At 27.8% G+C, this 72,089-nt stretch overlaps 3 protein-coding genes and 2 pseudogenes across 4 annotated transcripts; 3 read left to right on the top strand and 2 right to left on the bottom strand.

The window, feature by feature from the left end:
* The first annotated feature begins 8,108 nt into the window (after positions 1–8,108).
* LOC112592734 lies at positions 8,109–9,780 on the top strand (annotated as a pseudogene).
* A 2,628-nt stretch (positions 9,781–12,408) lies between these two features.
* On the top strand, positions 12,409–13,448 carry LOC112592735 (the record flags this gene model as incomplete). Its single annotated transcript, XM_025336889.1, has 4 exons — positions 12,409–12,627; positions 12,694–12,788; positions 12,877–13,144; positions 13,206–13,448. Coding segments are annotated over exons 1-4 (825 nt in total), but the record flags the coding sequence as incomplete, so codon positions are not given.
* A 7-nt stretch (positions 13,449–13,455) lies between these two features.
* Positions 13,456–14,140, top strand: LOC112592737 (annotated as a pseudogene).
* Positions 14,141–23,663: 9,523 nt separating this feature from the next.
* On the bottom strand, positions 23,664–27,410 carry LOC112592732. 2 transcript variants are annotated; one of them, XM_025336886.1, is made up of 3 exons: positions 27,218–27,410; positions 26,886–27,013; positions 23,664–24,496 (listed from the first exon to the last, which is right to left on the bottom strand). In XM_025336886.1, the coding sequence occupies exon 3, from the start codon at positions 24,369–24,371 to the stop codon at positions 23,718–23,720; it is 654 nt and encodes a 217-aa protein (XP_025192671.1). In that variant the 5' UTR covers positions 24,372–24,496; positions 26,886–27,013; positions 27,218–27,410; the 3' UTR covers positions 23,664–23,717. The 2 variants fall into 2 exon arrangements, with proteins under 2 accessions (XP_025192671.1, XP_025192672.1); XM_025336887.1 differs by having other exon boundaries at positions 27,213–27,410.
* Positions 27,411–41,426: 14,016 nt separating this feature from the next.
* Positions 41,427–49,130, bottom strand: LOC112592738 (tubulin polyglutamylase TTLL6). The gene is made up of 10 exons (XM_025336890.1): positions 49,126–49,130; positions 47,544–47,587; positions 46,856–47,010; positions 43,844–43,974; positions 43,627–43,786; positions 43,434–43,534; positions 42,621–42,749; positions 42,333–42,558; positions 42,079–42,254; positions 41,427–41,610 (listed from the first exon to the last, which is right to left on the bottom strand). The coding sequence occupies exons 1-10, from the start codon at positions 49,128–49,130 to the stop codon at positions 41,427–41,429; spliced, it is 1,311 nt and encodes a 436-aa protein (XP_025192675.1).
* Positions 49,131–72,089: the final 22,959 nt, after the last annotated feature.

Consider the following 72,089-nt stretch of genomic DNA (forward strand, 5'->3'; position numbering starts at 1 on the left):
GGACCTACAAGGTCTTGCTCATGTAAATTCAAAATACGCATTAATATCAGAGAAGTCAATGTTTGTAAAAAAGCATTTTGCTCGCTGCTTGGTATTGGGAAATCTAGAGTGGACAGGTTAATCAAAAAAGTAAAAATAAATGAATTTAGTCCCGTAGATTTACGCGGTAAACACATGAACCGTCCAAATAAGATACCCGAAGATTTAATTTTTAAAATACATTCACACATTGCCAGTTTTCCGAAAAGATCATCACATTACAGTAGGAGTGATAATTCTAACACACAATACTTGTCTTCAGATCTTAATATTTCTAAAATGTACAAATTGTTTTTGCAATTGCATGATAAAGATACATATGATAAATTAGAAAATGGTGATTTAACATGCAAACCTATCGTAAAATATAAATATTATGAAAAATATACTAAAGAAAACTTTAATTTATCCTTCGGCTATCCTAGGACAGATACCTGCCAAACGTGTGATAGGTTGAAAGTCCTAGTTGAGCATGAAATCGACTCAGAAATAAAACAACAGTTGGAAGGTGAAAAAGAAGTTCACTTACGTAAAGCAGAGGTTTTTTACACTAATCTAAAGTTATATTGTGAAAAGGCTAAAGCAGATGAATTTGTAGAAACATTAACTTTTGATTTTGAGCAAAATTTTCCACTCCCACATATCCCGAGTGGCGATGTGTATTATAAACGCCAACTGTGGTCATATAATTTCTGTATATTCTCGGGTAAAACAGGAAAATCGTATCACTTTATGTACGACGAAACAATTGCAAAAAAAGGGAAAAATGATGTCATTAGTTTTATAAACTATTTTTTGAAAAATCTCATATCGCCTAATGTTAAAGAAATATACCTTTTTTCCGACAACTGCAGTGGTCAGAATAAGAACAATGCATTGTTTCAATATTTATATACTGTTGTGAAATCAAATTTATATGGGATAAAGCAGATAATACATAGGTACCCGGAGCCAGGGCACAGTTTTTTACCTAATGATCGATGCTTCGGACGAATAGAAAAAAATAGAAAACGTTTAGAACGAGTTTATTTGTCTGAAACATATCATGAACTAGTTCGCAATACGTCGAAAAACTTTAAAGTGATTAAAGTTACACAAGATATAATTTTTAACTTTTCTGACAATTTAAAAACTATATTTAAAAAAACTGTATCTGGTGTTGACAAAAATAGCAAATTTTCCATTATGGCTTACAGATATATGGAGTATAACTCAGAAGGTCTATATTGCAGTATATCAGGTCATTCTACTGCGAAAGAAAAATTTGTACTTGAAAAAAAAGGACAAAAAGTAAAATTACCAGAAAATTTACCAAAATTATACAATTCAGTGTTAGGAATAAAGTCAGCAAAGTATACTGATGTTCAACTCTTAGCATCAAAATATGTCCCACCAGATTGTATTTGGTTTTATAGAAATCTAGTTGAAGAAAATACCAACAGTGATGATTTATTATGTATGTCAGGTGATGATGATTAAAATATAATTTTTTTGTTTTTGTTATGTACTTAATATTATTTAAAAAAATTGTTATTAATTACTAACTCTATATTATTTATGTTTGTAATACAATATTTTAGAGTATAAAATAATAATATGTTTGCTCAAAGTTATCAAGTTGATGAATTTATTAATATTATTACATTTTGTTTTGTTTGGTTTTTTGTTATTTACATTATATTTTTAAAAAATGTTAATAATTATTACTTTTTATATTTTATTATGTTTATTATACAATATTTTAGAGTACAAAATAATAATATGTTTGCTCAAAGTTATCAAGTTGAATTTATTAAAATTATTACATTTTGTTTTGTTTGGTTTTTTGTTATGCACTTAATATTTAAAAAAATTGTTATTAATTACTAATTATATAATATTTTACAGTAAAAATAATAATATGTTTGCTCAAAGTTATCAAGTTGAATTTATTAAAATTATTACATTTTGTTTTGTTTGGTTTTTTGTTATTTACATAAAATTTAAAAAAAATGTTAATAATAGTTATTATAGGTGGGTAAACATTTAAATGGTACAAGTTATGAAGAGTAAAAACATAAATATTTTTACATTCAAGGTAGGAATTTAGTTTTATTATGTTATATTATTTTTGAATAGATGAAAAAGAATGTAATATTGAACATAATATTTTGAAATAAATCATTTATTGAATATTGTACTTGCAAATTTCTATTCTTTCTCCCTTAATTTACTACATTTCACTATGTTTAAGAAAATGAAACTAAGTTTGATATAATTAGAGTTAATAATATTAAAATATAATTATATATATAAATTTGAACAAAAATTTCTGGGGAAAAACCAAGGTAACTCCAAAAATGTTAGGTTAGTATTAGATCTAATTTCAAATCAAAAACGAAAATCGTATCACCTACTGTGGCATATTTTTCATCGTGGTCTTACATATCTAAATTGATATCAACATTAGTTTTATCTTAAACTCAATATTTTTAAAATGGTTTTTTATGGCTCCTGAACAATTACTAAAAATGGAGCTGTCTGGTTTTTGCACGGACGCCTTCATTTGTATTACCTACTGTTTACTAATAATTGTTATTTTTGTTAACAATATAAGTAATTATAATAAGGTAGTACCTGTAATTTATATCCTAGTATTTTTGACAATGTTTCCTTATTTCATATTTCATAATTCATAAAACATTACAATTTAGTTATATCCCAAATTTACGTAGATTAGTATAAATACATACTGCATAGGTTAATTAACAGTTTTGTCTAATACTATAAAACAGAGAACTGAAAAAGTGAGAAATAATAAAATATAGGTAAGTACTAAGTAATACAATGATATAAATAAATGTCTATAATATAATAATATGTATTATACTGTTATGGGCTACGAGATATACTAATAATATAAATATATCATAATATAATATTTAATATTGCTATAGGTGTTAGCAATAGTAATATAAATATATATGTGATCTAATAATTATAATGTATATGAAATATTAGATTCATATTTTGTAAAAACATCATAATAAATCAAAATAGTAGTTGTTAGGCGAGTAGACATTACACGAGCATGCACAAATCATATGATAAATATACTGGAGATACTCGGCTTGCATTATTAAAAGACCTTTCTTCGAAATTAACAAAACAAAAAAATGTATTTTTAAAAAAAAACAAGTTAACGAACGTGACAATTTAATAGCTTCTTATGAAGTGTGTTTGGAATTGGTCAAACAAAAAAAAAAGGGTTTAAAGACGGCGAATTAATTAAACGTTGTGCAATAAAAATGGCAAATGCTTTTGGAAACAAAGAAATGGCAAGTAAATTTGAAACAGTATCACTTTCACATCAAACTGTTAGCAGAAGAGTTAATGAAATGAGTGATCATGTATCTGGAATGCTTCGTAATATAATACAGAATTGTAAGTACTATTCTTAAGCATTAGATGAAAGTAATGATATTTCCAATAACAGTCAATTAATCTTTTTTATTCGAACAATTGATAAAGATTTTAATATACATGAAGAACTACTTAAAATAAAACCGTTAATTACTGGAACTAGGGGTGTAGATATATTTGAAGCATTGAAAAAAATTATTTCAGATTTTGGTTCATTTGACAATTGCACTGGTATTATCATTGATGGTGCTCAAGCTATGGTTGGGATACATCGTCGAACGGAACGTCTTGACCGCCGATACCGTGAACCGGTCCGACGACCGGAGCTTTAGTTTTTACCACCGCACTAGTTACGACGGACCGTCTCTGCAACATCTTTTCATGAGTGTGCCATTTTTGTTCTTAGAAATTCTAACGAATTCTCACCTTAGTTTTATTGTGATTAACCTCATTTTTTACATCAATAAAAACTACTTACTTTCGTATTTACAATATACTTGTGTCTTCTTTTCTTTAATAATATTTCCCCGTCATCACACTCCACTCCACCTGTTCAGGATACCACCAGGTACCGCATCAAATTTGGCTCCCCGAACTGAAATCACCGGTAAGTGAAACACTATTAAACTTACCCCATACTAACACCATCGTTTCCACATTGTGCAACTTGCGAATCTTTCCCCGAAGACCATACGACAAAAACGTGGTTTGCAGGCTATTACGGAAAAACCAGCGTTATGTAACATAGTCAGATAGTACGTAATGATAGCCGCGCCACCTGATTTACGGACGCACCGAAATCTATATTTCATGTTGTAAGTAATATAATATGATCTAAAACATTATCACCCGATCAACTAAGACCAGCGGATCCCCTGGCTCCCGATAACCCAAGCTCGCTTGAGCTTTCAGCTCTGACCAGAGGTCAACGATTAGTGATATTATCTAATTTTATGTATGTAAACGCCTTTACACCTAAAAAAATTCAACCATTTAACACCGATTTGTTATCCTACACAAATACAAAATTCGTATATTTAGAATACACTATAAAAAGAACAGTCACAAATCTCTATGAAGACCTAACCAAAAAACAGTGCAATCTAGAGAGACAACTTCTTTTACCAAATTTAACACTTGTCTCTTATAGTTTATCTGAATTTGCATACACCATTGGCGACGGACCAGGATTCATAGCCATCAAAAATGGTGAGATTATTTACTTACAAAAATGTAAACCCGTAAATGTAGAAATTTCAGTACAAACTTCATGCTTCAATGAACTTCCAGTATCATATAATAACAAGACTCTTTTCATGACACCAAAAACTCATATATTACAAACTTATGGCACTAAAATGGATTTTAAAGATTATTTACCTCTCGCATTTCAAAAAAAAAGGAAAATTATTCTTCCTCACACCACAACCGCATAAGGCGAATAACCCGCAAACATTAAAACCAGACACCACTGACACGGTACGCAACGGTCGTCAGTACAAAATACAGACACCGCAGCGACCGGTCTTCACTATCGCCACCACCAACACGGGTAAAATCACGATATTGTCAACTCTCCCAGCAACGTCGTAAAGGCCTAGGCGGGACGGGAAGACAAGTCGTGCGAGACGAGTACCGGTCCACGCAACGACTTCACTTTATTTTTATCTTCCACGCCCGAAGGTGCTATTATAAGCCGGTAAAGCTAGCGAAGCAGGTCGGAAAAGGTGTTTTACTCACCGACCAACAACCTCCGCGAAAATTACACGTGTCCTGCCTAAAACGCGCGCTGAACAAATGAATAAAATACGAAAAAAATTACTATAGAAAGTTTTTTTTTTTTTGTCTCTTTGTTTACCTAGTTCAGTGACCATGAGCGAGCAAAACCAGACTTAAGGGTGGCAACAGGTGGCAGACCTTATCAGGCGTCTTGGGTTGGTGGCCAGAGACGATAATGCGCCGCGGACGGCAGCACAAGTGGCTTGCATGTCCACGTCACAACTGCTCTGGGATCCGGTACGGGCGGCAATCTACCGCCGTGGTTGGGAAGAGAGGACTGCGGACATCCAAAGGACGCTTCAACGGCCTTTACAGTCAAACGCGCGACGTCCGATCCACGCCCACCACCACCACCACCATCAGCACCAAGACCTGGACACTCGCCGGCGGTGCGACCACAGCAACAGCCAACCACCGTCACGGCGAGCGGACCGAGCCGGGCGGAACCAAGGGTACCACCACCAACACCCAAGGTTCTCAGGGCGGCCCCTCCACCACAGCGAGGACCCGTAAAAAGTTCCTACAGCTGAAAGAAAAGAAGAAAGCTAGGGAGCAATTGGCAAGTCAGCAACACCGACTAGCCAAGGCCCCTATGCCGACTTCGATTCCGGCAGCCGCTTGCTGCAATCCGTCGAACCTAACGCAGGTGGAAACGATGGAGGTGGACGAACCTGCACCCAAGAGCGAGAAATTCGAGAAGCAGCCAACCAGGAGCAACCCTGCCAGAATGCGGACTTGGAAGACCTTTTCGAGGACGCCTGGCTGGCTGCTCTAGGTCTATCGTTGGAGGAGTTGTCAGAGACGGTGTGTGAAAACCCGTACTACACCCCGGCGACGTCAACAAGCAAAATCATCTAATGTTTCCTCAGGAATCTGAGACAGTACAAAGAAATTTAATTAGACAAACATTAGGTCATAATGTAATAGATCAGAGCATTAATGTGAAAAATGTAATCGATGAACAAACCTTAAGCAAATTAGTCCATCAGGAAATATATAACATATGGGACTGGTTCACAAGTTTTGAAAATTCTTGCAATTTATAAACGGATCAAATATTGTTCGACCGGTAATTGTTTTTTTGGAGGTCACAAGTCACACCTCAGTTTACACTTCCCGGGTTCGGGAAGCCCTGGTAACTTTCAAAACGCCAAAAAATGAAGAATCTGAGGAAAATCTTAGCTGCATGTTTAGTGTTGTCGCACGAAGCACGCTCGTAAAAAGCAAAAATCCAAAAATGAACGGAAGACAACCGAAGATAAAGGGCCAACTGAATTAATCGAAGTCAGTAGATACGTAGATAAACTCACGTCCGTCGACATCTGCATCACCGACCAACTTTGTCAAACGGAAGAGGAAGACGGCAGTTGCGGCGAGTTCTGTACAGCGACGGGCGCGACGTGATTGCCGTCGGTCACGAAGTGGTCGGACGCTATTACACCAATTTATACAATAACCCTAAGGACGTTTGGGAACTGTACTCGGAGAACGTCCAATACTCATAAACGAACGAGGACGGCTCGAGAACCGTGGCCACAGGCCGACCGGAATTACGCGAGCTATGCAAAGCGGCTGGTGCTAGTGGCAACATCGGGGACGGCCAGTCCGTGTTCGTTCCGTCAATCCACACCGTTCGGTTGGCGACAGGCCAGTATTTGGTGACGGCGACCACCGAACGACACGAACAATCTTTCGTAGTTCGCGTAGATGCGCGCGGCGCGCCCACGGTAGTCGCGTCCATCGTGCAGCACGCGTGTATCGCGCCACAACCGTCGTCCCGTCTGCAGCCGCAGACCCAGCGATCAAAGCCGTCGAACGAACATAAACTTTTTGTCGGACACTTACTACCACAACGTCCGAGGATTTATCCGGGACGTTTGGCCGATTAGGTACGGTATTAAGTGTCTGCATTAAGATGTTATGATATTCACATTATTACGCCACTCGGCTTCATAATCTAATATCATCATAATATTGTCAACTAATAAAATACCAATGTCTAACAAACAACTGTGTTTATTAACAACAGTTTCACAAGTCAAAATCCATGACATCCTACATACCTAGCCAATTTTTAATTAGATCTCAAAGCCAACATATTAAAAACCAATAACTATTTGTACCTTTAAACTTCAAAAATTATATAACACTCAATACCACTTAATAATTATACATATACATATTAATTACTTAAATCTGTATCAAATAAGATGTTTTTATTACTTCATAAAAACATATGATAAAAACTTATTATGGAACAAAACAAGGTCAAAAGGTCAATACTATAAGTAAAACCCCCTTTTTTCATTTTATCCCAGTCTGTCTCCATCATACAACCAGTTCAGTGCAACTAATACACCGTCTTATTCTATTAGCCAAAAAAGCTTAAATAATTTAACTTCATCATCGACCTTTTTATCTTGCTGTGAAATAGTAAATTACTGTTCAAAATCAAACTACAACTGTTTTGATTTTATTTAAACATCTCCCATAATACCAAGGTATCCTTTCAGATTCTATCATATCATCTACAACGAAGTATCAGGGAAGAGAATATATTAATATACAACAATATATCCAGGGTAACAGGATCATCATTGAGTAAGACAATAAGACTCTGATACAATATCTAAAAGTGTGTTATGGGCTAAGACATATGTTAATAATATAAGTATATCCCAGTTCCCTATCGTACCCACATCATCACGAAGTACGTCTCTATAGGAGCGATGACTTGCTTCTCAGCTCCCATACTGAACGTCCTTACTACACTTTTGATCCTAACCACGATATTTACTACTTACTACACTTCTGGTCTTGCCTTTTTCGTTCTGTCGCACTTCGTACTTCCAACTTTGTTTTTAATTGTTTTATAGTCTACAAACATGATGAACATCGAGGAAGAAATCGGTTTTCCCATTCATTTATTGGATCATGATTATTTTAGGCCAAGTTTATATGAGAACAACCACATTGAAGAACTGGACGAAGAACAAGGAGTAATCGAAGAAGAAGTACTTAAAGATTAAGTTTTAGCTGAAGAAAACCCTTTTAATTAGGTACCACTAACCTACAGAATGATTCCAGGTATTCATCATGAATCAAGGATTTATGTGGATAATTTAGGTTTCTAGTTTTATAAACGTGAAACCACAATCAACCGTGTGTATTTGGTATGTGAGCGTCAAAAAAATAGGTATCATGAATAATTGCTCTTGTATAGCATCAATGAGTACAGAACTGATTGACAATAGGATAAAAGTTCGACATCAACATAACCATGGACCTCTACTGATATAGATTTACATATACCTTTCCTAAGAGAAGCAATTGGTGCAAGAGGCATTGATCCTGAAAACATGTCTGTATCAGTTAGGACTGCATACAACAATGCCATTGTTCAGTAGGTTGTTGATTTAATGATTTAATATATAATTTTATTATTTGTTTTTTAAGTAGTAGGTATTTGCCTACTTCCATATGTTTATATTTGCAATTGAGCTACTAAGAACTGTGTATTATAGTTATGCTATGATAAAAATGTTAAGCCTTACTATGGTTAAATTAATACAATAATACACTTGGTTCTCTAATTTTAGTTATATTTTTATTATATTGTATGCTTTATATAAAAATAAATCAAGCCGGTATAAGTTATGTAATTATGTACCTTTTATTGTACAATAATAATTATTTATTGTCAATTACTATTATAAATCATAATACACCTAAAATATATACTTTCAGTTTTGAATTTATAAGTATTTAATTCCTTATATTCTCATTGCAAATGCCTTTTACTAAAATAGTTTAAGATTTTTTAACTTAGTATGAATATTGTTATATTTATACTTAGGTATCATCTTTTTTCAGATATCCAGAAGCTGCTAACAATTATACATTTTTGCAGGAATAACAAGATGGAAGAGGTCACGTCAACCAAATGGCGGACACATACTTGAGAACATCCATGAGCTTGCTGAAACATTGATCCTACCAGAGAATGCTGCAACAGTCATACCCTTCAAATACCACCATCTGCATTTTTCCAACAAGAATTAGTGGTAAATGGAACAAGCGGAGGAATTAATTTTGCAAACCTGGATGCAATTAGAAGATATCGAGAAGATTGGCCACAGATACAACACAGCAGTTGGAATTGATGGAACATTCAAAATTGTTCCCGCTGCCCCGGTAGACTTGAAAAGTTTTCTGACTTTTCAAGTGGTATTTAAAGATGTATCTTTCCCAATGGTGTATGTTCTTCTAAGAGGTCGGACAGAAGAAACATACATAACATTATTTAATATTATTCAGAAAATTTTGCCTCTTAGCTATAACTTAGTTCGGTTTGTTACAGATTTTGAAAAAGGACTTATGAATGCAGTTCAACGATCATTTCCAGAAAGCAGATTGGGGTGTTGCTGGTTTCATTATACCAAATCAATTGTACGGTATTGTCATTGTAAATTAAAAGGTGTTTTGAATTTAGTCAAGAGGAATCCTGTTGCATCTCGTTTTTTCAGAATATATCTTGGAAGTCTAGACGTTGGTAGATGAAAATTTTTTATTACATTTTAGATGCATCTATAGTAAATAGTTATATTTTGTATAACGTAACTAGTGATCAAAATTAGTCAAAAATGAATCTGGGGTTTGAATTGAAAAAATTCCTAAGTGTCTAGAACGGCCGTCCGGCAGCTAAGTATGGGATTTACCGACGGGTTGCTTAGCAAGGTGATGGTAAGACGAATATTTTTTGAACTTTATGTCCTGGACACCGTAATTCGTAGTTGTTAACTTTGAAACTTTTACACCGAATAGCCGATATGTATACCAATCGATAGTTTCGATAAATTATAATTATCCTTATTTTTGTTCTCAAAAATTCCACAATTGCGTATTTACGGTGGGGGGGATACAGGGGTCTGGATGATAAGGGCAATAGGTATATACTAATCATAGTTTATATAAATTATTTAGTTATGTATACACTGACAAACTGTGGAAGTGTTGACCCCCATAAAAATTTTGAAAAATAATTGTTTTAAATTATTTGTTTTAACCTTGTAAGTGACACTGCTCGTCAATATGACATACAACAGTCATATGAATATCGACTGATGATACGTTGCCCATTTTGTAATCAAGAATTTATATTTAAATCTACATTACAATTTCACATTTTTCATCATCATTGTACCGCTCTTCTATGCCCATCAATTAGAGTACGCCGTCGGGAAGTAAACAATGCATTATATTCTAATTTTCATTTATTTATATAATATCAATTTTATTTTAAAAGGATGTAATGATGATTGCATCCGCAGTTCAAAGATTCACTGTGAGAGGGGCAACAACAAATGTATGCTTAATGAATTATATATGCAGCTATGGGGCACGTATTAATTTAAAAGAATTAAATGAATTTTTGATTGTTGATATTTTGTAATCGGGCTCGTTACACTTATTTGATGCACCACTGAAAATTTCATCCCATTCCAAGAAGCTTGGAAAAATGAGCTTTGCCCCCCCCCCCCTATGGGCTTGCGGAGTAGTTTTTTAGCAATTTTACAGAAAATAAGTGTAATGATGTGCTCTAAGCAATCATAATTAAATATTTATATAATAAAATTATCACCTTTAACTATAAGTATTTTATCAATATGACAAATATCAAATATTTAATTACTGTATAACCTTTAACTATAAGTCATCTATTAAGATAATCATGTAAAACAATAAAATGACCTTTAGTCGGATCAAACACACACACAAGACACCCGATATAAGAGGGCCGGTCACCAACGGTCCAGGCGCAGTGCTTTCCCATCTTTTTGTGTAAATGATCATAAGCGAGTGTAAAAGACTACGCAGATCATATACACGAAAAGACATAAGTGTTAAAATAAATTTATGTTAAAGTCAAATGTATTCAATGGTTCATGTGTAAAAGAAAAGTTTTAATAAAAATAATAAGTGTATTCAAGAGAAAAAAGTCTTATAATTAATCAACGTGCACTGGTCACCTTATTCACAACAGCATTAACAAAGAAGTCATTGCCAAGAGAAGAAAGGTAATGTAATGATTTATAATTGATCTCTAAAGGTGTATAATCAGAAACTCTGATAAATATTACCCCTTCATTTCCAATATCCTTTTTAAATCATAACATCAGTTAGAGAGGATACACGTTGAGTATGAAAAGTTTATTTTCATTTTTGACCCCCTTATTCTGCAATATATCTAATATTATTTTTTTATCTACCATAGACAACGATGTCCGATCAACCTAGGTGGTTCTTCTGTTTCCGCCGCCGAACCCTCTTCCACCGGTTCTAGCGTTTTTTTCGACGTCACCGTTAGTATACGATTATTATTATAAAAAGTTTGGCGTAAAAATTATTGATTATTGGGGGGGTTTGGGGGGGGAAGGGTAGTTATATTAGGTTTTCAAGTTTTTGTAATGTTTAGTGCTGTAATTGTAATTTTTAATTAATTTTTCAAGTTAACCGTGCTGGGGGTGGAGGATTTTGGCAAATTCAAGGTTGTTGAGGTGTCGACAGCGTCGTGTACGGGTTTTCGGTCGCTTTCGGCGTACAAACCCAGCACGCCTGTCAAGTTAGCTTCACAGGAAATTGTTTTCCATGTCGAAACGCGAAGCTGTTGAAAGGGTTGTTTGGTGTGTCTCGCAAGAGTAAGTATGGATGCTAAATGTAGTTTGATTTCAACAGGGTTATGCATTTGTTTTAATTTTATAGCATACACTCACGTCGAGTTCACCCTTGGTGGAGAGCCAGCCATCAGGGTGCTCGTGAGCACACCCACAAGCCGAGACGTTGCGACGGCGCTTCTGAGGAGCCCTCATCCGATGAGGAATCGGATGTGGACGGGCTGGTCCAGTACGATTATAGGATGTACTGGGAACAGCTTTGATGAGATTGTCCATCTCCTCAAAGAGCCGTCGGAAGGGGTCGGGCAATCCCGCCACAAATAGGTGGCGCCTCCACCCCGCCGACTTGGCTAAGTTGGCGTCCGAGGTGGACAGGATGACCACCGAAGCAGGCACCTTCGGGAGTTATCTGTAAGTGTTGGCATGTGTTTTTCTCACTGTAATTAGATATTAATTTATTGAATGTTAGGTTTTATGTGGAGCTTCACGTCTACAGTTACCTCTAGATGATGCCATGGCAATCATAAGCCGTGTCGTACACCCATATCACCGTTCCATGATGATATGCCAATGCCATTTGGGCACCGAATTTACCCTGAAATCAAATGTTAGGACTGTGCTCGCTAACCGCGAGGCAGCCCTGCGAACGATGGAGGGGGTTAAATTCTTTCATGGATTCGGGGTGTACGACCACGGTTACTTTACTGCTAGGGGAGTAAAACAACCGCATCAAGTAATTTTTTGTTTTTCTATTAATCCTATAATATTGGTTTTTAATTGACTTTATTTTATGATTTAGAAACTGCTTCCAAATTGCCGTTATGAGCAGGCGTACAATCCCGCCGTGCATATGCTACGCCGAGGTCTCAATGAGAATTCTATCTTGACGTGGCTGTTGTTGGGCGGCAAAAATTGTAGGCAGAGCGCAATGACTTATTCGCTCTGTCGATAATTCTGCCGCCCAATTTATATCCGCGTTCAGATCTTTTTCGAGAGACTCGGTGTTGGGGTCGGATGTGAGAGTAGAATGCGTGGTCAGTGCCGACAATTGCGGCCAAGTACTCGCTCTCATGCCCACCTACGGCACGAGGATGGCGGAACTTTTTCTTTCCGAGGGGCTCCTTGTCCGCAGCAACAAAACTTGGCCGTTTTATATTAATGACACAATTATTAATTATTTAAACAGAATCGTGAATAACATTGAAATTCTTTCGACATGTCATTTTCACAATCGTGGAAGTTTATTGTCTGTTTATCATATTGTGTAGGTTAAGGTAAGGTGAGGTTATAATAACCGTTTTGTTGTTGTAGTTGTTAACTACCATATACGACCAGGAGATCGTACTACGGTTTTTTGCGTTTGGCGAAGCACGTTTCCTGGACTCAAAGCGTGTAGCAGCGATTTTTCCGACGCGGCAAGTTATTCCTGGGCACAGACGTAAAACTCGACGGGATGAAAACGGTTTCGTCCGGTTTGCGCCCAGCGAATGTGGCATTTTCAACCAGATATTGCCAAAAAAAATCTTTGGAAGAAATGTTCCAGTTGGGCCATTCGTTAGGAATGGGTGCTCTCGCATCATCCGCTACCGCGTTTACCATTAAACGGTTAGTGAGGGAGTATGGCCGTCAGAGTGATCTCCCTCTGCCATCACTTTCAATATCGGGGAACGGTCTGTTTGTCGGACGTGTTCAGGGCTTTCGCGTCTCCTACCGTGTACAGGATGGCCATCCTGTACACGGTATTGTCGTTGCCAAGCGTTATCGACGATGTTAAAGTAATACTCCATACAATGAGTTGTACGTGGAAACAATACCAGTGGTTTTGTTAAGGCCGTATACACATGGATCGTTGTATGTATACATTTATTCATTCTTTTTTTTCCGAATATTACACATTAATTATAATTTTGTGTTTTATAGATGTCACTGGATGTTTGTGAGGGAGAATGACCCTCGGGCCAAGATGGTCATTCAAACCCGGGCAGAAATACACGAGGCGGGAGTGTCGCACTCAGTAATGCGTTTAGACTGCATTTTTTTTCATATCTTGTGTACGGTAGAGTGGATTAGGCCTCCCGGGGATACCACTAAAAAAAACGTATCCCAAAGCTATACCCAATTGGGTGATGTGGAAAGTAGTGTTAAAAAATTCTAGTTTTTGAATTATCCTTAAATTTTTGTTTTACCAGATTGATTTCTTACTTTGGGAGGAAGAATTTTACAGCAAAATTAAGTTCCGGGAATGACGTAGGAACTGGTGTGCCAAAGTATCCTGTTGTCAGGGAATTCTTTGTCGATGCTGCCACCGGCTCACCCATATGTAAAATTTAATTTTTTTTGTTTTGAATTGTCTTTTATTTATATTTTATTTTTATGCTTTATAGTCAACGAAGGAACTCCGCCCCCACCGTGACCCAACACCTAGAATTGTGTTACAATTTAATCGCAAATGTAGGGGGAGGATGTGAAATGGCGACCAGTGGGTAATCTCGGTCAGTGACATCTCATGATAGCTAAAATTTAGATTTTTATGTTATTTGATGAGTATTGTTATCAAAACCTAATACCAGATGTCTGATAATGATAAAAATAATTTACCCACTAAAAGTTTGTTATCACTTTTTTTATCACTTTCGATGTAATATTTTTCAAATTTAATGTTTTTCAAGCACTATGTATTAGAAAAATATTTTCATATTGTATCTGTAAAAGAATAATAGGTTCCCATTTAAATTTCTAAAATTAACCCCCCAAAACCCCTCTAAAATATTTAAAAATGTTATAATATTTACAAATCATTATAGACGTTTCTAAATCAAAAAACTTTTGTATTACAATTGTTTCTTTATTTTGAATATCAATGTGTTAAAATAGCTGTAATATAAATTTTGAATCACCCTGTATATAAAAACGACTCCAATTATAATATAATTAAAAATTTAATATTCATCGATGAAACTATTACAAAATGCAATTTAAAGAATTTATGTGAGAAATGTAAAAAAAACGTAAAGGGTTAATATAGGATTTATCATACTCGTATACCCTAGGTCTCAACAATTTTTATATACTGATTTGCAGTGTTACGAGGTATGACAATAAAATAACGAGACTTTCTAAATATAACTTAAACTATTAACGTTATCTATAGAACGATTATTTAACACTTATCTAAAAAAAGTACAATAAACACTGATGAAATCGGTTAATGTTCTTTTACGTTAGTAGCCTTGTTATTAGTGCGAGTTCGACTATACTGCCGAAAAATGTTAGATTTAAAAATCGAACGTGTTAACATTAAATTTCTTGTTAAATTAAAAAAAAATGCCGCGGAATCAATTCGTATGTTATGGTGAAGAATGTTTATCAAAAGTTCGCGTTATTGAATAGCACAAACGGTATTGCATTGGAAGAGAGGACGTCGAAGACGATATGATCGTTCTGGACGTCCTACCACATATTCAACAAACGAAAACATTGAAAAAGTCGAAAAAATTATTCGGCAAGATCGTCGATAAGTGTTAGAGCTGTAGCAGAGATGGTAAATATTAATAGAGGAAGTGTTCGTAAAATTTTAGTTGATAATTTAAATAGGAAAAAGTGTGTGCTAAAATGGTCCCTAAAATTATTATAAAAATTATTTTTTTCTGCAGTTTAGTACTGATCTCAAGCAAATAATCATAAATCTGTACAAAGATAAAGTTAATTAACAACTCGAAAATCCCGCAAGACCTCGATTGAACTACAGACAAATAATTTTGAAAATTTCAAAAGCATCCGGTATTTATCAACGTACAATCCAAATAAATTTGTCCGAATATAAAAATAAAGATACTGTGTCATCGCTGAACAAAAAGAAAATAAGATCTAAAATTATTGAAATATTGGATGATTTTGACTAAAATGCAATAAGGCAAAAAATTCATAGTTTTTGGATCAATCGTGAAGTGCTCACGATTTCGAAGATATTGACTGCTATAAATGAAGATCAGACATAACCGAGTATGAAATGTTCATCAATTCAAAAAATATTGAAATAATAGCATTTTGTGTACATAAACGATGGATACGACAGTGATATTGATATTCTTGATGAAAACGACGATCAAAAAGATGAAGTAGAAATACTTTTAAAAACAATTTGAAAATGATATTTAAACATCAGGTACATTTAGTATTAATTTTGTTCAAAAAAAAGATGTTGAGTGGATTATCAAACCTTTTACTGCGCCAAAATTAAAACTTGATAACTTAGTTACTGTTGACCCTCCAATATGCCAACGCCAATTAATTATTTCGCTAAGTATTTTAATAATGATATTTTTGAAAAAGTTGCTTTTTATACTAATTTATAGGCAGTACAAAATAACAGTACTAATTTTAAATCGACAAATGCTACTGATATAAAATCTCTGATTGCTATCCAAATGTTGATGGGTTGTTTATAATATATATTGGACACATAGATATCGTGTTGACATTAAAGCGGATAAAATGACCAAAAACAGATTTTTTTCACTGAGACAACACATTCATTTGATTAACAATTTAGAGATATCTCGTAACAATAAAGATAAATTTATCAAGGTACGACTTATTTATGATATATTAAATAGTCGCCGTCAACAATTACAAGTTGAACGAAACTTGAGTGTAGACGAACAAATTGTACCATTTAAAGGGAAACTTTCAGTGAAACAGTATTTGAAAGAAAAGCCAAATCTTTGGGGAATAAAAATATTTTTACTCTGTGGTGAAAGTGGAATTGTGTATAAAATGATTTTATATCAAGGCATCTCAACTAAATAGATGACGAGCATCAGAAAAATTTTGGTTTTGGTGAAGCTATAGTAGTTTGTCGAACTCAAAATATTTGTGAAAATCGAACTACTTATACTTTGATAATTTTATTTCGTCACATAACCTTTTTTATGCATTACTACAAAAAAAAATTTATGCTGCTAGTACTGTTCGAGTGAACCGATTTTTCAAACCACCTTTGATGTTCGATAAACAAATTTCAGTTTTAGGAAGAGGCACCTTATTCGAAATAACGTCAAAATTAGGAATAAGTTTGTTAAAATGGTTCGACAATAAGCCAATAAATATGTGATTGAACTTCATAACTTAGGTATACCGGAATATGTGAAACGATGGGATAAAAAAAATAAACAACACGTGAAAATTGAAAGACCCGAAATATATAAAGTAGTTTTAGATGGGCTTTCAAATATAGCTGTGGTTGATTCCCATATATTATTTAACACAGTTACATGTTCAAATATGTCAATAACAAATTTCCGAACTTCTTTAGTTGAACAATTAATCAAAAAAAATACCGTTGACATAAATCCAACAACATCAAACATCAACTAGAAAAAGCTGGCAAAAGCATATTTTCTTGGTTTCATCATAGTTTGAAAGTACAAACAAAATGCCTGGCATGTAATATTATTGTACACAATGTTTTAACAAGGATCACAAATCACAATATAATAAGATGGATCAGCAATTATTTATAAAAAGTTTATAACCTTGCTAATTATTTTGTAAATTATAAAATAAAAGTCTACTATCAGAGATTGTTTACATATTATTATAATATTATTCCCTTTTTTGTTCAGATAATATTCTGTATATATCATATTATGTAAACGAAAGTTTTTCCGTGTGCCAAAACTGGAAGATTTTGTTTAATTAATTAACTTTTTATATATTAACTGCAAATAACATTTTTTTTTTTTTTTTTTTTGCTACCCAAGTAGTGCAGATTTATTTGTTTTATTTTTTAATTCATGTAATGAACATTAAAAAAAAAATTTTTTCCAAAAAAATAGTTTTTTTAACTCGTTATTATAGCTTGTTTTACCATAAAACCTGGTTAAATTACTTTTCAGGTACTTGCTAATTAACATTACATAGGCCAACTTTGGCCCAAAGTAGAATGAACGACAAATCTATGGCGATATTTAGAGGAGGGACAAAGTTACCCCATTCCCGGATAACATTGGCCAAACTTTTGGGAATAATTTTTTATTGTTAAAAAATAAAAAATTTGGAAATTTTATTCCAGAAAGGGTATGTATGAGAACCTGCACATTTATGTCAATTTTTTTTTATTTTAATATTTTTACGTGCAACCTAGTTAATTTAGTCATAAATTTTAAAAATGCTGAAAAATGGTACAAAGTTACCCCGTCGTTTTACGGTAGTTATTTTATTTTTATATTTTTCATGAAGAGTTATACTTTAATATTTTAATTAAAAGAATTTGAATTGAAAAAAATTAATAATAAATGATTCAAAAGATTAAACAATCTCAATATGTTTAACTATGAGAATTGTACGCTACGTTTTTATATGCAGGCAGTTGATCAGACATGAAAAAACATAAGATGGCGTACGTTTTCCATGCACTTTATTATTTTATTATAAGTCTAATTTGGCAGGTCTTATAAAAAACATTCATGGAATTTATCTAAATATTATTTATTTTTCACTATTAATTATTTAAATAACTTAATTGATTTATTGATTATTTTTTTAATTATAAAGAGTTATTCACGAAGAATCTAACCACTATTAACATAATACACAATCGAACGTATTTAGGTGCAAATAAAAATTAAAATGGCATCAAAAAACTATGTTTAAAATAGCTGATTTCAATAAATAAATAAATTAGACCGTTCAAAATGTGACTATCGAAAACTAAATTTACTGTGGGGAAGCATGCATAAAAATTTAAATACAATATATGAAAAAAGCAATGTAAGAGAAATGCAAATGAAATCTACTTTACTAACCACCCTGATGATAAAGATTACGACTTTGGGCTTTAGAAATATAGTAACGACAGTTGAGAAAAATTTAAAAATATTTTATTTTCGCATTAAAAACCATCATCATATTTTGTTGACAAAGCGTATTTAATTTTTTTTTAATTTTTGTAGTCGTCATAACCGATATGAATTGTCTTAACAGAAATTAGGGTTTTTTTTTTTTTTTATTTAACTTATGCCCGGCAACTAGGGCCATTAGCTGTTTGTGGGGGTTATGAACTATGATAAGGGGTAAGGTTGATACGGTAGGTTGTATTTTACGATGGTATGGTTGATAGCAAACACGTGTATGTGTGGCAAGGTTTTTAACCTAACCACTATGATCACCTATCCGGGAGCTAGAAGCTGTAGCCGTTACTTACTCTCAGTCGCATTCTGTGACTGGTAGCAACCAACGCGCCACGCCAAACCACAAAAATTAGGTTTTAATTTAGGTTTATTGCTAATAAAAGTAAAACTTGATTTAATTATTAAATGATATAGCTTTGTTCGAAGTTTGGGGGTCATATACCCTCTTAGCCCTTCCACTAGACATGATACTGTTATGTAAGACCATCCAATGAGACTGGACACGTCCATAGATCTCGTAATAAATATTTTGTGGTACAGATATTTTGTTTAATTAAAGTGTATATAAAGTTCATATTTTTTTAACAACGATTATGTTAAATTGCAAACGTTATTTTAACATAATAAATTTAATTATTTAATCTAATACGTATTAAGATTATAATACACGAATACTCTAAATTATAATAAGTGAACAGAAGGAATACATAAATTATGAAATCAAGAAATTTGATAATTATGAACAATTTAACTATAGTTGTTTATTAAATGTTAATAACACTCAACACATTTGTAATATTCAACATGCAATTATTTTACTTGTTTCAATCATAAATTACTTGTATATTAGATGCCATATCACTTTAAATAGTCATCTATCCAAGAACAAGCAATAAAAGGTGCAGCCTTGATAAGTACCAGAAGACTTCTGAAACGTCTTCTCGGCACATCATACAAATTACATTTTTAATGTTAGTACACATCCATAACATTAACGAATAGTCCACTCTGAACTAAAAACTATGAAAATTGAATAACTTAGAACTTACAGAACGCTATGCCATGCCAGAGGTTCAAATCGATTTATTCAATTTTCTTAGTAATAAATAATCGTAACATTAATGCTTCATCACATAACATGTGAATAAGTATGCTTTAATTTTTCACTCTGTCAAAATAAATTATATTTAATTGAGTGATATTGAGTGTAACAACAAATTATAAACAATAAGAGTTAAAATAAAGATAATTTTTTTGTACAAGAAACAATTTAATTAAAAGTTGATTACAATAATTTAAATATACTTCATAATTAACCATTTGCTCATAATTTAAAAATATCTCCATAAGATCTACTATCGAATGAAAATCAAACAAAAAATTTAACTAAAAATATAAATAATTACAAATATTAACATGTTAATACTAAATGTCATTATCATTATGACATTGTAATTTTTAATTAATATTTATGAATAAATATGCAATATATGCTACTACATTTAATTTCAAATAAATAAAAAAAAAGAGAAAAAAGCAATTTGATACTTAAATTAATAAAAAATAAAATTAAAATGTCTTAAAATGAAACCGACAACTAACCTAACATAACCAATTGTGTTAAAAAATAATTAAAATACACATAGATAGGTTACCTAATACTGGTCGGTTAATAAATAATTGAAGAACTTAAAATTTACATTTAAAAAGTGTAATAATGGCCACAAAATATTTATAGAGCTAAACGATAGTCACTTTATGAAAGAAATGAACACCAAATCTGTATTCTAATTTTTAAGACACTACTCATAAAGGGACCAAGGTTAAGAACAAGACTTATGAAACCTAGTACAGTTCTTCCCATGGATAGATAATATGCTGCTTTATAAACTCATTAATAATGTCTAGTAAATAATTACTCTAAAAACAAACATTTTCTCACAAAATCAGATCTTAATAATTATCGATAAAATGAATTTTCGAGCAGCAGAAGAAATAAGTTCTGAGTTAATAAAATCTTTTCTAGATATAAATGTACAGTTATGCAATTTATTATTTTAGCGTTCAATGACCATAATATTAGTATTAAATACCATGTATATAAACTGTGGTATGATGCATTCTTTTAAAAAAAATTAAAACTTTGGATTACAAACAAATCCTACTCTTGTACAGTTAATTATATCTATTAATTCATATCATTGTATTGAAATAAATGCTCATGCAATAATTTAACTTGTAAATAAATTTAAAAAATCTGTATTAAATATTGAAAAAGAATCAAACAATACATCAGATTTAAATCCTAGTATGTATGTACCATGGCTCAACAGTTTACTTTAACACAGTAGTAAACTTTAGTATTAAAAATTAATGAAACAAGTCAAACGCATTAAAATGTTGAATTCAATAAACAACAATCTTAGAAATTCAAAAAACAACGATGAAAATGATATATATAGGTTTCCTTGAAATATCATACAAACATCAATGTCTACTTCTGTTTCCAGATCTTTTTTAAGCATGATTTCAGACAAATTTCTTTAAATATAAATAGGACCATAAATGATGCAGGAAAAAACTTTAACCATAGATGATTTAGTACTCAATAAGCCAATTGAAAAACTCAGTAAGACAATAGATAAGACCATTAACAATGATTGTGTAAACTTCATAACTTCTAATGAAAATCTGGATAAGAATATTGAGCTAAGTGAAAACTTGAATGACTCTGTAAATTACCATTATAATAAAACTGATTTAAACTCAGATGAAATTGATAATGAATTGGACTTATGTAGCTTATCATCAATAAAAAATATTAGAGAACTTCTAAAAAAATAAAATTTGAATTTATGTTTGATGAAAAAGCATATAGGGAATTTAAAAATAGCCAATCCATTAAAATAAAAATTAATAATAATAAATCTATGATCACAAAAAAAGCACTTTATATTAGTTATTAGATAATAAAAAAGATATAGTAAGTACAGATTGTTTAAGAAGATACATTCCTATCATTTCAAATAATAATACTCCATTAATTGTTCATAAAAAAATAACCATCAGTGATCATAAACGTATTGGCGATTGGCCTTATTTAGATTAAATAAAACTAAGAATGAAGAAATACTTTTCAAAAAAATGTTAAGTTTGAAAGTTTTATTATTTATAGGATTCTTGCTTTTGGAAACAAAGCTTTTAATAGACAATTTATAATTATTAAAAAGAAAATTTGGATGAAATAGAATTTTATTGTAGTTGCTACGCATTAAATAAATTATATCAGTTATTTTCATTTGAAAAAAAAAAGTGAATATCAGTGAATCCATGGCGGAATTAAGAGGGGACAGAGGGGCTTGCTCCCCTTGGCCCATAAGATGTGTAAGAATATAACTGTGACATAAAACTTATAATCACGATTCACGATTCTGATGATGATTCTTATAGTATATATATGAACAGTACAGACATTGAATCATTTAGCTCAGATGAAAACAATCAACCCATCAATAACCTCATCTTCAAACTGACCAAAATAAAAAAAAAATTCCAGAAAAATTAGTCTCAATAAATAAAATTATTATATTATTATGTACGACACAAATTGGTAATTGGGAGAATTAATAAATTTTTTTAATCAAGAAAAAACATTTTATACAATAAAATTTTTAAAATCACATCTGAATTATTTTTATTGGCCAAAACATCCTGATTAACAAGAAGTAAAAAGGTAGATATAAAATATATTTTTTATGGATCTATAAACCTTCAAGGATTTGAACCATTTACTATAAAAAGAAATTAGTCATCAAATTATAAAGATATACAAAAGTTTGAAAAAAAATGTAATCTAATAAATTTTCTGATTATTTTTATTTAAATTTATTTTAAGTTATAAAAAAAAATATGTTTAAATATTTAAAAAATTCCCAAGTTAATAATCAGATTAAAAATGATGTTCTATTTAAAATATCTTCTTTTTCTTTTTTCATTTATTTTGTATAATAAGTACTTGTTCTATTTTATTTATTTTTAATAATATAAAGAAATATTATAATCTAATAATACTTTGAGAAACTTTTATTCCAATTAAGGATTTAAATAAAAGTTCTAAATCTATATATAAATAATATTTTGTGTATAATCTATTTCATTAATTTGTTAACCTATTGTAAACACAATTTTTTAAATTTTGTGTAAAAATTTAAAATTATAGATAATCTGTGGTATTGTAATAAATACTCTACATTATGAAAACATACTTATGTTTTGGTAGTCATGGTAATCTAGAGGTATTCTTAGGCCGACCGCACACCAAAAGAGCAAAATTGCGTTAGACAGTGATAGTCATTTTCGTCATAGTCAACTAAAAACAATTTGTTTTTATAAAATGCAAACTACCTAGACAAAACACCATTAGACAAAACAAAAATCAGTAATCATGTCATCGGATGAAGATATAGCGATTTGCATGTGGTACACATTACAACATTTAGAACAGAATCATAAAAAAAAAAGTTATGGATTCATCCGTTAAATAAAAAACGCATCACTCATAATGTAATTTTAACTTTACTATGCGAACTACGTTCAGACGAAAGTAAATTTAAAAATTATACTCGTGTAAGTAATGTTACATTTGATTTTATACTGCAAGAAATAGGAGAAGAAATAAGGAAAGAAAATACAAATTTTAGAAAAAGTATTTCTCCTAAGGAAAGGCTTTTGGTTACACTGAGGTATGAAACCTAATTGTTTTTTTTTAATCATTTTTATTTTTAATAGGTATAAAATTAATCATAATATATTTTTTTAAATAGTTAACAAAGTAAACTTAATCTTTTTTTGTAGTTAATTATGTTTTAAATTTGTTTTATTATTATTGTAACTTATAAATTAAAAAAATATATCATTTGAATGAATTGTTACTTCCTTGTGAAGACGAAGATAAATCCGAAGCAAAATCACTGTAGTAATAGTTTACATTTAGGTTTTGATTAATTTGTTGATCTGTGTTTTGTTCAGCTACAAAAATCATATTTTGGTCCATGATAGGTCTAGCTTGATATAAATGATTACTCTGCTGTTCAACTGGTCTACGATACATGTTATTTATATTGTTTTGAAATGAAGCTATTTGATTACTATCTTCTTGTTCATCAAGATAACTATTTAAAGACGACATAACTAAATTTTTGAATTTTCTTTGATTTTTATCATTAAGTTTTTTATAGTCTGGAATAAGGCTTTTAAAGAATAACAATTCTGGAGGTTCTTCAACAGATGCTGGCTTTGTAGTTCTTGATTTCAAAAATTCTATCATCGGTTCTGCTACCTTATCGCTTGCTGTTCTTTTATATGGATTTTTAGGTAACGTCAATATTGGTTCAATAATGTCTTGTTCACTCTCTATTACTGTATTATCTACTATATTATCTCCTGTATTGTCTGATGTATCATCTTCTTCAGACTCTACGATTTCTTCGGATTCATTTACATAATCGTTATTGATGTTGCTACCCATTTTTTTATGCTGCATCATAAAACCAGTTAAAAAACTCATACTATCAAAAAGGTACTATTTTCTTTTTTTAGAACCAGCTGACCCAGATTTTTTATTTTTGAGTTCACGAAGTTCTCTTGCAAACGAATTGCGAAGACTAGTCCACTTGCTTTTGCATACCGACACTATAAAAACAAGTACAAACAATATTACTGAAAAAACCCCTACCATAAGTAATATATTGTTGTTTAGTGATGGTTGTGGTTATCAAAACCAAAATATAGTTGTATCAAATGCTATATTAAAATTTTCAATTGATTATAAGGTAACTATCACACAAAATTGTCTAGTAAAAGGCAATATCCAAATGGAAGTGGGCAATATCCATCACACAAAAAATTCACAAGAAAGAAAAAAGGAAAATCTCTTTCTGTGTTGGATGAAAATCACCAATGTAGTGTTTTAGCTGCGTTTGAACTTCAACGACATGCATCAATTAAAATGATAGCTAATCATTACAGATATTAGTTGTTCTTCGGTCTACCGTATCTTACATCAAAATTCTTACCATCTTTACAAAATCCATTATGTACAAGGATTAAAACTGACAGACCCAATTAGAAGAATAGATTTTATATCACATATGGTAGTGTTGCATGAAGAAAATTAAAACATTTTTTCAAAAATGTTGTGGTCTGATGAAAGTTGTTTCAACAATAATGCATTGTAAACCGTCGAAATTCACACTTTTGGAGTAAAAATAACCCACAATGGACACGTGAAACAAATGCTCAAATTAGATGGTCAATCAATGTTTGATGTGAGAGATTTTTAATAATCAGTTAATTGAACCATATTTTTACGATGGTACATTAACTGGTCTTTGGTACCTTAATTTTCTGGTCAATATTTTGCCTGATTTGATGGCTGATGTACCTGATGCAGTTTGTGAAAATATGTGGTTACAGCAGGATGATGTTCTACCTCACAACGCCTATGTAGTTAAGGATCATTTGAACCAACAGAATTCATCACAATGGCTTAGTACAAATGGTCCAATCAAATGGCCTCCACAATCTCCCGATTTGACTCCGTTGGACTTTTTCTTGTGAGGTTACTTAAAAGACTGCAGCTGTCTTATATTTGTATTTCATATTTTTGTTTATCAATGCTATCACAATTTAACTGAACAGTGATCACTTTTATTTCATGGCTGGTCATTAATATTGTCCCGGTTAATAGGAGTTGAGAAAATAACTTTTATATTGTATTATTTAATAACAAAATATAGAATAATATTGAACATAGTATCATTATATCATTATTGTATTATGTTATCTACATTTTATAGACATGTTTTCAGGTTAATTTATTTTATTTTTTTAAAAGCTTCAACAATTTTAAACTTACTAAAAAGAAGTTCTTTATATGATCTTCTGGTTTGGTAATTTTAAAATCTGACAACCCTAGCTATAACTTATAATTTCAACTTTTATTACATCATAATTCTCAATTTATTGAAATAGATAAGAAATATGTATTGTTATGGGCTACGAGATATGCTAATAATATAAATATATATAATATAATATTTAATATTGCTATAGGTGTTAGCAATAGTAATATAGATATATATGTGATCTAATAATTATAATGTATACGAGATATTAGATTCATATTTTGTAAAAACATCATAATACATCAAAATAGTAGTCGTTAGGCGAGGTCGTTTTGCATTTCCAAGAATTGCCAGTAAGGACGATAACATCCTGGAGATTGTTGTTTTCAAATGTGAAAATAATTCCAAGAATTAATCTGAATTGGAAGGTTGTCAATTACAACAAGAGATTTCCTTGTATATAAGGGAGTCCAGAGACCAACAGGGGCAGATGTACCAGAGCCACGAAGACCTGAGCAACTTCACGACACTCAGCCACTTTTTGTATCAGTTACATGTACTTCATTTATCGTAATAAAACATTATTGTATTTAAGAGTTATAAATTTCATTTAAATAACACCCTGGATCTGGATCTGATATTCGCACGCAACAGTATTTCAATAAAATAAAATAAATAAAAAATACATATGACAACTAAAGTAAACTAACACCATAAATTCAAAAACAAATATCTAAATATTTTAAGTAATAAATGTTCTCTCCTAGTAATATTTGGTCATTCTACCATTAAAATGTTTTTGATGTTTTGAATTTGTGCCAGATATAGGTGTACAATAATTTAATATAAAAGGTATGGGAACCTACTTTTTTTTTAATATAATAAATTTTAAGATAAAGATAGTGACATTATAAATTGGAGTTATTATTGGCAATCTATAATTTGACACAATAATAACATTAAAGTTGTTGTGTTAACATTAATTATCATGCAGATGGTAAATTACGGATATAAATAGGTAGGAAGACAACACACACTAATACTAACTCTTGATATTATTAATATTTTCTTTTAAACTAGTTTTTTAATGGAAATAAATTATAAAATACTAACAAAATAGTTCAAAATTCTAGCTAAACCTAATTGATTGTAAAATAAAATTGATAATTACTTACCTATAATGGTAGCAGCGTTCGGATGGAATATACAATAACGGAAACCAGGATGGACTTCCACTATAACTGTCAAACGCCTTGAGGTGGCATTTTCATCCAATTGAATCGAAAAAATGATGATCGAAATCCTAAAAAAACGCAATTAAATTAATACGAAAACAAAATAACTTGTTTTTCGCAGCATTTAACAGATCGTAGTGGAAAGGATATATACTATTATATAGCATGATCCGATAATAAATCGCTGGAGTCGAGGGATTTACGGAGTCACGAGGTTAGCGCGTTACCGTTTCAATGGCAAAGAATTAAGCGTTTAACAAAACGTACCATACCTATGATTGAAAGACTGGTAGAAGAAACTCTGTGGAACATTCAAGTGACTTAAAAAAAAAAACACATGAACCGCCGACTACATCAAACGACAAATAGTCACCAATAAGTAGCATACACAACACGACATACCGTACGTTAGACACAGGTTCAAATAACAATCAGTAAATAGTAAATAGTAATAACAAATGACAGTACTACAATAGTGATTTAGCCAACGCCCAACAGACGGCAGCACGAACATTTCACACAAACGCATTACTATACAGTACACAATAACTGAATGATGTTCGTAACCATAATACGAAAACATAAAAAAGACTTTTACCCCACCACTTTTATTTATTTTTTATTCATTTTGAAACGATGAAAATTATGATGATGCAGTTGTCTGGGCTGTAAGGATGATGTTAGAAACGTTTTTATCATCGGAGTGCTTAAGACCAGCCTGCCAATTTAAAAAATAAAAAAGAAGCTATTGCCAAAGAATAAATATAACTAATTATAATAATAAATAATAATAATTTATAACTACTCTATAAGTCCGTGATACTACTATTGACATATTACAAACAAATTTATACAGAGACGAATTAAGAACAAGGCCTGGAGCACAATTCTTGCGCAAAATAAATTTCAGAACTAACAATATAACTTAACATATTTTATATCGAAAAAATACTTAGATATTCAACTTCAAAGGGAGGTTTCTAGCAGCTAATTTGAACTAGTTGAAATTCGAGAGACTAAAATAAAAATACACAAAGCTTTTCAAAATACCTATTTGGCAAAAATTTACAAATTTGATGTTAAATGTTTACTTTGAACTCTATGGTTTAGTTTTTGATTTAATAACATAAGCATGATTTTTTTCAGGTTCCTTCAACAGCTGAATGAAAGATTTTCAAAGAAAAGCAAAGATTTGTTTAAGCTGTTTGAAATTTTTGATGTATCCAGCAATAATTTTTTTAATCCTAACTGTCCTCATTTAATATTCTTTGCAAACCAATATAGTTATTTTCAATTTGATGAGTCTAAAATGTTATCCGAATTTTCCTCTGCAAAATCCTTGACTTTTAGAAAAAATATAACCAATTTGAATTTAAGTGACATTATTTCCTGCTTAAAAGATTTTCCAGTTGCTTTTTCAGAAACATTAAAAATAATATCTTTAGTTCTAACTTTACCTATAAGTACAGCTTCTAATGAAAGATTTTTTTCTTCACTTAAGAGAGTCTAGTCTTATATTAGATCAACCATGGGAAATGAGCACTTAAGTGACTTATTGGTGGTTAGTGTGGAGAAAGAAGAGGCCAATAAAATTAATCTAAATGATGCTGTAGATTAATTTTCAAAGTTGAAAAATCGAAGATATCCACTTATGTAATATAATATGTATTAAATAATTATTGCTTTATGACAATAAATGTTTTTATTTGTGTAACTAAATGGTTTGTTATTAAATTGAATTTAAGTTGTTAAATTAAAATCAAAAATGGAAAAATTTAGAAATATGAATTAAGTATATTGTGCCATTTTGAACATTAAACAAATTTCAGGTTTAGCTATATTATTTATTTTGAGTGTTCAGGGAGAAAAAATGTATAAGTTAGGTTCGGTTAAGTATTATTAAGGTGCTTTATACCCATAAATTTACTTACCAAATACCACTGGTATCAGCAATATAATATAAGTTCATTAAAAGTACCTACACATACTTCTTCAAAAATAATAATAATATTGTGATGTTTTCATACTAATATAGGTGACATATTAAATAAATTAAACAAAAATTTTTCAGTTGTTTTTGTCATCACTTAACCCCATCCCCCTTATCTACCAAAATAAAAAATTTCTATGTTGCCTGGTAATGATTTGGATGGCCTGCAAAATTTTGGCACCAACAATAAAAATGTTGAAATGGCGCCTCTGTAATAGATACTGGTTTATTTTGAACATTTGTTATTATTAAGCGTAGCATAGTATTCTCAATACTAGTTAAAATGTCATTTTGAATACGATTGCTTATATAAGTTGCATTTCTTGCTCCGTTTTCTAAATGATTCTTTATAACAGGATCATATCGAGAAAGAAGATCTAATATTTCTAAAAATAATCCTTTTTCATTATGTCCTCTAAGAGCTCAACCACTTTTTGTTAAAATTATTACAATATCAACGAGTCTCTTCATAATAGTTTGATTAGCAATTCTTTGTTCTTCTTGACAACTTATTTGTAAATGTTTTTCTTTTACTAGTATTTCATCAATTGGGTTTGCTTTAAGATATTCAGATAATATATTTACACTACTAATATGAACAGAAGTTTTTTAATGTGATTTGAACTTTTGTGGTAGCAATATTCCAGCCTCTGAATCCAGTTTTTGTATATGCATGATCGACATGACCTCTTTGAGAAAAAGTTTCACAAGCAAAACATTGTCATGGGAAACAAAATGCAACATCTAAGCATGGACTGCATTCCAGCCAATTAAATTAATTATACCAATTAGCATGAAAATTTCTTTCTGAAGCACTCAATATTCTTCAAGGAAATATGATGGCATGTGGCTGATACGGGCATTTCTTTATTCTTTCCATTCTTTCATATTGATTGGAACTTATAGGATAAACCGGATCCTATTGTTAATCTAGAATTGTATCATTTAAATAAGAAGACTGTAAAGAGTTAAGACTGAAATTACTACTGTTATTAATTCAATTTTTTTTTTTTTTTGTACATAGTACAAGCATGCTACCTAAAACTATTTATACCTTGTTTTTATATATAAAACTGTTTCCTGAAGTTATAACTTAAAAAGTCTTTTATTGTTATTAGTAATATTTTGTTTTATTTATCAAAATAAGTTATTATATTTTTATTACTTTTCAATTGATTAGTATTTAATTATATTGTATTATTTATACATCTATGCATATTACATATAATATAATATGAAGCTTTGAACAACTAATATAATAGAAAGCTTTGAATAACTAAAAATATAGACTAAATGATAATCAATTTCAAAAGCTAAGCGGTGATATTTAATTTTTTTCTTAAATATAGCAATGCATGCAATTATATAATAAATTAATATAGTGTCTATTACAGTGAATTATTCATTATTGAAACCATTCTGAAGCAGTGCACTTAGCTACTGCAAAATATATTCATTATCAATTGAACTAATTTAAGCATTATAAAAAAAACCTTTAACAATACCTTAGGTAATTTATTTAAATTAACAACTCTAAATGATTTGTTTAGCACGTAATAAGTGCGGCCCGACCAACATTTTTATCACGCGCTCGAGTAGGGACTAGGAGAAGGTAACCATAAATATATTCCTAACTGAATAAAATTATAGAAAACGCCGGAATTAACATTATGCGTCCCGCATTTGTTGGGCGCTAAAAATATAATAATTAAATAATAATAATAAATACAAACGACTTAAATGTCTTAATAAAGGTGGGCACCCATGAAATAATAATAAAATAATTATTTGTATACAATTACACTAAATAATATAACATAGTTAATGATAATTACAAGATAATTTTACGATACCGACACCGCTCGAGCCCTGCCTTGTGGTCCGGAACGCTGGAACAATGATGATGTTGAAATGAAACGCCGCGTCACACCCGGTGACGAAAAACACCGTGCGAGATTCTGTGGCGACAACACGCAAAAGAACCCGTTTCAACACGGGTTTTCTAGGACCGCACGTTACACGACGCATACGAATAATATACGATAATTTCGAGGGCTTTCACGCGCGGCGATGCCAATATTAAATAAGATTATAGGGCGAACTCGGCACACTCGATGCCGGAAAACCCCGTGCGAGATTCTGTGGCGACAGCACACAGAAAAGCTCGTTTCAACACGTGTTTTCTCGGATGGCACGGTACACGACGCACACGAATATTATAATAGTTTCGAGCGCTTTTCACGCGCGGCGACGCCAGTTGCAAATTAATTCTAGGCGGATGACCACCAGCACGGCAACGCAAACATGCGTATTTTTTAGGCCACAACGCACAAAAAACTCGTCGATCACGTGGTCCGAACAAGACGCGCGACGCCTATGGCGGGCGAAAAAGACGTAGATCGTCCGACGCGGACGACCGCTGGAAAAGAACAAAAAACCACGGCCGATATTACGGTAGCGTCGGCGAACATGACACACCGGTGTTGCGATAGTCTTGGACGACAGCGGGGTGGAGACGCGTGCGTAAAAGCTCGCACCCGACGCTCAATGGACTAAAACTGGTTGTGCCATGAACGGCGCGAATTCGTGATGGTTTAAACATGATTATTGAATACTTATTGGAAGCATCATAGATAAACCTGATCACAGAACACTTTCAATGAGATGAAAATGTAAGAATTCTATAAGACATTTTAAACGTTTTCAATAATTAAACAATTTACACTTATAACACATTTATTATTAGAAACAATTTGTTTCTAGTAGTTATGAATTTACCTGATTTGGTTTTGAAGACTCACTAAATGTAGGTTTGTTGGAACAATGTCATTCAGTTCAATACGTTTTGTACCTATCAGTTATACTACAGATAATCTAACTCTGATAACAAATAAAGGAACATATTTAAATATGTTAATGCAATAAATTACAAGCAATTAATGTAAAATTAAAAATAATAATGTTTCATTTTATATTAGACTATACAATAAAAATAAATCTTAATATAAAATATATACCTAATCAGTTTTTTTTAATCGCCACGCAATCACCACTTTCAGTACATGAATCAGGGTCATTTAAATCTTCCTCATTTGTATTTGAATTTGTAGAGATGACGTTATTCTGTCAATATAATATAATATTTAATTAAATTGAAACACTTATATCAAACAGTATCCGATTCTATTTTAATCTACCTGTTTAGAAAAGCATGAATATAAAGTTCTTCCATTCTTTTTACTAGGTTCGAGGTTTTCCATATTGACAGATCGATTGATTGACTATGAAATCCAATATAGGTATTTATTTAAAAATAAAAACTGAAATATTTCAATAAAAACATATTTCGCAAATAGTTGATAACTGATAAAACGGATTAAGCTGATAAGTGATAAGCTGTTGCCTGTTTCAATTTCTTAACATAGATTTTCTATTTTACATTTTTATTAAATAAAAATATTTAAAAATATATTTACGTTATTAAACATTTACCCTATTACGATTGCGAACGTATTTCGTATAATAGATTATTATAAACATAAATTAAATATAACACTTTTAATTTGAAAAATGGTCTTTGGTATGTGTGTATAAGGTTCCGTGTACATTCAGTGTATGCAGCTGTATACCCCCTGCGTACATCTTTGAGCATCATTGGTAAAATTTCCAACTTTTTTTCTAAATTAATCCCTGATAAAAATGATTTTTTGTTAGAAGCTCGTGAAGCTACTTTCGTATATCATACAGTAATTCATAATCAAAGTTTTCGATTACTGACATGTACTTCAGATTTGATTCGTCAGTTATTAAATGATAAAAAATTTACATGCGCAAAAATAAAAACCTGATATTATTAATATAATATCCGTATATTATTGATAATATCGTTAAAGAACTGCGTTCTGCCAAATTTATCTCGGTTTTAGTCGATGGCTAAAACAATAAATCAATAAAATTAATACCATTTCTTGTCCGATGTTGGTGTAAAACATAAAATACCTACTCAAATTTTCAATTTTGCCTGGTGAAACGTCCGATTTGATGACTAAAAAAATTGTAGACGTTCTTATAAAATTTGGAATAAAAGAAAAAATTTTAACTTTGTCAGCGGTGAGCGGATAATACAAATACAAATTTTGTGTGGAGTAGCTAGGAAAGGGAAAAACAATGTTCATACAAAACTTCAGACCGAATTAAATAAAAAAATACTGCTGTGCTCACATATTATGTAACGCTATATACAATGCGTCTTGGATTGTTTACTTCTAGATGTTAAAGCCATTACAGTTAAAAATTTTGATTATTTTCATTTTTACACTGTTCGCGTAGAAAAATTAAAAGAATTTTGTGAATTCGCAGATGTTTAATATCGAAATATTTTAGCACATACTAAAACAAAATAGCTATCATTATCACCTGCTGTAGATCGAATTATTTTTATGTTCAGTGGTTTAAAGTCATACTTTCTGTCGCAAGACTCAAGTCCTAAAATATTAGTTGATTTGTTTTAAAATAATAAGTTCCTGTTGTATATGAATCTCATACAAAGTATGCTTAAAGTGTTTAATAATTATTTACAAAAAATCGAAGGGGAACACATTTCTGTTTTTGAGTTGATAGATATACTAAATAACTTAATTAATAATTTAGAAAACGGGAAGAACGAACATTTTATCAACAGTGAAATAGAAAATATGATAAAAGTACTTGAAGAAGAAGGATTTTCAATAAAAAAAAGAGTTTGATATAGGAAGTCAAATATTTTTTGATTTGTGTATAAAATACATACAGAAATGGACAATGCCTAATCAGACACTATTAGCTAAATTAAATTGGTTGTATTTAACAAAAAAAACATACTGTGACATAGCAGAATGCCTAGAACACATTAAATTCTATTTCAGAATTCGTTGTAGTTAACGAAGATGAATACTTTGATGAATTTATGTCATTTTTAAATATTTTTCAAGAAAAATTCAACAAATGGGCAAAAAATTCTACTTCATTGGAACAAAAATGGTTGCAAATATTTAAAGTATTTAAAGAAAAAGACGTCGGTATTTCAAATCTTGCAGCAATTGTTGAATTTGCGTTTTGTTTACCGGGTTCAAACACATCGATAGAACGAGTGTTTCATTGATAACTTCCGCTTAGACTGATGAATGATGATCGTAATCAAATGGATGTGGCAACTGTAGAGAGTTGTTTGATTATCAAAACATAATTATTATGGTCTAAGTTGTATGAATTTTCACGACGAAATTATAAAAAATCACTCGTTTCTGAAAAACGTCCACAGCACGCAAAAATACATGATAACAATTGACAGCTGAAGATAAAGCTTAAAAATGTTAGCGGTATGTCACTATGAAGTACAAAAATTATTGTAAACTATATTTAAAATTAGTTATTGTTAAAAATAAAAGTATGATTTCTATTTCTATAATTTTGATATTTAGTGTTTAATATTTCGTAATGAATCCTAAAAATAAAAATGTAAAGAAAAAATTAATATTAAGTAGTTATGGTTAGATAAGACGATTAGGTCAAGTTATCCTTATTTGTTACGATATTATAAAAACGGAAACAATCCATTGCCCGTGTGATTTTCGTGGGTCTTATGTAAACAAACATTGCTAGAAACGAGCAAATTTAAAATTGCAATAGTTGCATTTTTTTATTATTATTTAGCGTTCTTTTAACAGTTTCAACTAATTTTGAACAATATATTGTTCAGTGATAATATTGATAATATTTATTTAAGTGATAACGTATGCCGCGCCCCCTGGAGTCCGTGTTCAAAGCTAATGTTGTCCGATTTGGTTAATATCAGACAGTGTCTATACTCTGATATAATGATGATTAATATATTATTGAACCTAAGCAAAAAATTAATACAAATTTTAAAATTTAGAATAGCTAAAAATATGCAATCACGCGTGAATTTACTCACTAATAAAATTCAAGAAATTGTGAAACATAGTTTTACAAAAAACAACATACTCTTGAAATTATTAGTTATTACTAACATCAGTGAGCAAAATGTTTGTACAAACTTGTTTCAAGTTTTGGAAAACACCACTAAAATATTAGAGAGTGATTTTTATTTTTAATACTGAATTATAATTTAAAATTATAAACAATTTTTATAAATATTTATTAAATAAGTTCTTAATAAGTACTATTTAGATAATAATAATTTTCTTTAATATATAGTTAAAAATTCAAAAAAATGATAAGCTATCACTAAGTTTAATTTTACGTTTGAACAACAATATAGACGTTTGGTAGTTATTGAAAGTAATGCAATCACGTGAAAAATAGGAATACTACTTGGCCACTAGGGGTAAATTATATTAAAAATTAAAATTATGGAGGCCAAAATAGTGCCTTTAGGGTGGCTAGATCTAAAGTAGGAGAGTCTGAATCTGGAAGATAATTTCTTAGTCCTTATATTTAAAAGTGTTAGAAAATATAATCACTTACCAAATACCAATATTAAATTAACTGTCCTCCTGAACTTCGGAGAGCTCTTTGAAAAGTTAAGTTCAGTTGTCTTTCGTAGAATCCGGTGTTGAGAGGTGTTGCTCTAATGATTGGTGTGCATTTTAAATTAATTTCAATTTTATTTGAAAGAAAAAAAATTGTATGTATTCTGATCGGATATGGATCATCAGCCTAGTATATCATTATTCATTAAACACATATATTTGATTTTGATGTTTTTATTTTTTTAATATTGCTATAATGCTATATTAAATGTAGAAATTTATTTTATTATAGATAAATATTATAGTAGGTTGATTTATTTTTTGCCGAAGAATATCAAATTTATTTTATTATTAATACTTATTTATTAAAATAATAATAAATATAATTTTTATAGGTAATATTATAATACATATTTATTCGACATTAATATATTATTATTGTTTAATTGCTATTAATTCATGAGACAATACTAAGTACCTATTACAAAATGGTTTAAATAACAAATTTATGATAATATAAATAGATGATATTTCGAAAATTTCATTACATTAGCTGAAATTCATGATTTAGGTATGTAATAAGTTATTCGTTTTTTTGACTATAACAAAATAAGATTGTTGATCTTGTCAAAAATTGGTTTTGCAGTAAATATCACTATTTGTATTTAATTTATTTTAGTTCACCAAATTATTTTGAAAACTACTGAGAAATTGTATTCACTCTATCTCGTTTTTATATTAGTATTAGTGTTAGACACTTAAATATATCACCTTGTATACAACGATACAAGAATCAATTTAAATTTTATTTTCAATAATATAATACGAACATAAAATTGAATTTAAAAAGAAATCATAGCTGACGCTATCTTCTGTCCAAAACAACGGACAAATTGTGAGTTGTTTCTCACGTAAACATTATAGGCTTAAGAGTGACAACGTTAGATAGCGCTGCTGTTATTATATTTTTCCTAATTGTATCGTTCACAATAATAACATGGTGGCATAGAGAGGAACTACGTAGCATTAGCCCTCTCTGTTTGACAACTTTGATATTATTACGATAACACAAATTTTGATTACCAGTCAGCGCGGACATTAATAAATAAATAAAATATGCGAAGTCGAACAACCGTTTTCCACATACAAAGTATAATGATAATAATTATTATTGTTATTTGATAGGCGAGTAAACTATTGAGTCTTTAAAATACGTTTAAAAGTTATAATTATTCATTATTCTCGACTATTACTTTTATTCTCAAGTATAAATAATAAATCAAATAATAATTTATAATATTATAGAACCATATTATTATGATATTTAAGGCTTGATGGTCGAGACTTAAATACAGTGCCTGCAAAATGCTAAAAAATATGAAAATCTAAGGACATTACCGTTCAGATTGAGTGATGTATACAGCGTGTATCAATTTTAGTGTGCGCGGGCTTGGAAATAATAATTAATTAAACAATTGGTATTGTACAAATAATATTTGTATGATTACATATAAATAAGCAACATGTATTTATTGGACACAAGCCACTGTACTGTTCACAAATATATTTACTATGGTTATTTAATCATTACATAACTAAATTATTATATCACTACATTTAACTATTAGAGTCTCATTCGCAATGGAGCGGTGGGAATAATTAATATTGACGTTAATGTCGGTAACTCACAGATGGAAAATTCACAAATATTAAAATAATTAATAATTACAGTATGGTGCGTGGGAGTATGTATATGGTGTACCTACAAGTCGGCGACAAATGTATTTAAACAATAATATTATACACTTAAAAACCTGATTAAAGAAGCTGAATTATACAATACTACCCACTTATTTGATACAATTTTTAAAATTGAAAAAAATAATACCTACCTATCTAAATATAATTAGTATCTATTGTGAGTGGAGGTATTATGGGTAATTATTTGGTCGCTAACTACAAGAAATGATACAGTTGACTTATGAATTAATTGATTTTAAAGTTTTTTCTATTTTAATGGCAGTATAGAATTTTTTGAAAACATTTACAATATACTTATATATTGTTTATAGTATACATTGTAGTTAATATATTTAAGTAACAAACGTTTATTTTTTATAACTGACATAAGACTTTCACGATGACATATGACCATGAAACATCGCTTACTAATAGTTATTTATTTTTCTTAATATTATATTTAAACTCCTTAGTACCTTACCAGTTTTCAATTAAAATAAGTTAAAAAAAAATAAAAATATATAGGTATACATTAGTGCACTGACGCATCAAACTTCATCGTTATGAAACTAAACCATTTTATCAATCCTGATCACTTATATCTACTTAATTAATTAATTACAGTTAGTCGTTAAATTTACGACTGCTACATTTATTGTCAAGGTTGTAAAAATAACAAATGCTTTATTAGTTTAAAACGATGTTGTTTTTTAGTTTTAATCATTATTAAAGTAAAAAATTAATTTTTAAAAATATAAAAATTATAATATATTTTGTTTTGCATTATCAGAACTAATTAAATTTAAATTCTATCTTATAACTGGTAATACAAAGTTAATTAAATTAAATATTATAGTACTTATGAATTTTGATTCAAACGTTTAACATGTTTATAGATATTTGATTATGTAAAGAAGTGAGTTGATGATATAATATTATTTGTTTTGGGATTTAAGACTAATATTAGTAATTTAATAATATAATATTTAAACACATCATTAATATTATATTACAATCACAGAAATTATAATAACTAAAATTTTATGTTTTTTAAAAGCTAAATAAATCGTTTTAAACGTTTTTGTTTAAAATATGTTAACAGTTTATTTAAAACACTCTCCAACCTTGCATATTTTTATACTACGATAAATATTAAACTTGAAATTTTTGTTTTTCTCTGAATCTATTGACCAGATAAAAGAGAAAAGTCTACTCAAATAAAAGGTGATTAACAATTATAAAAATAATGTCTGTAAACATATATATTTCAGCGTGTTGTGTCATTACACACTAGCCATTATATGGTACCTATAGTTAAAATGCTCATAAAATTTAATTATATATGGCTCATCATTTTAAAACGGCTGAGAATCACTAGTCTATCTAAAAAAAACACTTGTGGGCTGTGTTGTACGTAATGTTTTAATTAAAAATGTATAATGTATGTAAAATTGTTCATACACTCATACGGAATTAAGAAAGGAAATCCATTGTAATTAAATGGTCATTTTGACGAACTATCTAATTCATATTAAGTTTTTGGCTAATAATACACAACTACCTACACTCATTATTTTCAACACAGGTACATATTTATGCTGTTAATAAATGACGAATGTAATTTATAAAAGTGGTTTGCGTGACGTAAAATAGAGCGTTTGTGAGTCTTTCCATGCCGTGTGTCTGTGATCAATACAAAATACATTATGCATGTATAATGTATAATATTATATTATATCCATTCAATAAATAACTGATATCATAATAAATAGATTATATTTTTATAGTATAAGTTATTTTTTTTTTTTTAACTTTCGAGCTTCAAGTCAAATATAGGTAGGCACTATTTTTATTCATTATAATGATTGAAATACATTGTTTATGCTATTGTTATCGGAATAATATAATTGTTCTCAATTCGTTTTTGTATACAATTGCAGGAAAAAAAAAACGTCCACTGTGTTTCAGTGTTTTGTATTTTATTTTTATTACTAGAGATATTTTATATGAGATTCACACCGGACGTCTAAAATGGAACTGTCTGGGAATACTAATTTGTTATAGACCACTTGTCTTACACTTATATTGGAACAATGCGGAGTTTTGTATACATTACCTAATTATTTACGTCTTGAGACGTAAACGGAAGAGAAATATCATACAACTAATTTGTGAACGAATCGGCTTGGTAAAACGACTGTTCAATTTATTATAAAATATAAATATATTATTTTGAATTTTATATGTATGTATTATGTGTCTACATCTTTTAACTATTGTTGTTCGTTCTTAGTTAAAATAGTTTATTTAAAAAAAAATTATATATATTAGCTCATGTATGACTTATTATGATTTTATTTGATCAATATGTAAATTGAGCTGGCGCTGTAAAAAGATTGAGGGATGGATGATTTTGTAAAATTTATTTTCATAGATAATTAATTTTACACGTGTATACATACGCGATCATTCCACTCTTTTTATTCACTAAAATGTTTGTTTAATTGTACCAGAGAGTCATGTACTCGTAACTCGTATCACCTTTTTTTTAGTTATTCGCTTATCCAATAAATGTTGACACCTTTCTAAGTTTGAGGTTGTACAACAGCATAGGTATAACTATTGTTAAACATATAGTAATATAGCAGCTCAGACTGATTTACTGTTTAAATTACAGTAGAAATTTGTGCAAATTAATTTACAAAAGAATTGATTTTCTAGAACGACTGCAGATACTTTTTGACTAATACTTTCAACAAATTTTTATGCAATAGAAACATTTAAAAAAAAAATGCATTTTATCATTTTATTTTCTAAGAGTATTTACAATTTGTTAAAATTAAAAAAAAAATTGTGACTAAGTAGCGAATTAACTTTAGTAAAATGTGCGCTATGTTACTGCGCATTATGGCTATAGCTATTATAAGTATTGAGATTATAAATGAAAAAATCAATATTTAGATAAAAATGAAATTACTGTTTAGCTTTAGCAGCATAAATGTTATATACACACAATTTTGAAGTTACTCGTTATACACGCATAGGATTTAATAGTGAGAACAAGGACACACAGTTTATAGGTAGGTACAATATATATTCAAATATATATATAATATAATACAATATTTTCAAATTATTATATTTTGTGTTTTTTTTTTGTAGTTATGACTTTTAACTTTATATAGTATATAAATGTTTCATAGTTTTCTTATATCATATGAGAATGGAACTTGAGCATAAGTTTAATGGTTTAGTACGATGACTAAGCTAATAAAAAACGCATAATAATATTTACACAACTTTAGGAAATAAGTATACTTTCAGTCAATATTTTGTTCATAACATTTAAACGAGTATTTTCAATATGATTAAATAATTTTATTGTTTTTAATTCAAATAATATTATATTATACAGTATTTATGAAATTGGTTTATTTCCAATCAACTGTATCATTATTCAATCCATCAAAAAAATAAAAACTTCTATCAATCTACACGAAAGTCCTAGAATTGGGTATAGATGTATAACAATCAATAGTTATATATTTTTTGATTTACTTGTTTATATTATTATTTTCTACATAAATTAGGTGAATCGTGAATGAATACATTGTTTTCGACTACCTGAAAACTAAATTTTAATTTTTTATTTAATAAGTCCTGATATTTTGTTCGGTGTTTTTTTTTCTTAAATGAATCTAATCTGTTTCAGTTTTTAGTTTATGGTATCAATTCGAATGTTTTCACTTTTTTTTTTTTTAATTGAGGCTTAAGTATTAACCCATCTGATTTTAACAAAATCTAGTCTATAAAATTTATAAAAAGACTTATCATTTAATTTATGCATCTTATAAGTTAAAATATTTGTGTTGTTCAGTAATCATCTTACAATTAAATACATTAGGTATGCATCTACTATTTAAATTATTTTGTTATTTTATACACTTACAAATAATATATTTGTTTATTATAATTATATATATCTTACTGTAAGTATATATATAGTCTAGGGGCTTAAAAATTTTAAATATTTAATCTAAAATTATACGATTGTATTATTATATTATGCTGATTGTATATATAGGAGATAGAGGGGGAGGGGATAATAAAGAAAAGTATGCAGGAACATGGATATTTAGAATGGATAGAAAGTTGAGTGTCATTTAGTGGAGAAGTAATAGAAGTAATCGTAGGAAATATATTTATTACTAATAAATATATGAAATATTATTAATTTTACTTTTTTTCTGAAATTACTTTTCAATAATACAATGATGCACGACATGTCTGTCGGTAAATTGCACTTTCATTGCAGTAAAAATAATGTTCATACAAGTGCGCATTTTTCTCTGAGAATACTAATCTGTAGTTACCCATATTTTTGCTTTCCCATAAATTATTTTGTTGCTCAAAATTTTCTTTGCACCTTAACGTTCTTTGCTTGCTAAAAATAATTTACACACATTATTATACATAAAAAAAAATAATGCTTTATTTTATGTAAAAATATTGGTGCTTTAATAGGTTATTAAACGATACTCAATATTTACTTATTTTAAAAATTTCATAGAAAATATTATTATTGATAAATTAATCAGGTTATATTAAGGTCTTACATAACTAAAATCAAGCACATAATTGAAAATATTATAAATAACCTAAGTAGGTAAATATATTTTTCTCTATTTCTTCATAGGTAATTATAGTATTATATAAAAAAATTTAGATTTCAATAATCGTGATAGCTGGTATAAATATAGTACAATAGTAGCGGTATGGATACAAAATTATTAACTGTATGACTAAGGTTATTTTTAAAGTTGTTAACCAGCAACATTTTTTAAATACAATTGATTTAAAAATTTGTATTTGAATAAATTAATAAATGTAAGCAAATGGTTTTCAAACATACTAAACGTTTTTATCAGAATTTATGGTTTGTTGTTGAATTTTCCATTTCTCTTCTCCAGAAACAAATTTTTTTAAAGTCTTATTCAATTGTAATAGTTTAAACGTATCAATCAGTAATTCTCGTTTCACTAATTTGTCAATCGAAGTGTCTGTGTGAAAATCTGGCGAATGATTAACCTAAGGACAATTCGTTAGGATGTTAAAAATATTAAACACCGATTAATCGTATGAATCAATGATGTAACAATATCTGACTTCCAAGAGATATGGCTTGCAGTTTTCATCTAAAAGTACATCGAATCCCAGAATTTCGAAACATGCTGGCGTATATTTATGACCGGAAAAACACGTCTGATAGCTGCGGTTGACAAACGGATAGGCCAGGATTATGGTTTTAATGATAACATCATCAATTTCGTTCCATATTTTTTTTTCGTCGTAGCCTTCTGCACGTAGCCAATTACTGAGAGTTGTAATTCGGCTAAATTTAACGAAGCATATTTTAAAATTAACGACAGAATCTTGTTTATTTTTTTATCTCACCGTTTACTTCCAAAAAGTTCGTTATCAATGTACATTTTATTGCATTTGTTCACTGAGTAATTGGTTAGATGCATAAACCGATCGTTTATATTATTGTGCGTGGGTGTTTCATAAGGTTCCGTTGCTAATCTGTGAAATTATCGTATATGGAGTAAGTGAAAATTGAATTGCATTGTCCATTGAACTATTATAGCATTGGCGCATTACTAACGAAATGTAAAATAGGTAAAATAAGTTATTAATTATTACACAGTACCACGCATATAATAAATAGGTGGACATTTTATACATTTATAAGCTTTATAAGACAATTTTTAATGTGCCTAATTATTTACAGCAAGGTTTTAAAATAAATAATAAAATATAATATAATAAATAACATTTTTAAATGTAATCAAAATTGTATTAAATACTACACTAATAATTATGGAAAAAATAAATCTGCTTGAATAAATATATAGGTTACTATCATCAATTTAAATAAAAATGTTGAACACTGACATTTAAACTCGGTTTAAAATTGAATTAAGTCAAAATGTGGATTTAAAATTTAAAATTTCAACCCTCACATAAATATTGACCATTGAGAAGTGTATCATACCTCAGATAGTTTCTAGACTTTGCGCACATTAAACTATATTTTTTCTATAACCTATCCAACAGTAATCGTAACTGTTTACGTAACTACCGTAACTTTACTTATATTTAGTAAGTCAAAAAACAATTTTTAATAGATTATTAAAAGTTTTAGTTTCTTATACCAAAAATATTGTTGGGTTTTCGAAGTCTTAAGTATTCAGATATTATTTTTACCTGACAAGACCATCATTGTAAACGTATATCTTAAGTGGATCACATGATGCTATTAAAGTATACACACGCATGTCAAATTTATAGCCATCTAATAACAATGGCTAAAACAATATAATATTACAGAGAAAGGTAATTCACTTTTTATTTAATAATATATTACTTATAGTTTAAAAATTTGTTTTTGATTACCTACTTTGGAAATGTAAAGCTGACAAATCATATTATGTTCATACAGATTAATTTTTTTTGGAGACTTAGTTATGTATATTCCGGTACCTCGACTTCCTGCTGTTGGTTTTATAATATATGTTGAATTTTTATGTTGACTCGTGTAAATTTGAAATTTCATGTAACTAAAATTAATTAAATTATATTTATTGTATGTCGACTATTTATTAGAAAAATCTTACTCCGATGGTAAATGCCATGTCATAGGATAAAAATTATAATCGTCTCGAAAACTATTAGCCATTTTATTGAGGTTGCGAGCTAATGAATCTTTACGACAAATTTCTGACATACCCAGAAAATGATTCGTTTTCTGAAAACAATAAGATACATAATCGCGAATCGGTTTAATTTATTATTTATCATACATTTTAATATTTTATTGGGTTTGATATGTTTATTGCTCAGTACTGAGTATTCAGTAAGAAAAGACATCTATTACATCTACATCACTACTTAAATTAAACATTAACCAATTAAAATAAGATTTATAAACTAAAAATACTAAGATAAGACTTTAAAATAAATAAATCATAACGATGATATTATTGTTTTCATAACTTAATCACAAATACACAAGTAACTAACTTAAACAATATCTAGCTTAGAAATTTTAAGAAAAGGAAATTCAAAGTTCACAGTTTATGGAATTTATAAACCACCACAAGTTAATATTAATTTATTTTTAGATGAATTTTAACAAATTATCCTTCGAAAATCTAGAATCAAAAAAAGTGACATCAATATAATAAAGAGCGACTTAAATATAAATATAATAAATAACGATTAATACTGTAATAACTATCTCAATTTAATTAACGAATATGGATTTATTAATCTCATTAATTATACAACTATATCAAAAGAAATAGGATATTGTTTAGATTATGTACTTTTAAAATCTTATGCACTAACAAATATAAAAACATTTGTTGCTCATATCTCTTTAGTTGACCATTTAGCAATAGTTACTAGTATAATTAACATAATTTAGGTATAATAAGAACAACTCACCAAATCAAAAAATCTTAAACAAGTTAATTATTCTAAATCATCACTATCGTTAAAGAACTACAATAATTGGTCAATAATAATGAACGCTTTTAATGTAAATTCTGCTACTAATAAATTCATAAACATTTTTAAAAATAATAAAATTACTTTTCTTCTTTTTCTTCTTCTTCTTCTTCTTTTTCTTCAAAAAAAAAAAATCATCGAAAATCAAAAAATTTAAACTCTGGGTAACAATTGCAATTATTTTATTGATTTTTCGTAAAAATAAACTACACTTAACAGTAAATAAACATCCATTAAGAAAAATAATGTAAGTTTTCAAAAGTCAACAGATCTCTTAGAACTTAAGAAGTTGTTTATCAAGCACTAATGGAATTTATAATTAATTACGTTATTTCTATATGGAGAAGTATGTACAAAACGACTATAGATCCATAAAAAAAAAAAATACTGAAATTTGTTCTAGAAACAGATTCAATATGCTACAAAATAGACATATAATAATATGAATTTACCCTTAATAATACAATTTTTTATTTTAAGATTCTGTTCTTTACTAAGTTAAAAATAATGTAGTTACTCTTAAAATTGAATACGGAAATAATACTAGAAAAATATTATCATCTATAATCAAAGTAATAATTATACATAAAAAATTAATACTATCCAAATAATTATGTATTGGTCCAACAACTTACAAAAAACTACCATTAGAAGTTAACTACAGAAATTTATTCAAAGTTCTTAAAAAAAAATTATACTTTGGCTACGCAGCAAGAAAAAAAATTTAGTTTTACAACAGGTTTACAGCATTACTGAATTAGTATAATAAATGATGATTTTAGTAATTATTTATGGTTGTATTTCTTTAAATTATATTATTTTATTAATGTGTGATTTTATGTACAAATAATGTATTTAATTATATCAATGTTTTAGTTAAATAAGAAAAATTGTTTGTAATTATTTTTTATTAATTTTACTATCTAATAATGTTTTTAATTATAATAAAATAATTAACCTAATAATTATTAATCATTTAATTTCGTCCAAATTTTTACTTAAAATGTCAATAAAAAATAATTACCTTTATGTTTATTTTTTTATTTTATGGTCTCAGTATGAACTACTTATGAAGAAATTTGTATTTCATCTTCCAAAAAAATAAAAAAAAAAATAAAAATAAAATAATTTGCTTTTTATATTTATACGTTTTTTTCTAAATTCTATATTCAAATACGTAAAAAAAAAAAAAAATAGTGAACTGCATTTTTAATATTTCTATAACTTATGTTGAGTATTGTATTAAATTTTTATGTATTTTAAACCGGCAAATAATTTTCATCATTAATTATAAAAAAAAATTAAAAATTTTTCCCAAAAAAAAACATCAAATAAATAGATTGAATTTCCTACCTAAAACCATCTCCAAATTTTAAAATCAAAGCATTATTACTGTCACAAAAAGTGATGATAAACAAAAAATAATTGCTATGCTCAGATTCTAAAAACAAATTTAATATAAAAAATAAATATACCTATTACTTAACTATATATATTCCTATTGGTAATATACTTTCATGTATAGGGTTTTAGTTTATTGTATACAGTTTAGAATTAAACGCAAATATTTTTGTACATTAAAGTTTCACTCCTAAAAGCCTTAGATTTGCCTTAGACGATAATTATTTCTAGCCCCTGCCTAAATATGTAACTTATTTTTTATACAGTTTTCATTTTAAAATTATATAGTGTGCAAGAATCTACTACTTTATCAAATATTATTCTTCCTTGCATATATTTTTTTTATCAACATTTTTAGGAAAACAATTCAAAAATTTCCAAGACAAATGATTAAGATATTTACAATAATTAGATATAGGTAACAAAATGAGAAAATCCTTTTTGAAACTGGTTTAAGTTAAAATGATTTGTTATTCTATAATTACTAAAAATTGTTAGAAACTTGTTACTAAAATTTCCAATTAAATTAAATTTCCTATTATAAAATTTATTGAAGTTGAAGTTAATATAATTTTTGCTACTCCAAAAGATGATTAAAAAAAACATATCATTATTGTAAAATCAATACATTCATAATTATGCTCAGAATCTCAAACATATTTTTACTTCCTATGTATTATAAATTATAATTATATTATATACATTTTATAGCTTACTTGATATTTTTTTAAATTTTTGGCTTTTTTAATGTCCATGGGTGTATTACACCACCACAAATCCCACGATTCTTCTGGTTTTACGACATACATACCCATTGATATTGCTACATCGTATACAATAGAATAACTACAATTTTGCAAGCATATTGCACTCCTATGTGACAACAAAGTGACAAATTTTTTAAATTTTTATATTTTATACGATAACTACATAGCTAGGGTATGATTTATTGTGTATTATCATTTCTAGTTCTAAATTCACAACCTAAGACACTATAAATACGTAAATTTCATTTCTTGACAATGGATAAACAATAAAATATAGCAAGTTTTCTCAAATTTAATTTTTAAATTAAATCTATATTTTTTGTAATGTACAAAGTATATAAGTACATGAAGTTCGTTTTAATATTCGGTTGATATACATAGTCATTACTTAAGGGAATAATATTGAGTGTTAAGAATATTCGGAGGTACGTGCTATTCTAATATGCCACTTAATAAATATGTTTGAATTTAGTATATCATTGTTGATATTTAGTATTTACCAATAATTACTTATTTAATATAAAAGTAGTAATAGTAATAGTAATAGTTATTAAAATTTAATATTCCAAATATTTAATAGTACTCTAATCCGTGTTCCAAAATTCTAGGCATTTTTAGTGTATTATTGATTCGATTACTTTTTTTTGGATATTCTTTTCCTCAGTAATCTGTTGAATAGAACTTGTTTTTTTTCATTATAGAATCTAAAAACGAAATACAAAAATAAAAATAAAATAATAAAATTAAACAAAATTTATTCGAAGTTATTTTATTTAGTTGTCATGAGTACGATCTTTATATCAATGGTTATTTTAAGTTTAAATCAGCAAATCTTTAAATATCTCCGTTTATTTATAATTAAATACATTTTTGTTTATTCAATCTCAGACATGGATATATACTATAATATTATCTATTATTATATAATCCAGAATATCAATTTACTTCCATTTTGTACTGCCAAAATATCATATTATTTTTTTAAATATTATTATATATATTTATATTAAACAAGTTCTAGCTTTGCAATCTTGAAATTTCTTTAAAATCTAAAAACATTAAAATTACTAGAGTAGGCTCACATACCATAGATAACAAAATTATAATTGCAATATGAGAACTATTTTATTATAATTTAAAATCAAACAACACTCTTCAATATTAGTTACTATTTCACTGCATACAAATGGTAAGAATATATTAGCAATATAAAAAGAAAATTGCATAAAAATAAACAAAAAAAATCCTGTTTTGATATTATACATTTTGAACTATAAATCAACCATTAATATTTTAGTAAGTAATAATAAAAGTTCAATAAAATGTATGTATCTCATTCAATCATCATATGATTTATACAAAGTTATGAACTTTTTTAATTATTTGTTGAATTTTTATTGATAGAAAATTATTTTCTAGAAATGTTTTGGTATCTCACAAATTATTGTGTAAGTATTATGATAAATTGTAACACATTTTAATATTTACATTATTATATTATTTATTAATGACAAGTTATAAAATCAAGAAAAATAGTATTTTTGACCTTACCAATAAATGTGATTATTTTAAGTTTCTAAAAATGGAAAGGGATAAATAATAATTTTTTAAAGACTCGATAGTACCAAGAACGTATTTATCACAACTGAATATTCTTTATTTTAATAATACAAAATATGTTGAGGAAAACTTAGATATTTTTATTTTTCAAGTAAATCTAGTAAAAGGATCTATATGAATAGATACATCGTTTAACATTTTATTCATATGCTTCAATGTTATCACTTATCTGATTAGGTGCAACAAAGCATGACTTTAGTATTTACGTACTTCTGTTTTGAAAGTATTTTTTTAGATCAAAAGTATCTGTTAACAGATTTCCCACTATATTGTATAAAATCATGTTATGGGTAGTTTCTTTGATTTGCGCTCAAAACGAAATATTTTTATATGAGTACAGTAAAGTTGCTTGCCCCCCTTGTTTTACACTTTTAGTATGGAAAATAAAAACGCACTTATGAAATGTATACGTCTTGAATGTTTTTGTAATCGAAAGAAAAATGCTTACATATATCTAAGATAAATAAAAATATGATATTCGATACCTAGTAAACTTCATGGTGTATCTAATGTATATTTTCTTTTAACTTATAACTTACAATATTGCATCATGTATGTGCTACTTTTGAATACACTCGATCAATTTTTACGAGTTTTACTTCATCTTATTTTTTCTTTCACAATTGTAGTAGAATACTCGAGTGAATACAAATTTGTTGAAACTTTGAAACTTTAAAATATGTTGCCCATGTTTTTTTTCGACAGGATGGTTTGTCTTAAATTTTTTGAATATTACTCAAGTACTTTGAAATATATTTAAGAAAATAGAAAGAAATTAAATTATTTAAGTATCTTATTCAATTTCTTTATCATTTTCTATATTTTCATCAAATATAAAATTAATAAATGGTGTATAAATTCAATTTACAATAATTTATGTAGCAAATTATTATTTTAATTCTAGTGTTTTAAGTTTTTCCCTATGACTAGCAACTTTTGTTTCAATGTCAATTTTGTTATCAACTACTATGTTTTGATCAACAAGAGTTTATATTAAATTTTATATATATAAAGCTTTTGTTTGTGTAAGGATAATTTAATTTGGTGAATAGCCATTGATATAAGGAAAACGAAAGCATCTCTATTTCTTGAGAGTAAACGGCGGTAATGCTTAATAAAATGCATTACTTTGTTAATTCGTTATATTTTGATCTTTGAATACGTTTCTCTGTTTTAAGTTTTAGGCTTTTTTATTTAGTTGTGATTATTTCTTATAATTTAATGGGTTGTTCACCTTATTTCGTTGGCCCGGGTTATGGTCGCAGACCCTATTATAAACTTTGAACGACTATTGTTTGAGAATGGCCAAGCGGAAAAGGTTAACGAGCCCTTGAAAACTCTTGAAACTTTACCCCTTCTAAAAGATGCCAGTGTTACAACTAAGAGTCTCCAAATGCAAATTAAAAGTGAAGGACAAAAAATAAATACAAATAAAATATAAAATAAAGTTACCGAGTTGAGGACTTAGATTCCTATATTATTGTGACTTATTTAATTGATTTTCTTTATGTCTCTGTATTTTTCTATCACAGTTGATGTTTACTTTTTTATATTGAAAGTTTTATGATGAAAATGGTTCCCACCGTTAATTCATTGCACACAAATATGGAGAATGCATTTTGATACCTATTATTTAATCGTTAGTAGGTTCCAAATAAACATATATAGTAGGTATATAAACTTATTTTTTTCATAGGCGTATACTTAACCGGTATTTATCCAGAAAAGAAAATCTTTGTTGAGTTTATTTTTCATTTCTTCGTTGATACACAAATGTTTATTAATAATATATTGGTTGATAGAATAATAATAATAATAATAATAATAATAATAATATACAATGCACGGCAGGATGAGCTTACAACTTTAGTAATAAAACCCAAGACAATAGAAAGTCCATATTAATTTTTCCATTGATGAATTTGATTATTTTCTCTCTAGGAACCTCTTGAATTGGTAATATATAATGTTTATGTTTCATACGATCATAACTGCATTGAAGGATATTTTAAAATATTTATGATTGTGTAAATCAATTGTTGTTTGTCATGAAATTCATGCTTCATAATTAATAAACAAAACAATTTTTTTGATCTATATTCTTTGTGGTTTTAGAATATTTAAATGTGAATAATAAATTTTAACGTTCAGTAAAATATTTTATTTAGTTATCGGGGAAATAATTATGTATAATAATTAAATAGCCTGTACGAGAGATAATCAAGTAGTAATAGTGATTCACTAGTTCATTAGTTTTAAAAAAATATATGGAGGAATACTAATATTATCAATATTATTTACTTTTTATTTCATTAATGTATTTTTACGGATTGTATAAGCAACTACATCAATATGAATTTGTTAATCAATTAATAGCACGAGAATAAAAATCAATTTTTTTTATTTATAGAGTTTAAAGTCTTATGGTTTTTTTTTTTTTTTATGCTCCAATGGAATAATAATTTAGTTAGTGTATTACCTGGTATTAATATCATAACCATTTATTCGTATCAGCTATATTATTTTTTAAGTAGGTAAACATGTCGTCTTCATGAAATATGTTTGTTTTTGTTTTGGTAAGAAAATATCTCTACACTTACCGAGTAGCCAAAATAATAGCTTTGGAAGTAAATAACTGATGGTAGAAGTTTTGGAAATAGTTTCTTTGAAGTATTCGAGAGTATATGTGTACAGCGAAAATATGTACCTATGTGTTATAAAAACTTTTTGATTATATTGAATTTTTGATTTTTTTTTCTGAAGGTTCAATTTACGGAACGTTTACAGTTTAAACTAATAAAGATAAAATGAGAACTTGCGTGTATCATGAAAATTAATGTCCACTAATATATTTTTTCATTCTATCTTGAGATAGCTCATTGGTATTATTCAAGTCATTTAAATAGCATTCGTGTTTTTATGTCGTAATCATTCATCTGTAAGACGTATGCATACGATTATGTAAAGCGATTAAAATACACTGTTTTCAAATCGCAAGAATACTCACAAATATTTATTAACTCTGTCAATCATCATAATATAATATACACGTTAGCTTGAAGTTTCATATTCAGTGGTAAGGGGGCTGTGTGGATCTGTCAGATGAACTAAAAAAAATTATAAAGTCAACAGATTTTTCTATTTTTTCTATAAGTATTATTAGTGTTTGCCTCAATAGCAAAATAATTTTGGTATATTATTTTCTGTGTATGTGGTTCTGTAATAATATATAATTTAATACTGTTCATATATAAATGTATGACGGATCAAATTAAAATAATCTAAATTGTTTAATGGTGTGTAATCAGATTTAGAAATGTGTGTTGTCTGTAGTAGGTGGTCTGCGTTAGAATTCGATGAAAATGACTGAAATATAATAAAAGTACTCGTAAACAAGGCGGTGGTGGACTTGTTTTTCATTCATATATTATACATTAATAATAAGTAATAATTTTATTAAATTCAGTGATTTTAGCTTATGTAATATTAAATTTTACTTTACAGAATATGTATCAAATTATATTAAGAAAACTTTAAATTATCTAATTAAAGCCAATACATATACATATCAACAAAGAAAAAAAAGATAGAAGGATGTCATTATTTATTCTTATAGAGATCAACAATTTGATGGTTTATCTTAAATTCAATTGTAATAAACTAATATTAGGTACTACCTATGTATAAACAGTCAAATTTGATCACTAATATTATATTTCGTGCTCGTACAATATTTTTTATTCATCATAGTTTATAAGTTATAAGTAGTTATAACTATAAATACCTGTAAATTAATTTCTAAATTTCATCGTGTACAGATTGAAATTTCTTAAATTCATTATTATCAATGAATAATAATCATTCAATTATTATAGTCTACCGAGTAGGTCTTGATATAATAATTAATAAGTACTTGTTAACTATTTATTATTCGCTTTGTAAACATTGGAGACATTTCAAAAGTGATTTACGGTCCACTTTAAAAATGTATTTACTATTCATATTTTTAATACCACAATATAATTTAAAATGAATATAATAATATTTGGTATTACTTGTTTTATTTTTATAGAAAATTGACAAGTTGCTTTTTAATATTATTTTAATAAATGGTTATGAAACAACTAAAAATTATGAGGTGAGTTTAATTTTAATATTTTATTAAACTCGTGATAAATATTTTTACATAACTTCTCAAATAAAAAAAAAACTCATTAGAAAAAATCTTTTTACACTTCAATAATTATTTTAAGTTTCTAATGAAATAGCCTCTATATATTTTTAAATATAATAAAAAAAATTTTAAAAGAACATTAGGGAAAATAATTTTTTTTAAGTCCAAACAAAGTTAATAAAAACTAAACTAATAGTGAAAGTTAAAAAAATATATTAATAGTAAATAATCACTTATACACTTTTGATTTAAATGTGTTCTTGAAATAAACAGTTGGTGATATTTTAGTCTAGTAACTGATTAAGTTTGGTTTATGTTTTTTTGTAATTATTTTCTAATCCTTAATAAAATATTCCTACCTATTTATAGCTGTTTATGAACACTAAGTGTGCAACGTGCTACATTATTCATATTTATTTATAATAAAAATATTATGATTACGCTACACTACTCATTGAATTCTCTTTAATTGTTTTTAGAAGTGTAGGCAAAGAAGAAAAAGGTCTTTATACTGTCGTTTGAAGCTGATTTAATGTAAGAATTTTTACTGAACACGTTTAAATGATTCGATTAAACCTATTTTTGATAGATTTAGTAGTATTAGTGAACAATACTCTAGTATTTACTTGATAATCGAGACGTATAATGTTTTGGACAAAGCTCACTCTTGAATTCTATTTCAGTATTATTATCGAAAATGGAAAAAAAAATATTATTCAATTGCTTGGATGTGATATTGATAGAAACTAATGGGAGAGGAGGAAGGTGGTAATATAGGTTGTTAAAAAATTTAAAATTCGTCATTTAAATTTATTTTTACCTATACAAAAATCAGTTTGACAATGTCTAAGGTACACGTCACATATACGCAATACACATTGTATGATATTATGTACAAAATACAAATTATAATGTGTGTACCATCTCTGCCATTGCAACTTATTTTCGAATTATTGTCAAGATGGTATTATATTAAAGTTTTATAAACTCAGTTTACAATTATTTATTATTTTATATTGGTACTTAATCATGTTTATAATATATTTTATCAAAATGAGTTAAATTTCTTAACATTTTAATAATAACCATAATATGTTCCTCGATAATTCATATAATTGTCATATAGTTTTTATGACACATCAAATATTTTAAACTGATAATAATTTATATACACATTCAAAGTATAAAAATTGTTCTGATTGGTAGCATACTTAGCAGGTTTTGTACTTACATGGTTTATAAATCTTAACTGAATGAAATACTTAACAGTTAACGTACTCGTAACATAGGAAATTCAATTACTAAAATATAGTTTTATTAAAGCTGATTTATGTATTGTATTTAATAATAAATGTTCACATTTAATTAGTGAGTTTTCTTTTAAAAGTTTCATACAAGCCACTAAATAAACAAAAAAAAAAAACTTATGAACTTACTGCCGGGTAATCTCAATCACTTGATTGAAATAATGTTTTGAAAAATTTACCAATAAACAATTATGTATTTAATGAATAAAAATGATCTTGTTGTAATAATTTGCTTGCTAAAGCTTATTTTTTTATAAATAATTATATTGGAAATATATTGTTTAATATAAATTGATGTATTTTAGCCTTTTGATATCTAAGAAATCTTATAATTTTAAAAGTTCAAACATCCTTTTGATTCAGTTCTTGGAAGTACAACATTTTGTTAGAAGATTTTATTGTAGTAGCAGATAATTATTATATACTTTGTATATTTGGTTCTTGCAATTCAAAATACTCATTTTAATACAAAATGTTTACAAATAATATTATAACACGAAACAATGGAGAAAAAATTACATAAAAACTACAAATTTCATATAAGCAGTAAAACATTTAAGCTTTAAAATGTATCAAAAATTTATAATTATTAATTTTGAAAAAATAATTTAATAATTAAATTTGATTGTTGAATTCGGTTACTTATATTTAAAACAAAATAAGTAATTACCAAAGTAATTTTTTTTTGGCTCAATTTCAGATAGTTATTTTTTTTAAATAAGAATGGTGTCATTAAAAAACTTTTTGATGTTTAACTATATTTTTATTAGTATCTCCAATACTATACATTAAATAAAAATATAATGATATCTTTAAATTATATATCTATATATATATTTATATATGTGTGTGTGTGTGTTTATTTGTCTAGTACTAAACAAAAAGATCATTGAGGTTTTTATATTCTAAAATCTAAATCGATTTTAACAGGTAAACTAACTATTACAGAAAGTGCAAATCAAGATGTTAGGTAAATAATTTCTTAATTCCGAGTAGAGCAGTGACAGAATTTATACATTTCATGATAATATCTTTTGAAACAAAATATAAAATAAGAATATTGCTTGTCATATCTATAAATTACAAATTGAATAAAGACAAAAATGTATTGATAGTACATTTTTAGTTAATAGTAGTTTTTATTTAATATCATGATAATATGATAAAGAAACAAATTGATAAAATCAAGGTTAATCGTCTGTGTTTAAGTATTAACTATAAATTTAGAAGCCGATTTAATTATTTGTTAATTTTTTTGTCCATATTTCGTTAAGATATCATTTAACTTGTAAAATTGTATACAAAAATAGTTCATATCATAGAATGTTAATAACAATGTTTTTTTAAATATTATATAATATTTATTTTATAGTAATATTTTACTATGTCAGTAGTTAATAGATTGATAAATAATAGTTAAACTATATTTCTGAGCGGACTGAAGGAGTTATTAAATTTGTATATGCACTATTTACTATTATTTTGTCATGTATAAATAGAAATACAATAATACATGTCGGTTTTTTGTTTCTATAAATCGCCATAGTATCACCATATTAAATCAGTTAAATATTGAATTCAAATTGAACGATACATAGGTATTGTTCTTGTAAAAATGTGACATTGTATAAAATATGTATTACTACTGTATTACTAAATAATTATTTTTTAAAACTTAAAGCAAGTATAAAAAAATTAAGATTATAAAAATATGTATTGCATAGAATTAATTTATATACATTAAATTACATTTTAATACCTAATTTTACACTCAAAGCGAGTGCAAGAAAATTATTGATAATATGATGTCTATTTTCTAAAAAATAATTTTTAGAGGTATTTAAAAAATGTAATATAACTAAAATTCAAACATTGTTATTTTAAGTGTCTACTCAAACAGACAAACAATGTTTTTAAAATCATATTTAAAATTTTAGATTAAAAATTAAAAATAATTCAATTCAATTCAATCGATGAGTGTCATTAATGGATGACTTCTCATATCACGTATTGCCTGTAAATACTTAATTATGTTATTATTCCGTACGTGCTTAATAAAATTAATTTGTATGTTTTCTACACTAACCACATAAACCTATTGTGCATTAGATACATTTATGAGATTTCAGGTTTGTAATAATTATTTAGTGATTGAAAACTTAGGTGATTTTGAAATAACACCTAGTTAGTAAAAAACTAATGCAATATTATTGCATTTGATATTGTTTACTGATATCGAACATTATATATTTTTATAATTAATTTTAAACCGTTGTTTCTGAAAAATTTACATCATGTAAGTTTTTTAATTTGACAAGTAGAAATTATTTATCTAGTATATAGCTATAGTATTCAATATTATTGTAAAGCTAGGACTTATATGCAACAGTTTGTTTTTTTTTTTGCAACTTTTGATTATTGCTTTTGTCAGTAATGTCCATAAATCACATCATGATGAAATAAACAATGGTGTTTTTGTTTTGCATATTTTCTCATATTTTGGACGAAATGCATATCATTGCACATTTTAAATAAAATTAATATTATTGCATATTTCGATAATAAAAACCTCAAAAAATGCATATTTTATGTTATATTTCGTTACCAGAAGTTTTGATTGAGTGACAGTATATTAAGTTATATTTTTGCGTATTTTTAATAAACTAAATGCATATTTTACAAATTTTTATTGCATATAAATCCTAGCCTTGTTATAAGATAAACCTATTATTGCCATTAGATTTTAATTTTACTATGATAATTATCTAAAATAGGTATGAGTTTGATTATGAATTATAATAAAGTTTGGCCAGCATCTAGAATGTTCTGTTTTGGAATTATTATTTTTTATTGTATAAATTAAAACTTTAAGTATTTAAAAAAACTTAATAATTTTTCATATTTATAATATGATATTAAATGTATATATGATATTTTAGAACATTATAATTTAAATTTTCTATTTAAAATTTATATATTTTATTCATATTTTTAACACCTTATATTTATGTATTTTTTTCGTAAATTATTAAACCGAAAATCATATTATCATCAGTATATGCGTATTACATATTATTTATTATATTTTTACGACATGTATTTGAGCCGAGTACAATTAATGAAGCATATGGTGTATAGCTGTTAACTGCGTGATGATGCAGTTCAGAAATATTTCACCGACCCTTCTGTGTCAAATTGCGAATTCCGTTAAAAAAAAAAAAAAAATAGGGTGTCATATTAGTGTTTAGTAGGTACCCAGTTACAGGCGTACACTTGTCTAATTAATAGCAGTAATGGCGGGTGTTCGACGAAATTGTTGGTATCCATTTGGAATTTTCGACATTTTTACCTACGCCTTCATCGTAATTTTTAAACTCATTTTATATACGTGCCGGGTCTACAATATACTTAATATATGTTTTAGAGCAGAAACACGGTCGGTTATTCTGTAAATTAATAGTTCGTTTTTGTTGGGTGCAATTGGAACGTGCTAAACACAATGCAGCCGTTGCCGCCCTAACGTCGGGGTAAACTGATGCTGGAATCATTTGGGTTTGGGTTTTGTAATTATCTTATTTTTAATCTAAAAATAAATTATAGCCCCCATGTGCGCATCAACAAGTAGGCAGGCAGACAGGTATAAAGACAATCTGATAGTATTTGGCTGTTGTGTAGGCGATGGAAGAGAGTAAGGAGGAGACGAGAACACGGCTGCAGGCTGAAAATTACCTGGACACATGCCTATGTATGGTTGAGGTTGAAAAAAAAAACTGGAATATAATAATATATAGTATAGGTATGTGTTTATTATGATATGTGTATATTTTATACATGCCTACCAGTACCAGACAAAATATATCGCCACATTTTGTTTTCATGTAACAATTGTTATTATTATTTATTACACGATAGCAGTTTTTTTATGGTACACTTTTGGTGGAGTTTGTGAACCTACGTGATTTAACGAATTTACCAGTAAAATTATGATATACACAATACACTTACACTAATGTACAATGAAAAAGGTCACAATGCAATAACAATTGTTTTAAAACTTGTATCTAAAAATTAAAAATCTGTCATAAATTATATGTCCAATGAACAAATAATGTAATGCCATAAATTATAAAAATCATAAAAAAATATTCCTTTAAGAAAATTAGAGTTTATTAAATTTGTATCCTCCTAATTCCTAAGCAAATATAATGTTATAAAATTGTTATAAATTATAAATTTATAACTTATGGGTAAGTGTAATAATTCATGATTAATCTTGTAAACAATTGCAATAAAAATTAGCTTTTGTTGCTTATTAGTTTTTAATGAGTGATTGTGTCACCATGTTATAAATTAATAAGAATTTTATTGCTTTAATAATCAATATTAATAATTATAAAACAACATAAATAACACTTATGTTTTATTATAACATAATATAATATAATATTATGTTAGTATAATTATCTATTATGTTAAAAATTATATTATATTATTATTGGTGTAGTATACTTTTAGTACCTTGGTGAATGCATATCATTCAAACATAAATAATTTAAATAATAAAATAAAATAGATTGAGTAGTAGTATATTTTCAACAGATTTTATGTATACTTTATTTTATTTTCTCAGTAATTTATTATCAATACTAGTATGTATAAATAGTTGATTCTTGATAAAAATACTAACGTACAATACACTAAAGTAGGTTGGTATACTTAAATGTAATACCTAAGTCCCTAAAAAATATTTTCTCGGATTTACCTATATATTTAAATAATGAAAATATTAAATTGATCATAAATGTATAATTTTATCTGATTATTATTTATCACACATTTATAAGAACCTCTTAGATTCTGTATGTGAAAATTTAAAAAACGTATTATAATTGATAAAAATAAAAATAAACATTTAAATAATTTAATTACATTAAGTATTAAAGGAATGTTAAAGCCATATTAACACTTTTTAATAAGTAATTAAATAATTCATTAAATAAATAAAAATATTGAATTTTTTGATTGTATGATGAATCAAACAAGTCTTAAAAAATATATATATATAATTTTTAATCAATATTCACGATTGCACTGAACCATTCATCAATGAAAATATTTTACAGTTTTTATATAAAAATCAAAAAAAGTCAGGATGGGATGCGTCAGTAATAAAATGCACTGGACTTTCTAGTAGGTAATCAAAATTAAAAACATTATGGTTATACACCCCATGCGATCTTATTGTTCTTAATCACAATTTTCATTAAAGGTTTAGAATGTAATGACGCAATGTTTAATGAAACCCTAACGCTGTACATCCCTTATTCTGTGTTGTTCAGAATGCTCAGCTCACAATTATTTTAGCACCGTTTTACCCCTAAAGTATGTTATGCACTCTTCGAAGTAATATATTATCGTTTCGTTTCGTATCCAGTTAGTTATTTGGGTGTGCGAGTGTGCTGACACAACGCGCGCATTCTTTATTTAAAGTACACACAATCATAACATTTTTTATGAATTTCAGACAATTCTATTGGTCGAGTATTTCGAACACAACTGTATGTAATATAGAAATTCCAAGCATTAATGATCAAAAACGTAATATTTGCAATCGAAAAATTTGATCAGGTTTAGCATTTTATAGTTAGAAATACAAAATGTAATTTTCCTGACTAAAATTCAAGTTATATTTTGGCACATGTAAATTCCACCGTTTTCGAAAAACAGATACCTAAACTCCAACGCTGAAATAACATTCGATAAACTGGAAGTGTGATTTGAAAACGTTCTGTATACTCACTAATTATTATTATATTTAGATAAATTTAAAATAATAATTGTTGTCCAATTCGCCATCCTAAATACTATTTCAGCAGATATAATATTACAATGTTGTCATTGGTTAAAAATGTTTTCTTCAATTTCTGTATAACATTATTCATTAAGTAGCAGGTGAACAATAATTTAATTTTAAATTATAAAGAAAACAAATATTATTAAATTATAAGATTTCATACAATAATATAATTACGAAAAAAACATATAAATAATTCTATGAGGTAGATTTATAGGAAAATAAATGATAAATATAATGACAATTATGCGAAACAAAAGTTGTTATTAATTATTGATTATAAGTATTTACTGGAGTTTATTGATATTACATTTCAAAGAAACATTTATTTCAATGAATAGCTTAAATATTTTAAGAATTATCTGTAGTAGAATATAGTGGTATTTATTTCTATAAGATAGAATTGAGATGCGCCTACACAATTCATAAACAAATTATTCAAAATTCACCAAGTAGTCATAAAATATCTTATGTTCAATTCGTTTGTATTTAAAATATTTGGTACGCGCTAGGTACCAACATCTTGTAAATTCACTTAATATAAAACTATATGATACGATGAATTATGAACATCCCTTTAAGAATATATTATTGTAACCTACGTAAATAGTGAAATTGGTTATAAATGAGTAGTTTCTGGTCCCCACCGTGGTATTCGCTGACATTTTGTAAACAACATAGTTAGGTACTAAAAAAGAATAAATCAGCTGCTGTCTTATACGAAGATTACTATTTTATCACTATCAACCGTTATATATTAAATTTAACGAGTATTTTTTAGTTGTAATTAATTACCGATATTGTTATTTAATAAAATAGTAATATTTATAATTAAATAGAAAAAAGTTTTCAATTTATCTTTACGTGAAAAAATATCTGTAACGCTAATAAAGTGTAATAGGTATGTGCTTATATCATATAAAAGTTATTTTATATTCTTTTTTAACACTAACATTGTACAAAATGTGAGTAAATTTAAAAAACATAAACTCTGTGCATTTTGAGTTAGTCGTTCAGTGTAAACTGCGTAATGAAATTATTGTTATAATATTATTGACAGTGATTGTAGTCTTGTTTGAAACTTAATCATTATTATTTCTTCTTGACGATACGATTTAACATATTACTGGTTGTTAGCCACATTGAATAAGTAATTTGTCTTCATTGATAAAGTCACGAGAAAAAAAAAAGAGGAGAAAAGAGGAAAGCTGTTCAATAATAAGGTTTGATGGATAACAGTGAAAAGTAAAAAGTAATCCATTCTTTCACGTATACGTGTTCGCGTATTTTTGGTATTCGTTTTTCGTATCTTTCAGCAACCCTATGGTCTTAAATAGTAGCTCATATTTATTTTTAGAAAATAGAAAAAACCTAAATGGGCGTAGTATTTAACATTAAATAAATAATTATCTGTAGCAGGTATGCACATTTAAAGCTATATTATCATATACGATTTATGAAAACCAAAAGATTCGAAAACTTAACTGAACTAAAATTCGCTTAGAGGGAAATATACAAAACTATTTATTAGGTATTTTCCCGATGGAAATATGGAATATATACTAAAATATAGTATGTATGTAGTATGTATTGACTAGTGACTAGTGTTGAAAATTGCAATTCATATTAAAATTAATTTTTGAATACCTTCTAACATAAAAAGTTACAGATAATATAATATGGACTCATAAACATAATAGTTTATTGTTACATATATATACACATATAAAATTATCAACTTTTAATATATAATTGCAATCCTAAATTATCTTTACGTGTGTATTTACAATCAAATAGGTTTATACGTAAACTTCTTACATCCTATATAGGAATAATATTTTATACCTTTTATAATACATTAACACATTAACACCTATATTGTAACAATATAATTAGATGATCAATATCGTCATCGTTAACTCGGCGTGACCGAAATAATCGTGGTGCCAAACGATAGTCGAAAAAGGCGTGTTACAAATTTATAATTAAAGGCACTTTAGATTTCAGTTTCACTCTAACCATTGCTATTATTATCGAAATCATATAATTATTATTATCGATCAATTCAACGGGAATGGATTTAATTTTTGTATTTACTGTTTTAATTTCTATGGACGAACAACTGCTGAAAAATTCATAGGGCATGTCCCTATGAACCAAATAAACCAAATTAGGTATTTTTCTGAATCGGTTTGAATAAAATGCGCATGTGGTGGCAATTATGATAATGGATCAGGGCTCAAAAATATATGTGTTTCACATTCATATTTGCGGGTGATACTTTTAATCTTCTCCCCCCGTAAAAGGAGATCACTGCGGGGGGTTTCTCCGGGGTGTCTCGAAAACACAAACAATCTGAGCTATCAGTTACTGTGATGACGATGCTTTTGTTTGTTTTCGAGACTAGTCAAAGAGTAAAATCACCGCAATATACATAAACATTTATTTATGTATGGGTAAATACGGACGTGGTCAAACACACTATAGTGCAAACATTTGTAACTACACATAATGTGTGCTATGATAGGAAATTATGATGTGATGGGAATACGAGGTATGCAAAACTACTCACTCTCAATAATACATAAAATTATTTAAAATTCAATGCATAGGTAACTAAAAGTGTAAAAAACATTTTTTTACGTTTTTTGTTTTGTTAGATTGATCATTGTAAGTTTACCTCTACACCAAATATAGTTTGTAGAGAAATTTAGTTTTAAAACAGTTAAAATTATACAATAATGTTATATATATAACAACAAATTAACTATGGTTATTAGTGGAATATGTTATATTCATTCATATGCTGATATAATTATTCTATATAACTATTATAATTGTTAAAAACGTGCCTGTCTAGAGTTATTGGCAAGTATATGAATAATGAATTATAATTTATTTGTCTTTTGTGTACGGCTTTATGCTATCAATTTATAGTTACTTTAGCGGAATTATAGGTGTTATATGTGTTTAAATAGAGGTCATTCGTACAATTAAATATTTATATTCATAAAGTTTAATAAGTGTGTTATTTAATTTTATTTATCTATTCACTGTTATTAATTAATTAATTAATTATTATAAAGCCAAATGCAAAACGTATTAAATTTCAACGGCATGTGATGCTATGGGTCACGATAATAATAAAAAAAATCCTTAGTACAAAATTTAACTACGCTATAATTTCAAATTAATATCAAATATATTGCAATATCAATTTTATCTCTTGTAACAATTGTAACTTTAAAAGAATTTTAATTTGACCTGTTTGTATTTTAAATTACCAACATTGTTTATTTTATGTGTTTATTAAATATAATATAACTTATATGCTAATGAGGAAGAATTATCATTTATTTCTAGTTGTTACAGTTTATTATACCTAAATTTAGTCAAATTCAAAAATAACTCCGTTCATAAAAAAAACCATAATTTATTTTCATGCACTTTTTAATTCTTATACATTCTTTATTTAAAAAGTTTTGATATATGTTATAACTCATTATTCCATACATATAATGTTTTTTAAATTTTATTTTAAAACGAATATTTAAAATTTTTATTAAAAATATAATAAGTAATACATGTGATGCAATATACAGTGCTTGACGGCTTGAGTGAAAAAATACGTCCAATAACGCTACTTCAGCTTGAAAACATTTTATGTTAATGTTTAATAATTTGAATGTGTAATTTTTTTTAATTGACGAATAAATAACCGTATTTGTCTTACAAATGAAGTTGATTTATTTATATATTTTTAAATTATGTCCATATATTATTACGTATTTATATGAGTTTTTTTGTGTTTCCGTGTATTTTGAGTATCTAACATATAAAATGGCAAATTTTTCCCCGATAAAAATTAATATTACTAATTGAACATTTTTTTTTTTCATTTAAATTATGTTGTTTTGTACAATTGTTAAATTATTTTTGTTAATTTCGAGATATGGCTTTTAAGTACTACGTGTTATTTAGCAACTGTTTTATTAATTTTCGTACTAATTATCTTGAAGTTTAAATATAAATCAACAGTAATAACTTATAAAATACTTTAATTTAATTTACGTTTTAATACTGTTATCGTTCTAAACGATATATTCGGTGAAATAAAATTGTTTAGGACATTGAGTCGATAGAAGTTTATAATCTCGATTAAAGTCAACAAACAAAATAAAATTGGAAACCTTTCTAATATCCGTAGTCGACTGTATTGTAGATGTGTAACAAGTGCCGAATGCAGATTTTCACCTTCTGGCATTTTCGAATTTGAATACCACTCTGTATTTGGCAATATTAATAAAAATAAAAAGGTTCAAAGCAAGTTGCTTTTGTCGAAACAGTAAAACCTTAAAACGTATTGATTCAGCTATTTTAGTCAAATGGAAAATGAGTTTTACAGAATACTCGATCTTCTTTATAAGTTATAATGTTAGTGATTTTGTATGTGGTTATCGAGCTAGTTGAGACATACAATAAAGTATTTGCATGATTTATGTTAGTCAAAACGAATGAAATTGAGGTAACCTTTCTGTTATGTGGAAAACTAGAATATTAAGCTAACTTGACTTTTGATGTACTATTTCGTAAAAAAATAAATAAATAATGATGAATTCACTGAAGTGAATAAAAGAGGGTGATGTTTTTCACCAATTCTCATTTGCCCCTGGCAAAAAACATCGTCTTTTTCAAATTAAATATCCAACTAGATGATTTCTTTTGCAGTTTACCCCTTGTGTTTACGAAATCGAATCTAGTAGCTAAGACTCTTATGTATATATATATATTATCTTTTTATCATTTCAAAAAATTTGCGAACCGTGAACAACAGCTGGCATGATATTTTCTCTTTTTGCAAATAAAAAAAAGTAAAGATAAAAAAATAGGAAAGATTACAAAAAGTCCTTCTTTACATCTTTACGTTTTATTGAATAGACATTATTTAAACTCAAATTTCAACAAATATCTGCGTAGGAACTAAGAATGTACCATAATATTATGTTACTATATAATTGATAGCACATCCAAAGAGACCTCATGCTTTTACTGTTTGATTTTCAAAAATTACAATTTCTTCATAATTCAGTTTTTGAATCATGACAGTTTAATGACGTACAAATGTCAAACTAATAACATTTTTGAGGAAATCTCTATTAAAATCTAATATGTTTATATAATATATATATATATTTAAAAGTAATTTCGACTAAATCTGCCGAAGGAATAAATCTCATTATCATTACATTATTTGATGTTTGATAACTAATTGTTTGTTTCGCCTTTATTTTCGTGCAATTTATCACATATTTCAAGCAAGTACACAAACACGCAATTTATTAATTTATCACATATTATTAAAAAAACATTACTCCCAGTGAGGTACCTCTAATTGATTTGAAGTAATTTATTTTTGCATAGAAATAATCTTATTAATTCTCAAAACGCATATTCAATTAAATATTGTCGTGTGTTTAGCGTATTTACTTTTATATTTGTTGTTTATTTTATTTACATTTTTTTCCTAATTAAAAAAAAAAAAAAAAAAAAAAACACGCAATTCGTGTCAACGCATTTTAGTTTTGACAGTTATCACGCAAATGGCATTTATTTTTTCATCTACTATTTTACTTGACATAATAAACTTTATTATGTATAAATGATGGTGCACAAGAAAATTTACCACATAAATATGTTTTTTTTTTTTTTGTACGAGTTTTCTTTGAGTAGTCGGACACGTTGATCAGTAGAAAGTTTTTAATCGAATTCCAAACGGAGACGGAATGTGTTTTGAGTAATATTCTCGAGAAGCAAAAGAATCATTATTAAATTTTTATACCGAATGTCGACAGTGGTTGTGGACGGTGGTAGTAGCTAGTTACGCGTATCCCTCGAATAATTCACCTGCACACACGGGCAATCACTGTGCCGGAGTCCATTACATTAAATTCCAACAACAATCTATTATAGGCCTTGTTCGGTAGATCTTCACGCATGTTTTATTATCATACCACCGGTTCCACACTGTATAATTATACTCGAACAACGTTATTATTATTACTTTTTTTTAAATGAGTTTCAAAGAACTGAAGTATAGTAACGCCCAAATCGGACGGTAGCATCGGACAACAATAACGAAACACGCTGAATAACATTAACATAAAACGACGTCTCATGTATTATTTGATATAGGTATTAACTATATCCATTACTAAAGTATAAAATAAGTTAAATAACGTAAAAGAAACTATCTGTTGTCTTGATTTATAATAAAATTGAAATAAATGATTAATTAATATTCATTTAAAATGTACACTTACATACTACGCATTATATTAATATGTTATCTTATATGTAGGCACATGCATACAAGGTCATTAATAGAGGCCAGAGGGTAAGTTAACGATTGTTCATTTCGATTTCATATCAAGTGTTAAGCATGATTTTTAAAAATATATTCATTACTTATATTTAATTTGTCTTTAGATCAAAAAAAGAACGTGGTTATTTTTGATTTTTTTTTCGATACAAAAAATTTTAATTAATAAACGAAAATTAAAAAGTAGATTTATTAATATAAATGACTGTTGTTTTTCGTTACCTATACGTATTATATAATTTATATGAAATAACCCGATTTATATATTTAGTGGTATTTTTTGTTAAAACATAATACTAAATGGTTATTATTTTTATGGATATTAAACATCATAAACGTTTTAAATAGTAAGCCAATAAAAATAAATACGATCCAAATGTTTGAATATTATTATTAAACTATTAATTGTGACATAAAGTAAAATATACGATCAAATCTGTCACCTGTCACGAATATTTCAATTTTCAATTTATTATTGTTATATAACAGTAAACTCACTATTTTTTGTGGGTTTTCAATTTTTGTTTTTTGATTATATTGTATTGTTGTACATAATAATAAGATTTTTATCTGTGTGCAGTTGCTTTTCATTATTTTTTTGCGTATATAGTCGATGTGCAATTGTATGATTGTCTATATGGTCGTTTTAAAAGTAAGACGAAACTTATTTAAAACGGACCAACGGATCAAAATAATGAATCATATATATATGTACATACAATATATTATACGTAGGTATAGTATTCTTTTATAACTCTATAACATTTTTTCAAGTCTCATAAAGCTTAAAAAAAAAAAATCGTATTCAGAAAATATACTTTTTATTGTTGATAATCATTGGATTTCAATACGGCTTACGATAAAAGTATGGTCTGTTAGTTTGCGTTTTAAGATTAATTTATTTAAAGTACCTATTTTATTATTTATTCAAGTGTTATAATTTGATTTGTCAATTTCTACTTAAATTGTGATCCTGTATCTAAATTAAAACCATATGTATTTGATTAAATGTATAGTATTTGTATATCTTTCATCATAAAATGATTGTGTAATAATATTCTTGTTAAATTTCTATACCTTACCTTTTGCGGTTGTTAATAAATAAATAAATAAATAAAATATAAGCATTGAATAGATAGTAGTATGAAAATAAAAATGTTTTTAAAACTAAAAATTCATAAATTATTTAAAAGCCAAATATCTATTAAAGAAATTATAATCATAGTAATATTTTGAAAAGAATCTCGTTAAGTCTTATCATTATATTAAATATTTTATCGTACAGTATAAATTATTTTTAGACATATTTTATTTTCATTGCCTAAATTTAAATTTAATTAGATTTTATTATAGCACATCAGTTTAATAAAAAAGGCTGCAACATATGACTTCTAAAATATAATATTCATTAACTTTTATAACTAAATTGTCATTTAATTGTTAAACCACTTTCCAATAGTATAAAGGAAATCTTGATGAACTCAACGTTGCTATGTTTATCGTATGAAAGATAAATACAATTTGGTACAATTCCTAATTTGATAACAATTTGAAATATGCCAATTTAAAATTACATTTTTGATTTATATAATATACAATAAAACCGATTATTATTAACTTTAGATTACAGCAAAATATGTTTAATTTATTCAAAGGTCAAGCGATTTTTGAAGATTAAAAAAATGTACGAAAAACATTTATTTTGAACATAATAATACGGGGAACACTGTAATCATTTCTAAGTCAAATAAAGTTTCATTGAAGGTGTCTACACTATATACCCAATATTCATACACTCAATAACTCTGTAGTTGACGGAGAAAATCCTTCCATTACCATTTTCCAATGTTAAAATAAATATGAACTCTCCCAGACGATACAGAACGTGGATATAATAATATGTGTGTGTATAGAGAGGGTTTCATGATACACTCACCCACCTTCTCTCAATATAACGTCCCCAGGGCAATAAAAGGTTGACGATGTTTTTATTGCCATCGGAACTCAAAAGTCTTGTGGTTGTATTGGGAAAGTACTTAAAAAAAGATGATATATAAAGTAGGTGGGATCTCTCGTCGTTCAAATATATGGACTTTTTATAACGTTTGAAAAAACGCCATATTTCATTTTGCAGCGACAAGGGTGACTCAGCCACAATTAACTTGGACTGCTGCTGCTGTGGCCTCCTCTGCTTGGCTCCCTATAGACATACATATATAATATGTATATATATATATATATATATATATATTACATACCCCACGACAACCGGTCATAAATAAACAAGGGATTTATTCGAAGGGAAAACGTTGTAAAATCATCTAATCCCTACACTGCAGTGTTACAGGACGAAGATCCCTCGGAAACATGTTGTGGGCGGACGACGACGTGCCGACAGATATGAAAAAAAATACTGTTCAACGCTTTGGGGTGCCGATTTTCCAAAAGGCTTAACCGATTTCATTTTCATTTTTTTACCCCATTTAGAGCACATAGATCAACAACACGGTTCTCCAATAAAGTAATACTTAATACATAGAATCTAGATTATACATTTGAAAATCTGTAATAACTGTTTATTATCTTTATAAGTAAATTATAGTTGCAATCATTATCATTGGCCTGTTAAAATTTCAAATGTTTATTGTAATTTATTTAATTTAATATTAAACTTTATTTCGAATCCACGACGGCACATGTGAGAGTGGATTGCTTTTAAACATATTTTCTATGATAACTAATTTAGTTTGAAAACCCGAGTACCTAAATAATAAGGTATCTCAGGAAGTGTGAGACGTTGAGTTTTATTTATTTCGTTTGCGCGTCTTTCAAGAACAATTGAAGCTCTTATATATTATTAAATTCGACTTTGGTAGACTGAGAAATAACTGAGAACAATTTCCTCTTATAGTAAGTTTTTGAATCAAATTTACATTATAAGAGCTGCCCAACAGTCGTTGAAGCCTTGATAATATACCATTGCTATACTTACGGGATTTCAACTAACTATTTCTGTTTTATATGTTTTTTATACCGCAGTATCGCGAATAATTTGGACATTAACGATTTGTGCGAACGTGTATAAATAAAGTCGCCGTGAGTCGATTTTTCATCGTTTCAATTCGTTTGTCGGTGTTTACGCGTACCGCGTTTGCAGGTACCTAAGTTTACATAAATCGGTGATTTAACGAGCAACATATGCAATTCTTTCCGCAGCCACTCGCCCCAGCACGCGCGCGCACATTATCTCGACGTACATAGATCAATAGCCGGGAAAACAATATACGCATTGTCTGGAGTGGAGTATTTTAATTTGGAAACCACAAGAAGGTTTCACATACTAAAATCTATATACGTACATAATATAATATGCGCAGGTATATACGAGTACGATATAAAGTACGTGTGTATGTGTACATAAGTAGACACTATTATGCGGTGTGCAGTAAAGAATATTGAACCGGAAACGATTCAGCTGCTACCTATTTACACATGCCACAACCTAAGTCACGATAGTTTATCGAGATTTTATTCCGAAACGTTTCGGGAAACGACGTTATAATCATAATAATTTATACGTATAAGTAAACACCATATAGGTACTTCTATCTTTGATTTGTTAAACTGTCGAGTATAAGTACTTACATAATTTAGTAGCACAATGAATACATTAATGGCTAGCTTATGTTTATGTTTGTTTTTGTTGTCGTTGCCACTACTATTTTTCGTCATTCTATTCGTCTAAGTATGAAATACACTCGCACAATTTTTTGGTCGCCATAATCGTCACGGAGAATGAACAACCTACCAACAGTTCATCATAGCCGTGATAATTAATTTTTTGTTGTAAAACTTATTTTATGTCCGTTGTCTCTTTCTTTTTTTACTAAGAATTTTTATGGGTTACAAAATATATTAATAAAGAATATACTAGTTATAAAATTCATAATGTGTGATTTTTATGATTTTGCTGTTGGTATATTATGCGATGATGAGATGTCAGAAAGGCTGGTGACGGAATTAATATTGGATACATATTACTATTAAAAAAGGAGTGTTAGTATAAAATGGCATTAAAATATTTAATTTTAACGTTTTCAAGTTTTATAATGTAGCATGACATCAAAAGGAAAACTCGTTTTTAAAAGATATTATTTTTTCATGACAAACAAAATTATTGTAACATTTTTTCAAGCGGTTATGATTAATTAAACTACGTAAGTTACTATTCAGTATCAGCTAATTTTGTATTTGATGTTATATTTCGCTTTTATTTCTTGTTATATATGATAACTGGTTATACTATTAATCGTGCTGTAAATAAGATACTCTAAGCTTTTAATATCCATTACTTACTGTTAGTCGTTGTTTAAAATTCACAAATAATAATACACAGCATCAACGACTTTGACTTATCAGCGTGATATTATTTTTTAATACTCTTAGAGTAAATGTAATTTTGTTGAATGTAACAAAGCCTTTCAAACGCACAAAATAATTCATTATTTTTTTATTTATTTTGTACAATAATAAATTATAAATTTTATTTTTCTATAAAATTTTAAGCCCGAAAAAAAAATATAAATCATACAAAATTATGCTTTTTCTTATTTAGTTTATAACGTACACATTTTAATATTTAATTGTATAATAATTAAAATAAATAAAATATTATTAAATCTACAAGTATAAATGTATTTAAATGTCGATCATTTAAAGTCTAGAATGTCAGTAGAAATATGATAATAATTAGTTGTAAATCTATGATATTATTATTAATATAATGTACCAACTTTTTGGTTTATAATCATTAATTTTTTTTTTTTTAAATATATATTTCAATACTATTTGTATTAACAGGATGAGCATTAAAATATAAATTGAATATTTATCTTATCAGAGACATCGAATCGAAAGAGCTAGGTAAGATATAAGGTCCAGATGTAAAGTTTTCGTGTAGTTTTGCTCATCTTGATCCAATATATCAATGTTTATTAATCTTTGAGTTACGGCGATACGTTATTAAAATACTTCATACTTGCAACTCACAATAAACAAATAAGAATAATGGGTAATATTTAATTTAAATTGGTAATATAAAATATCTAAAATATGTCAATAACAAAAAATGTATTTTTAATCATCGTATTCTATACTAGAGTTGTTATAAATCGTTTCAAAAATGTTTGAATATTTTGTGTCATTTAATATATTTAGTGATACAATTAGACTTATTCGATGACATATTGATTGAGAAATATTGCAATAGATAGTGGTGTCGTGAGATTTTAAATTTTGAAGTCATGACTCGTAGATAATAATTTCAATAAAAATCTATTTATTTATTTACTTAATTGAGGTCAGTTAAAACCATCCTAAATTGTATTTTTCTGTTGTAAAGTTATCAGTATTTTTTTGAAAAATTAAAAATAAATATATCTATTCACATATATAATAATGTTTAATAATAAATATCTACTTATTTGCTGAATACTATATGATGATTGATATTATGTAGATATACTCTTATATTATAATAATAATTATTTTGTTGAATTTTACAGATTTACCGATTCAAACAAATAGGTTTAAATAAATAAAATATTTGTAATATTTAGTGTCATAATTGGAAGTATAGTCGTAAGACAAATATTATAAGATATATTTTTATTGATTTAAATCTTAGGGAATAATAGTTAAATAAAATTATATTATACTTATTAAAGTGTTTTTTTTCTCTTATTACATGTATATTTACCTATTATGTCATCTAAAGAAAATCTGATTTTAACAAATAAACGTATTATCTTGGATTGTTTTAAGTTAATTCAAATAATTTAAGAAATTGA

Source organism: Melanaphis sacchari, unplaced genomic scaffold (genome assembly GCF_002803265.2).
Source record: "Melanaphis sacchari strain LSU unplaced genomic scaffold, SCAv2.0 Contig188_pilon_pilon, whole genome shotgun sequence".
NCBI lineage: Eukaryota > Metazoa > Arthropoda > Insecta > Hemiptera > Aphididae > Melanaphis > Melanaphis sacchari.

Coding starts and splice junctions, on each gene's coding strand:
- LOC112592738 (XM_025336890.1), bottom strand. Junction 47,011..47,543: donor AAAGAATATCCAAAAAAAAG/TAATCGAATCAA, acceptor TGTCACATAGGA/GTGCAATATGCTTGCAAAAT. Junction 43,787..43,843: donor ACATGGCATTTACCATCGGA/GTAAGATTTTTC, acceptor AATTAATTTTAG/TTACATGAAATTTCAAATTT.
- LOC112592732 (XM_025336886.1), bottom strand. CDS start 24,371: ATGAGTTTTTTAACTGGTTTTATGATGCAGCATAAAAAAATGGGTAGC.